The sequence below is a fragment of the Sorghum bicolor genome, chromosome 10, assembly GCF_000003195.3.
Source record: "Sorghum bicolor cultivar BTx623 chromosome 10, Sorghum_bicolor_NCBIv3, whole genome shotgun sequence".
Taxonomy (NCBI): Eukaryota; Viridiplantae; Streptophyta; class Magnoliopsida; order Poales; family Poaceae; genus Sorghum; species Sorghum bicolor.
In genome coordinates this window covers 34,320,086-34,392,174 of record NC_012879.2, presented here as the reverse complement: position 1 = coordinate 34,392,174, position 72,089 = coordinate 34,320,086, and the positions used below count along the sequence as shown (strand labels likewise).

General features: G+C 40.3%; 1 protein-coding gene and 3 long non-coding RNA genes across 12 annotated transcripts; all 4 read left to right on the top strand.

Annotated features, from left to right (window-relative positions):
- Positions 31,280-36,630, top strand: LOC110430772. Of its 8 annotated transcripts, XR_002448133.1 has the most exons (6): positions 31,280-31,808; positions 33,287-33,337; positions 33,592-34,207; positions 35,312-35,753; positions 35,848-36,065; positions 36,471-36,630. It is a non-coding gene; the product is annotated as an uncharacterized LOC110430772 (long non-coding RNA). The 8 variants fall into 8 exon arrangements; XR_002448130.1 differs by having other exon boundaries at positions 31,280-31,583; positions 31,671-34,207; XR_002448128.1 differs by having other exon boundaries at positions 33,287-34,207.
- LOC110431374 lies at positions 45,033-48,751 on the top strand. The gene is made up of 3 exons (XR_002448872.1): positions 45,033-45,873; positions 47,679-47,931; positions 48,071-48,751. It is a non-coding gene; the product is annotated as an uncharacterized LOC110431374 (long non-coding RNA).
- On the top strand, positions 48,888-49,690 carry LOC110430778. Its single transcript, XR_002448137.1, has 3 exons — positions 48,888-49,391; positions 49,484-49,553; positions 49,641-49,690. It is a non-coding gene; the product is annotated as an uncharacterized LOC110430778 (long non-coding RNA).
- On the top strand, positions 49,876-60,117 carry LOC8085336 (DNA topoisomerase 2). Of its 2 annotated transcripts, XR_002448826.1 has the most exons (9): positions 49,876-49,999; positions 50,085-50,278; positions 57,338-57,655; positions 57,751-57,870; positions 57,956-58,125; positions 58,211-58,375; positions 58,786-59,144; positions 59,231-59,401; positions 59,496-59,632. XR_002448826.1 is itself a non-coding variant. In XM_021450363.1 (4 exons), exons 1-4 carry the CDS (start codon positions 59,142-59,144, stop codon positions 60,009-60,011), a joined length of 615 nt encoding a protein of 204 aa, XP_021306038.1. In that variant the 5' UTR covers positions 58,697-59,141; the 3' UTR covers positions 60,012-60,117. The 2 variants fall into 2 exon arrangements, 1 of the variants encoding a protein (XP_021306038.1); XM_021450363.1 differs by lacking the exons at positions 49,876-49,999; positions 50,085-50,278; positions 57,338-57,655; ... (1 more) ...; positions 57,956-58,125; positions 58,211-58,375 and adding an exon at positions 59,760-60,117 and having other exon boundaries at positions 58,697-59,144; positions 59,496-59,684.

The window sequence follows — 72,089 nt, the reverse complement described above, 5'->3', positions numbered from 1 at the left end:
TTATTTATTATTTAATGCTTTACATTATTTATGTCACTTTGATCGTGAGATTGTGGGATATATACAATCTAGTTGCTATACCTGTGGAGTTCGACATGGACTCACTCTTGCTATTTCCCCCAAACCTTAGGAGAAGTTAGGCTTGTGATGAACCAGTTAGTTGGATCCTGTAGAGTGGATTTAGTACCCGAAGTTTGGAGTTACTTCCGCTATAAGCTGCTTAAGGTTATCTCTAATTTATTATGTACGTTATATAATTTATGCATTGTCTTTTGATATTACCCCTTATTTGTAGCTATATGTGAGATTTGACTTTTAAGACTCACAGATGGTGCATATCTGGTTTTGTTCTTAAAATCGGGTATTACAAAGTGGTATCAAAGCAATGCTGGCTATAGGACGCAAGCCTAGTTAGAAATTGGTCGTCTTAAGATTTTGCAACTGTCATAGAATCCTTGCTCTATAAACCTTGGTATTTTCATCCATACTATATCCCTATCCTTGCTATTTGTCTCTACCTTGTTGCTTATTTTAAAAGTACTTGTTCTCATCTTGACTCCTTGATTTTTTGGTATGCTATTAGAACCTTTTCTTACCACCTTCTTGCGTCTTTGAAATATAAGTTTTAGGATCTTTACCCTTACTATGAAGAGAACGTATCGCAAGTTGAGTGAAGTGTGAACCTTTAATGCTGTTGATATTTGGGAACGCAATAAGGAATTGATCCGCAAGCGCATGGATATCGGTGAGCACTTCACCCGGGAAATTATCCAGAGTATCGTATTTATTTTTTTACCACTAGGAGAAAGAGTGCATCTGACTAACCGGTCTATTACTACTAACCTTTAGGCACAAAGAATGTCTTTCGATGTGAGTGATAAATAGAGAAGACTGCAACCGTAGTCTCCTTCTAACCTTGGTAAGGATGATCTACTGTTCTAATGGGGAGGGTAACGGAATCTAGACACCACAGAGGATGTTCAACCCGCACCTATAAACCCTATCCTTCCTCCTAACGAGATGTGATCTACAAAGGTAGCTCGGAATTGTCACGTTCCTCACTACTACCACGGTCCAGCTAGTCAGGGAATATCTATGAGTACCCCAGCCTAAACACCACGTTTACGCCAGCAATGATTACTCTAAACTCTACGCGAAGAGATTAAAGTAAACTCATAAACCATAAGAACAATAAAACAAGAACTTACTAGAATTTAGAAGTCGAATTACTGAAGAATCCTAGGAGCAAGCTACGGGTTAGGAGAACTTGATCCCGCAGGTACAAGCTTGGAGTAGACACCGACAGGCTGGGCTTCCTCCAATCTACACCTCCACTCTATCTCTCTCAATCTAGTAGAAACTAGAAGATCTATTTCTACCTTACATTGGTTGCTAAGCCTAAAAAGAAATATTAATTAGAGAAGAGGTTTTCCTTCGAGGGCACCCCTCAGTCTCTATGATAATTTCTTCATGTCTTCTCCAGGGGCCAGGGGGCCTTGCTTATATAGTCCTCCCCTTCTATGCGTTTTTGGGTCGATAGGCGAGGTGGTACTATGTTTTTCTTGATCCAATAGGTCGGTGGAATAACCCGAGCGAAAGAGTCCTGATTTGGCTCCAGCAGGGGGGCGGGCGCCCTGGGCCTGGCCCAGTTTTGCCTCCGCTTCGGTCTCGTGGCTTCTGGAGTCTTCTAGATGAAGTAAAATTGCGCGGTGCGTTGATATCTCTATGTAATCCCGACATGTGGGCCTTTCTTCCTTATTTCCTGATAAATAGATAAACAACAAAACTCGTGGAATTCTGTCAGATCAAACCCTAATTCTAGGTGATGGTTGCATATTGGTCCATTCTCTTGTTTGTTTGATAATTAAAATTGATACTTAAGAACCGTCAACAAATACCCCCATACTTAGGCTTTTACTCGTCCTCGAGAAAAGGATGGTTAAGAACAATATCTGGGGTAAACATTTTAAAGCATTCTCTTTATATAATTGCAGGGTGTTAAAATTCCACAGGGAAGTTTATGATTAAGAGTAAAGATCCTTTCTTCTCGATCCTGTCACTTGGAGTTTTTGTATATTTTTGAAAGAAAGTTAGCATACCTTTTTATCCTCATAGGTTCTCTCAGATCACTCATTATCTTTTATATATATCTCACTGAGGCTGTTTTATTTTGCAAAAATTCTCAAGCATACTTACTTTGCATTTATTGCCTGATCAAAACGGGATCCGAGGAGGGGAATGTCATACTCTTAGATCAAAGACTTTGAAAATTAAAAACTTTGTCAACTCTTGCTGGCATATTGCTTATTAGAGGGACCATGGGCTATCATTTTTTTTAAGTGGATACCGAGGTACCCCTAATTCTACTGCCGGACACTTGTCCATTTTTTTCTGCGAGGTTGTCGAGCACTTGCTCCTTTTTATTTCCTCGAAATATTTTTATTTTTGCATAGCCCATGCCTCTAATGCAATAATACTTCGGAAGAGTGAATCTTACTGAAATAGTGTCTTGATCTTGGGAGCATGATAAATCTCTCAACAAGGGTCTAACTCATTTTGAACAAACTCAATACAGAGTAGATAGCTTTTATAATCATAATTAATATTTTTATTTTTATCAGGCATATAAAACACTGAGGATGGTAGCTAGAATTTTGAATATTTTGAAATAAATTCTCCAAGCAACAATGATATCAAGAATAAGAAACTCATACTCTACCATCACATATTCCATATTGACTTAAGTAACACAGGGTTTTAAAATGATTTTATAATAATTGTAAGTTTTCAGGAAATATCACAGATTGAGATTAATCATGATTAGAAATATTTTAATCTTTTTATTTTATCATGTCGGAAACAGTAATCTGCATAATTCAAAATAAATGTATGTATGAAGTAAAGTGTGCAGAGTGTGTACCTGAATCGTGGAGTGGTGTAGTCGGAGTGTGTTTGGCATGTTGAGGGATCTCCCCCATACTTGTTTTCTGCTTTCTTGCACAAAAATAAAGTAGAGACACACAAGACATAATAATAATAATAGTAGTACTCTTTATTGATCTTGAGGCATTTAGTACAAAAGACTGATAACAAACTGATAGCAAACTGATAATAATAGTAAACTGATGATAATTGCAAACCTAAACCGAATTTAAAGATAGATGACTAAGATGCATTGCCTCTAATCTAGATAACTTAACGGCGCTCTAATTCCTTGATCTTCTTGTTGGCACTGGCAAGATCCTGCCTAAAGCCTAGTATAATGGTGTTGTGGTTAGAGAGCTGCCTAGTGAGGGAATTAATTGAGGACTGGAGGTCTAGAACTTCCTCATCAATATCCATTATAGTCTTGCGACGCTTGGGAGGTGTCTCCAAAGCATTGAGAGAATGCTTCGGGGCTGCCTTTGGAGGGATGAAACGGACTTTGGCTGCTCTAATCCCTTCAAAGTAAGGCCTTTCCTCCTCTGAAGTGTAGCGTACGCTGCTAATCTCGCCGCTTCGGTTGGTCTTGACTCCAACGACCCTCTCATTGGGTCTAGGTGGAAGGATCCTTGTGTCGATTGGCACCTTGATAGTGGTCTTCGTCTTGGATGATGGTCCTTTGAGGAGTAGGGGTTGTGGTGGTGCGGTGAGAACTGGTTGAGCATGGTAAGATTGGGCGGAGCTGCGTTGACGTAATGGCATGGCTTCTAGCTGACGCTCTGTGTTGGCCGGGACGAGAGCACGGGCATCGGGGTCTTCCACTGGCTCCATGTTGAGGTTGAAGGGGACGACTTCCCAATCGTCGTGGTACTTGTCGGCCATTGGAGTAGCAAGGAACTAATAAAAATTTAATTGAAGTAGAGCTAATTAAGCTCTAATTAAAGGAGAGTTAATCAAGCTCTAGTTGAAGGAGAGAAAGCTTGGTGGCTTGGTGTTTGAAAACTAAGGTCAGGGGTCTTTTTATATAGGGGTCAAAAGGATGCCTCTATGGGTTGTTCGGGTTGCTCCCGTCGATGTGCGTGCGAAACTTTCCATCCGAGGGATTATTCGGATCACCCTAAGTGCATTTTCCATAACAGAGAAAGTCGGGACCGAGGGGGAACAGGGGCTGGGCGCCCGCCCACTTGACCTGGGCGCCCGCCCTCTCTCTGGCTCCTCTGTGGGCCCACTTCTCCAACCGCGTTTCTAGATGCGAAATTATTTAGAAAAATATATATATGACCCAAAACCATCAGACCAAAAGTGTCGGGCTCTAATTCTCCATGGGAAGGTAAAAATGGACTACGTCTATTTCTTCAAATTCCTCATTGGGCTCTAAAAATAATTTAAGACGTTGACCATTTACCTTGAATAACGTACCTTCACTGTTTTGAAGTGTGATAGCTCCGTGGGATGATGAATTGATTACCTTGAATGGTCCTTCCCATTTGCTCCGGAGTTTTCCATGCCCGAAAAGCTTCACCCTGGAATTAAAAAGTAATACCTTATCTCCGGGTGTGAACTCCTTCTTCTTGATTCTCTTGTCATGCCACCTCTTGACTCTTTCTTTGTAGATCTTTGAATTGTGATATGCCTTCTCTCGCCATTCTTCCAATTCTGATAATTGCATTCTTCTATAATCTCCAGCAACATCTAGGTCCATATTCCATCTCTTTATGGCCCAGTGTGCTTTGAATTCTAGTTCAACAGGTAGATGGCAAGTCTTCCCGTACACCAATTGGTATGGAGACATTCCAATTGGGGTCTTGTATGCTGTCCGGTATGCCTAGAGTGCATCGGGTAACTTGTCTTTCCACGCCGTTCCCATTTCATTTACTGTCTTCTGAAGAATATTCTTGATTTGTTTGTTGGAAGTCTCTGCTTGGCCACTTGTTTGAGGATGATAAGGGGTAGCGATGTTGTGACGGATTCCATGTCTTGATAGATATTGCTTGAAGCGTTTGTCGATGAAGTGTGCTCCTCCATCACTTATCACTACTCTGGGGACTCCAAATCTTGGAAATATAATTTCTTCAAACATCCTCTTTGAACTGACGTTGTCGGCATGCTTGCAAGGTAATGCTTCTACCCACTTGGAGACATAGTCAACCGCCACCAAGATGTACTCACACTTCTTTGATGGAGGAAATGGACCCATGTAGTCTATTCCCCAGACATCAAAGAGCTCAATCTGAAGGTTGTTGGTGAGTGGCATTGCATCCCTTGTATTTATGTTTCCGTGCCTTTGACATGGCCCACATCTTCTGATATATTGCTTCATGTCTTCATACATTGTAGGCCAGTAGAATCCACACTGCCAGATCTTTGAATGTGTACGGAATGCTCCATAGTGACCTCCATATGGTGATGAATGACATCTGTCGATGATCTTCCATCCTTCCTCAGTGGTCACACATCTCCTGAGTAAGCCGTCAGAGCATACTCGGAAGAGATATGGCTCATCCCATATATGTGAACGACTTTCTTGAATAAGCTTCTTCTTGTTTGCTCCTGGTGGTACATACCCTGAAACCATAAAATTAACAATATCTGCATACCAGGGGTCAGACCTGTTAATCCCGTAGAGCATGTCGTCCCGGAGTGAATCATTGATTGGGGTTTCCTGTGGACTCTTAAAATACATTCTAGACAGGTGATCAGCAACAGAATTTTCTACTCCCTTTTTATCTTTTATTTCTAAGTCAAATTCTTGGAGTAATAAAATCCATCTAATCAGGCGAGGTTTAGCATCTTTTTTAGTGAGCAAATATTTTAGTGCAGCATGATCAGTGTAAACAATTATTTTAGCTCCAACTAAATAAGATCTAAATTTATCTATGGCAAAGACAACAGCCAGAAGCTCTTTTTCAGTGGTTGCATAATTAAGTTGAGCTCCTGTCAAAGTTTTACTGGCATAAGCAATTGCATGATGCTTCTTATCTTTAGTTTGCCCCAATACTGCCCCCACAGCATAATCACTAGCATCACACATAATTTCAAAAGGCAACGGCCAATCAGGGGGTTGAATGATTGGTGCAGAGATGAGTGCTTTCTTTAATAAATTGAAAGATGTTAGACATGCATCATCAAATTCGAAAGGAGCATCCTTGGCTAGCAAAAGAGTAAGTGGTCTAGCAATAAATGAAAAATCTTTTATGAATCTACGATAAAAAACAGCATGGCCAAGAAAGCTTCGAATTCCTTTTATGTTCACAGGTGGAGGTAGTTGTTCAATTACTTCAATTTTAGCTTTGTCTACCTCAATACCTCTTTCAGAAACTAAGTGTCCTAGCACTATTCCTTCCCTAACCATAAAATGACATTTTTCCCAATTAAGGATTAAGTGCTTTTCTTCACATCTTTGCAAAACCTTGTCTAAGTTTTCAAGACAACTATCAAAAGTTTTTCCATAAACAGAGAAATCATCCATGAAAACTTCCATAATCTCTTCAATCATATCAGAAAATATAGACATCATGCATCTTTGAAAAGAAGCTGGTGCATTACATAACCCGAAAGACATTCTACGGTAAGCATAAGTTCCATAAGGGCATGTAAAAGTGGTTTTGCTTTGATCATCGGGATGGATCGGGATTTGATGATACCCTGAATATCCATCTAAGAAACAGAAGAATGAATGGTTTGCTAACCGCTCTAGCATCTCATCTATAAAAGGTAAAAGAAAGTGATCTTTTCTCGTGGCTTTGTTTAATTTTCTATAGTCTATGCACATCCGCCATCCTGTGACGGTGCGTTGCGGAATTAGCTCATTCTTTTCATTCATAATAACTGTCATGCCTCCCTTTTTGGGCACAACTTGTACTGGGCTTACCCACTCACTGTGCGGCACAGGATATATAATCCCTGCATGCAGCAACTTTATAACTTCCTTTTTAACTACCTCTCTCATAGTGTTGTTAAGTCTACGTTGGGGTTCTCGAGAGGGTGTAACAGAAGGATCTGTTGGAATACGATGGGTACAAATCATAGGACTGATTCCTGTAAGATCTTGAAGTGAGTAGCCGAATACTGAGTAATGTTTCTCAAGAATGGTCATTAATCGCAAAGTTTGATCCTGAGTGAGTTTATCGCTAATGATCACAGGGAACTCTGGATTATTGTTTAGGAAAGCATAGGTAAGACCGAGTGGTAAAGTTTTAAGTTCTATGGGGGGTCTAGGTGTTTCTGCAAACTCGTCTAAGGGTTCAGGCTCAGAAGGTTCGTCTTCTTCTTCTGTGAAGAAAGGAGTTTCGTCTTCTAAGTCTGATTCATCTAAAAGCTCTAGAGATGCAGCCTTTACTTCCTCCATAGGATCAGGCAAAAGATATGACTCGGCCTTATTATTTAAGGAGTGTGAAATTATCATTGGGAATTGAAAAGTTTTTCCAAAAGAAATGTGTAGCTTTCCAGCATGACCTTCATAAAGGAGTCTTCTAAAAGGTTGTCCTATTAACAGGTCGAAGTCCCATGTATCAAAGATATAGAAGTTCAAATGAACCATGGAGCCTTCTACCGTAAGAGGTAGGACATTAATAATTCCAAGACTGGGGACTAATCATCCCGAAGATTCCTTTATGGTCTTTGTTGTGGGGGTTAAGACAATATTTTTAAATAGTTTAAGTGCAGAAGATTCAGACATAATGTTGATCCCCACAACAGGATTATAAAGAGCATTAAACCGATCAGAATTATAAGCACAACGTATAGTTATAGAGGGTGTGTCCAAACGGATCACATCAGAGGAAAGCTCTGATTCCTCCAACCATTCGCTACTCATTACTGAGATAAGCTCTCTCAATTGATATTCACTTGGTAAATAAATGCTAAACTGGCCGTTTTGGGGTTTGTCAATAGAATGGTAGTTTGAAATATTTCCAAAATCGGCAAAAAGATCGGATTCTATATCCAGCATGAAGTCCGGTGGTGGAATTTCTTCCTCTTGTGGCTCAGAACTTGGGATAGCTAAAGTAGATGAAGAATTTGGCAGAGTGTCTACTTCGGCTTCGTAGGTTTCATCATGAAGGGTATTATCCATCTCAGCTTCTAGGATTCTATCTAGGATCACTCTTGCTTTATCAGCAGGGATGCGAAAGAAAGAACCTCCAGACATTGTGTGCAGCATTTGTTTGTGATTTTTCTGAAGACCTCGAAAAAAGTGAAATAAAAGAATAGGGTCTTCAAGATTAAGGTTTGGACCAGATTCTAAAAGATCAGAAAAACGTTTCCAGGATTTTCCCAAAGTTTCATTATCTTTTTGTTTAAAAGATAGGACTTCGAGTCTAAGGTCGGCTATACGGTCAAGGGAATAGAAATCTAGACAAAAGTTGGCTCGTAAGACTCCCCATTCACCTTGTTGTTGACTTACCTTCTGACTATACCATTGTCTAGCTTCTCCCCTTAGAGAAAAAGGAAAAAGCTTCCAACGTAAAGTCTTATCAGAAATGCCTTCAATGCGAAGACAATCACATGTTTGCTCAAAATCTCTAATATGAAGGTAAGGGTTTTTGTCTTCCTTTCCCGAAAAAGATAGGTTTTGAATCATGGCAATCAACCTAGAACTTAACTTATACTGGGATGTTTGGATAGGTTGTGATGATTCCCATGGTAAAAGGTCAGTTGCTAAAGGGATTGCAGACTCATGGATCGATTTAGAGTTTTGGTTTTCCATAGGGTAAGAGTAAAGAAAATAAATAAAGGATATAAAAGATAAGAAAAGATAAAAGTATAGATACAAGCTAATAGCAAGACACAGGTTATCTCAGCAACCGTCTTTCTCCCCGGCAACGGCGCCAGAAATGCTTGTTGATATTTGGGAACGCAATAAGGAATTGATCCGCAAGCGCACGGATATCGGTGAGCACTTCACCCGGGAAATTATCCAGAGTATCGTATTTATTTTTTTACCACTAGGAGAAAGAGTGCATCTGACTAACCGGTCTATTACTACTAACCTTTAGGCACAAAGAATGTCTTTCGACGTGAGTGATAAATAGAGAAGACTGTAACCGTAGTCTCCTTCTAACCTTGGTAAGGATGATCTACTGTTCTAATGGGGAGGCTAACGGAATCTAGACACCACAGAGGATGTTCAACCTGCACCTATAAACCCTATCCTTCCTGCTAACGAGATGTGATCTACAAAGGTAGCTCGGAATTGTCACGTTCCTCACTACTACCACGGTCCAGCTAGTCAGGGAATATCTATGAGTACCCCAGCCTAAACACCACGTTTACGCCAGCAATGATTACTCTAAACTCTACGCGAAGAGATTAAAGTAAACTCATAAACCATAAGAACAATAAAACAAGAACTTACTAGAATTTAGAAGTCGAATTACTGAAGAGCAAGCTTCGGGTTAGGAGAACTTGATCCCGCAGGTACAAGCTTGGAGTAGACACCGACAGGCCGGGCTTCCTCCAATCTACACCTCCACTCTATCTCTCTCAATCTAGTAGAAACTAGAAGATCTATTTCTACCTTACATTGGTTGCTAAGCCTAAAAAGAAATATTAATTAGAGAAGAGGTTTTCCTTCGAGGGCACCCCTCAGTCTCTATGATAATTTCTTCATGTCTTCTCCAGGGGCCAGGGGGCCTTGCTTATATAGTCCTCCCCTTCTATGCGTTTTTGGGTCGATAGGCGAGGTGGTACTATGTTTTTCTTGATCCAATAGGTCGGTGGAATATCCCGAGCGAAAGAGTCCTGATTTGGCTCCAGCAGGGGGCGGGCGCCCAGGCTTCCAGGGCGGGCGCCCTGGGCCTAGCCCAGTTTTGCCTCCGCTTCGGTCTCGTGGCTTCTGGAGTCTTCTAGATGAAGTAAAATTGCGCGGTGCGTTGATATCTCTATGTAATCCCGACATGTGGGCCTTTCTTCCTTATTTCCTGATAACCCCCTGCAGAAATAGATAAACAACAAAACTTGTGGAATTCTGTCAGATCAAACCCTAATTCTAGGTGATGGTTGCATATTGGTCCATTCTCTTGTTTATTTGATAATTAAAATTGATACTTAAGAACCGTCAACAAATGCTTAGTTGGTTTGTTATTATGTGTATGCTTGATTTAGATCTTTGTAATGAGTGCAATAATCTTGTGGGATTACCTCACAATTTCATTAGTTTATAGGTCTAAGGCATAAGGATTAATGAAATAAGTAGTTGGGTTTGGCTATCTCTTGTTTCTATCCCTTGTTGTTTTCTGGAGCAGTCTGCAATAATTCTGGTGTGTCTCAAGTTCGGTTTGTACAAAGTTTATCAAATTTTTCTTGGAATAACTAGGCTTTAAGATATTTCTCTGACCGCAAGAATCACCCTCATAGCTATTTTGGTTTAGAGGTTACAAAAATCACGAGATGATACAGTTGTGCTGTCAGAAATCTGGACCAGTTTCGGTTGACTACTGTTTGAGACAAATATAGCTATAGAATTTGGAAAAGTGTTCTATAGAAACGTTGTAGAAAATTTTCTAAGATTTCCAACAGTATAAGCTGGAACTCATTTGGATAAGTACAACCTGAGATATGACATTTACAATTGGATGTTTCTGTTCTATTTCAAAATCCGGACAGATCTGGCATTTCCTATTTTCAGCCAAGTTAAAGTCAGAATCTGGGAAAATGTTGTATACAAAAGTTGAAAAGGATTTGCTAAGCTTTTCAAAAATGTAAGGATCACCTCCAGATGAGTTAAGTAGCTCGAGATATAACTTCTGGAAAATTACTGCACCTTTGCTGAGACATTGTCAGGATGGATTTTAAGTTTGGCTATTTTACCTAAGCTTAAATACAAAACCTAAGGAGGTATTCTAAATGAAAGTTGTAGGAAATTTCATAAATTTTCTAACTGTATAAGCTACAACTCTATTGGATTAACAGAATAAGAGTTATACCTGTTTTACTACGATGGTGTTTTCATATTATGAGAAAAATTCAGGAATCCTATTTGTTCTCTTGCACAAAAGTTCTTTGGGATGTCAAATGTTCTCAATGTTAGTTAACTTAACTCAAAAACATGCAACCTACCTTTCTTGGTCCACTAGTTGACTTTTCTTAAGGGGGTAGCCCAATTAAAGAACTACAGGGAGAATAAGTGGTTAATGACTGGAACATCAATAAGGACATCAAGTGTTTGGTTTGTTCAAGATAATCATCCCATTTAGAGAATATTAATAGAGATATATGTCATTGCTGATACTCATGGATTAAGAGTTGTGTACGAGGATCAGATGACACCAAAGGCTACAAAGTTACATATACAATATGAGAGTGAAACAACTTAATTGTGATAAAGGTACCAATAGATGGAACTTAGTGTTCAAACCAACCTTGGATTAAGAGACTTGGTACAAGGAATTTAAAAGACTATGATGTGTAGCGTCGAAAAAGGATAGGAGAATTAGTCCCTAATGTCCCCCAACCAACCTTGTCTTAAGGGGGGTAGTACCTTGATATCACTGGAAGATGCATTTTAAACTATTATGAAGTGATAACTATCTTCTGATATATCTTATGGTTATGTGCACACAAAGGAGTGATCTATGCTACCCAGTGGAAAATTTTCTTAACCGCACCATGAGGGAAAAGAATTGGGTATTACATATACGGCATGGGAGAAAAGTAAACATGGGACAAAATTAAGTAAATGGTCTATAAAGTACTATAGGTGTGTTTTTTTGCTCAAATTTTAATCATTTCAATTTTTCTATGTGGTCTTCAACTTGGACATTTTTCATATATGCAGGGGTTAGGTACGAGCACACTTAAGGAAGGGATGCAATATTTCAAAGATGTTGACATCCATTAGAAATATTTTGTGTGGGTGAATGAAGAAGATGATAAGGCTATCAAGACAGCATTCAATAAACATAAAGTGGAGGAACAAAAGAAATGGATTTATAACTTTCTTCATAACTGCATGGTCGGTTTTGATATTATTTTTAGAGATTCATTCAGGTTAATTTAAGGACCAACATTAATGTGATAACAAAAATTTCATCCTGAAGAAAGTGTACTTCTTCAAACTGGGAAAACGATAAGAACCCTTGACTCCATTAAGAAAGGGCTCACATTATACATGGTACTAGACATGCATCGGTCTATACCATCAATGGCAGATGGATTTAAAAAAAAGGCAGAGAAAGATAATGTTCAGCGCATTTAAGAAAAATTTGAACATGGAAACAAAGGTATGGCATCCCAAGTATCATTTGTTTTTTCTAATATGAATCTTTTCCACATATTTTGATATCAGTCGGCGCTATGGCTGAGAATGTGGTAGGCTTCGATCTTTTGTATTCCATAGTTTCATTAGATTGGATTGCCATTTTATATTTAGTTTTAGTTTCCTTATGTATACTGGCACCTGAATATATAAAGGTAGACTAGCTTGCTTGAAACTTTTGTCTTGTGGGTTGTCAATCTCAAGCTTGATCCATATAGTCTATGATGATGAGAATCATATGCACTCCAAAGCTTCAGTCCTAGCTTATAAGTAGAAAAGGGTTGAGCCTCTGGTTGGGCTGTCATATTATGATTTATGTGTCATGTTCTCTCTAAATTAGCCTTATAATATTGCTAATTTACTACTTGATCACAGGTGGCACAGTTCATCGCGTCTGTGGCAAAATGTTCTGCTTATCATCATGGTGAACAAAATCTATCAAACACAATAGTAAGAATGGCTCAAGATTTTTTTGGAAGCAAAAATATCAATCTTTTGCGTACCAATGGGCAATTTGGTACAAGATTAGAGGTGAGTTAACAACCCACTATGAGAAAACTAGTTGTTAACCATTTTATTCATGCTTGTTTTTCATTTTAGGGAGGCAAAGATGCTGCTAGTGCTAGATATATCTTCACAGAGTTATCAAGTATCACTCGCAGGATATTTAATGAAAATGATCATATTCTGCTCGATTATTTGCGTGAAGATGGGCAATCAATTGAACCTTCATGGTAATAACTAGGCACCAATTGCTCCATCCACCCTCAGCAATTTGACCTTGATAATAAGTAGCTAAGGCCTGGTTGTCACTTTTTAGGTATTTGCTAATCCTTCCAATGATTTAATCAATGGAGTTCAAGGAATTGGTACCGGATGGAGCACAAAGATTCCTTGTTACAATCCCAAAGATATTGTACACAATTTGAAACTAATGATACAGGGATCAGAGACGTTGGAAGAAATGAAACCGTGGTTCAGACATTTCCACGTTAGTAATACATGCTTTTTTTTACAATTCTGTTTTTATTTTTGTCCTAAAAAAATCTAATGTTTGTGTTTTATTTTCTGTACATGAACCAACAGGGAGAAGTGAGTGTCAAAAACGAAACTACCAAGACCAAGAAATCAGGTGTTACCTATACCGCTAGTGGTATCATAAAGGTTGTTGACAAAACTACACTAAAAATAAGTGAGCTCCCAGTGAACATCTCGATGGAGAATTATGAAAAGAAGCTTAAAACTTTTATGGACTGAGAAGACAAATTCATGAAGGTAATTGATTACATAGTATGGTTTAATCATGAAATGATTGTTGTCCACTAGTTTTTAATCATAATAATTTTACAGAGTTATGAAAAAAAGAGAGGCAGCAATGATGTTGAAATTATGATACACATGCATGAGAATTCTGAGAATTTGGCGAAAGCCAATGAAGTAGATCTTCAGAGAAAGTTTGAACTGAGAACATCAATAGGAACATCAAATATGCATTTGTTGGATTCAAATGTCATAATTAAAAAGTATGACAGTCCAGAGCAAAGTATGTACTACCTTTATGCTACAAGACCTCCATTTTTTATTTCTTTTGTCGTATTGTAACTAAATTGTGTCATTTATTTCAGTACTTAAGGAATCCTATGACTTCAGGCTTGCTTTTTTTGAGAAAAGAAAGGTACGTTTCCATTTAATAATTGAATGGCACATATTCTTTGGACTATTTGATATCACATTTAGTAATTGTCAGTATGCAGCAAAAGCTAGTGGAAATGGCTGGCCGCGACTTGAAAATGGCATAGAACAAAGTTAGATTTATTAAAGCTGTTCGAACTGGAGAAATCAAATTATTTGACATGGATAAAGAAGGCCTACATACGAAGCTCAGAGAAATGCAGTTTGAGGAATTTGAACAAGCCAAGCCCTCTTGGGAGAATCAGGATGGTGCCAAAGCACAAGGAATCATAAGGGGATATGACTACCTCTTGTGTCTGATATATGTATTCTTATTGACTAAAAATATTTACTTTCATCTAAAATATTCTTGGCTGAGTTGCTATGGTTTCAGCTTGTTCGGCTGGTGGATTGTTCTCAGGTGTGTAACTACTGAGCAGGACCCTGAATTGTCGACTAAGTCTGAAATGAATAGTGCAAATTTACTTCATTTAATTAAAATATAAAGTCTTCATGCATGAGAATGACTTGTTCTGAATTTCTTTTGTAGATGGTTCCTTCCTATTGTAGAATATATTATAAAATTCAAAGAGCTCTCCTTCACATTTGCTTCTGTATTTATATTCTTGTGTTTCTTTTTGTTTCATTACCTTGTTTACCCTGTAGGTTGGTTCGTTCGAATTCATTCGTGCGTCCATACTCATCAGGTAAGGGATGTGAATGCAGTGGACAAGCAGCACGAGCTATGACACTGGAAGTGCAGTTCTTTTCTCCTCAGCTTACAGTTCTTTTAATTGATTTTTACGGAATGATACTCTAATTTACTGTGATATATCAGTAAGTTATTCAAAAGAAAAGATGTTTCAAAATACAAAATAAAATGGAGAACTGGTCAACAATCCAGCAACTTGGTACTACTTGCATTCATGTCAAAAATATGATTTTTCTTTCTTATTTTACTATGCAGGCTGCACACTTGGAAAGTCATCTATGTTTTGGCTTAGCATCACAACTTATTCTTCGTATCCACGATCACTGGGGAAATTGGATGGACTCATGCACTTCAATTATGAGATGGGATAGGCTTCATGCCTCCCTTGCAGGTGATAATATTCGTGCAGGCCACATTTTTGTTTGACAACTTTCCCTTAAATATAGGACTTGATGCTTTGAAAAATAGAACTTGATGGTCCGGATGCTCAGTAGTTGCCACATAAATATTACCTTTTCGTGTCGTGTTTAGTTCAGCTTCCTTTGTTAGTTTTCAGCCTTGCATACCTTCCTTTGGATTTCAGAGTCCTGCTCACGCAGTAGATCCATTTGTCGATACCAAGATGTCTGGTGCATAGAGCATGAGCAAAATTGAATATATTTTAGATATATCTAGTTAGTCTTTCCAATACAGACTATGTTATATATCTAAGTTCAATCTTGTATGCAGGTGTGAAAAAAAAGAATTTACAGAGATATTCCTGATATGTATGTCCATTCATTGTTAAATTATAATTTTTTTTGCATCAAGATGTTCTTGTCTCTACATTCATTGGCTGGCAAGTTAGGCCGGTGATTACCGAGTCTACCAACTACATCTTTCTCATTGATACTTGGATGTTTCACGTAGTGACAGCCATTTCATAGAAGCCAAGGATGGCCGTTGTATAAATGAAAAAAAGGTCGTCTATAAAGAAGTATTTGCTTCTATTTTGTCTGGTGATGCATCTCTGTTGTGTGTATTGTGTATACATAGTAGACCAAAAAAATATACTCCCCTACTTACAGGTATTCCAGACAATAACTGTTTCTTTATGAGACTAAACAGTGTATTTGTTCCCTATGCAGGTACTCAGGATGTAGATGCAGCAATTTCTTGTCACAATTGGCAGCGCAGCCAACAAGAAAGCCAACTATATATGTCCATGCCATTAGAAAGTGGACCTTCAATGCCCCTAAACTTTTGTAAATTGCCACTGACGAAACAATGTATAAAATACCGATAAGCTTGTGTAATGGCTCTGTATGGTACATATAAGACCATAGGCAATATGACCGTGTTCGTTTCCGTTATCTGATCCTATATTCGTATTACCGTGCTAAAACTAAGCATGCATCTTTTGCCCCAAAATTTGTCTATTATTTCTACCCTCGATGGCCACTGTATTCATCCTCTAATAACTTTGTGTGCATCAATAGACCTCAATCATATACATGGCCATTGTATGCAACATGTGTAGCTTACCTGTATAATCTTAGAAATACATGACAACTCGCGCCCAGGGGGCGCGCTTCCTACTAGTCATTCTACAATTGCGTCACTACAAGTAGGCATTTCGCCCCACTGACCAAGGCCTTGTTTAGTTCATTCTAAAAACCAATAACTTTTTAAGATTTCCTGTCACACCAAATCTTGCAGCATGTGTATGAAGCACTAAATATAAATGAAAACAAAAATTAATTGCCAGTTTATTTGTAAATCGTGAGATGAATCTTTTGAATCTAGTTAGTCCATAATTGAACAATATTTGTCAAATAAAAACGTAAGTGTTAAAGTTTTCAGAACTAAACAAGGCCCAAAGTGACATGTATGTATTTATGATTGGAGAGGGGTTTTTTACTATTAAATATCACCATTTCCGCCCAATTCCAATCCATTGTCCAAGTTCAGTTCTTCTCTTCCTAGAAAACTAAGAACTTGATTTTTCGTTTTCGAACATCCTGACCACATGGGATCGTTGTTGTCAACAACATATACCAAATTGGATGAGAGGTATTCAAGTTGGATTGCCATCATATATGTATACAAAAAATCATAAAAACATAATTTAGCACGAAATCATATGGATCAAGCCTCAGTTATAATTTGTATAAGGTAAAAAAGCACAGGTGTAGTTACTGAGATTTACCACAAATCTCCACTACTATATAATCTATCAGTTATGAACTTAACTAAATGCACCCTATAAACTACTACTACAGTTATAAGCTACACTAAGTACATACGAAAAATTCCACCAAGGAAGATCTATCTCCCAAAATTAAGGGACAATATTAACTCTAATCTCTCATTCCCCTAACTTGATTAAGGTAATAATGGAGCAATATCTTCTTTGTTTGTGCATTGGAATGGGTTAAATTAGACACCATGATACAAATGTTTTACTTGGCCAAATAATATGTAGTAGTAATATCTTCTTAATTTATGTTCTCAATTATTAGTTAAATTATATAGTAATATTATTCTATGTCATTTAGCTAACACAAATAAACACTTGCTCTTCTCCAGGGAAATGCCACGCTTCTTTGTATGTAGTTAATTAAAATAGTAGGATGGAAAAAGATTGTCTATCCACCCTGTAAGCATATAAACTATGTATCCTCTATGTAAATTTTGTATAGTGTATAGCAAATTAATAAGTTAACTTACTATCTGGCATTCACAGAGTGGACGTTTGCTGAGGACGGAATGCTTGGTGGACATTCTACAAAGTAATCAAAATGAAAGTGCAAACATTATCCCTGAAGAGCTTTGAGATCTACTAAGCAATTAAGAACTTATTTATAGTATAAATATATGAGACATGTCTTTATTGTTCTTTTTCTTAGTCATGATTATATTAATTATCATATGTAATTATCTGAGACTATAAACTAAGAAAAATATATTGTTATTTTGTTTAAAATAGTTGTTTCTATTAAGGCGTTGTTTAGTTCCCAAAAATATTTTGCAAAATTTTTCACATTCTCCATCACATCGAATTTTACGGCACATGCATGGAGCACTAAATATAGATAAAAGAAATAACTCATTACACAGTTTATCTATAATTTGCGAGATAAATCTTTTGAGTCTAGTTAGTCCATAATTGGATAATATTTATCAAATACAAACAAAAACGCTACTATTCATATTTTGCAAACAAGGCTTAAGTATGGCCTTTGGTTTCTCTTGCAAAATTATAGCTAGCTAAACTTTAGTCATTTTAGTAGCTAAAGTTCCAAACACATTGACTATAAAGAGTTAACATAATTTAGTTTCATTAGTCACCCAAAAATAGCTAAAATAATTTTAGTTAGCTAAACTTTAGCATGGGGAACCAAAAACAGGCCCTGTATCTAAATAAAACTATAACAACGTACGTACACTATGCTATAAAAAATATGTATCCCACCGCTGATGATCACGGTACTGTACCAAAAAGCAACTAACAAAGGGTAAAAATGACATTTACTGTACACCCATTAGCCCACTGATTACGCGACACGCGTGCCTACTGCCTACCTCACTACTCACTGCCTCCTGTCGTCACTGCGGCAAAACCCCGATTACCCCAATCGATCGATCGGCCGTGCGCTGCCTCGCCGCAGCTGCTGCCCGCCTTCCCCCGTTGCGGGTGCGGTACCGTACCAAAGAGCAACCAACACAAAGGGCAAAAATGACATTTACTGTACACCCATTAGCCTACTTCTTATGCACCCATTAGCCCACTGCTTACGCGACACGCGTGCCTACTGCCTACCTCGCTGCTCACTGCCTCCTGTCGTCACTGCGGCAAAACCCCGATTACCCCAATCGATCGATCGGCCGCGCACTACCTCGCGCGCAGCTGCTGCGGGTGCCTCCGTCGTCTCGCCGGCGGCCGGCCTCAACCCTCCGCCAGCTCCATCTCCGCGCCACATCGAGCTTAGGTACCCCTTCCAGCTTCCATGCCCCGGCCCAGCCCGGCAGCTTTTTCATTCCGCGTCGCGTACGTACCGGGTGCAAGGGCTCTATGTTCTTCTCCCCTGCGCTTGTTTGGGTGGGCACGGTCTGTCTTCTTCTCCCTGCGCTTTATTGGGTGGGCACGCGGGCTTTGTGGCTGGGCCAGCAAGCGGACGCGGCGCTAGGGCACCGTGTATGGCCGACTGCCTCGGCCACAGGGTGCATTGGGATTTGGTTGCCACATTGGGGATTTTCTCGGGTGTTCATCTATCGCAACAGTGGGTGACGCCGGAGCGGCTAGGGTTTGCTAACTATGTTGGAGAATTTATTTTTACTTACTAATTTTTGTAGCACCCGGTTTTAGGAACAAAACCAGATACACACCATATGTGAGCCCAGGAAGTCAAATCTCACAAATAGCCACAAATAGGGTAGTCAATGCTTATTATATAACGAACTTAATATAAAAGATATAACCTTGGATAACAAACAGCAGAAAGACACTCCGTTCTTCAGGTGAACGCTCCAAATCCACAGGGACAACTGACTGGTTGAGCACAAGCCTAAACTCTTCTCCAAACTTGCAATCTGGTACCCATCCGAGATTTTTATGCAAATAAAATGTAAAGGCAAGCGTAAGTACATCTCATACTCAGCAAGAATAACATAGGTTCATGAGGCTCAAAGGCTAAACACTGGTTTAATTGCATGTAGCTTTTAGTTGTCACAATTTTAGCACATGAGTAGCATCAAGTGGTGGAGTCCCGAAGTAAACTCATGATCAAGTAGAGTGAATAAAGAATAGCATAAGCAACATATTAACAATAATAACTTTAATAATTTGCCATTAGTGATCATTTATTCTGTATTGGTCCAAGGCCGCTCGTGACCGTGAGCACGGCTGATATATCAGGTTTACACTCTACAGAGGTTGTACACTTTCACTGTAAGTCATGATTTACCCTTTCGCCCGAGGTAGCTAATCTCTTAACCCCCTTCCTAGCGAGGACGGTAGGGTTCACTATGAAACCTTTCAAAGGTTCGACTAACAAGTTAGGGCCGCTTGGTTTCATTAGTCAGTCCATGTGATTCACCCGCAGGAATCCACGGTCTACTATTCCCCATTTGCTCCACACGGGTAACCACTAAAAAGTTAGAAAAGGTTATCATACTGAGCTAAAGCAGGATCCATGTAGCCCTCACGGTTGTACTGTATGTCCCGATGGTCATATACAGATAAGTCCTTAAGGAGAGAAACTAGAGCGCCATAGGATAGCCCAATGCTCCAGCTCTCTTTACCAAAGTTGCTAAAAAGTCATCTTTTAATGTTTATTGCATATTCCATTAATCAAATTACAAGATCATGGTTTATTGGAGCACTAGCATAAGCTACCCAATGCAAAACTATAGGTGACAAGGTTTAAGATCAATACTAGGAAATCCTTAGCAAAGAGACACATGCAATATGAATTGTGTGATTTAAGTTGTTAGGAGACAAGGATGATCCTATGCTATACTTGCCTTCAAAATCAGATCCTTCTTTTAGTTCCAAACCTTCCATAAACTGCTTCTTGATCACCACGTAAAAGCTCACCGTCTAAACTCAGTCATCACATCAACAACAATCATCTAGAGGCAATCATACAAAGCAAACAAACCTATAATTAGAACAATACACCAACAGTAGTAAATAAAGATGAAAAATTTATAAAATGAATCTACGTTGCACTACGATCACATAGACATAAAGATCACGAAAATCGGAGATTTAACAAAAAAGATATGAATTTTCTAAGATTTCTTTAATAAAATAATTAATTAAATAGGATCACGAAAATAAAAAGTTGTAAACTTGTAAAAAAGTGAGACTAACATGTAGATCTTGTGATTACGAATCTAACACAATTTGAATGGATCAAATTGGTGTTAAAATGAAGATTTTATGAGCTAAACAAATCTGGTGGCAATTTTGTAATTACTGAAAACGTATTTTGATTTAGAAAGCAAGGTAAACTAATTGGAGCAGAGCACACGCCTAGCGGCCAGCCATTGGCAGCAGCGAGCTCCTAGCCGGCGAGCATGAAACTTATGCCTACAGCCACGATTTGATGCGGGAAAAACAAACTCACCAATAGAGATTTCGTAGATAGGTACGAAGCGGAGATGGAAAGCAGGGCGACGGGCGGATCGACACCGGACGGAGGGCGATCACGTTGTAGAGTAGAAAATATAATTTTATTTTACTACTTTAGGAATTCTCAAATTAGAGGCTTCCCATATGATAGTCTTTGGTGTGCTTTGACTAAGGAGTTGGTACATATATATAGGAAGAAAAATTCCCCACCTCCACGTCAACTAGCGATATGGTACTAATTGATTTGCACCCTTTATCTTTACTAATAGGCCTAATTAATTATTAAAGCCCATTAATAAATAAAGACATGGGCCTTGAGCGTTGAGAAAAATGAGAGATTTATTATTTTTGAAATTAATTAGTTTCATGGATAAAATAATTCAAGAAAAATCTAGAATTATTATTTAAGCCACGAAAAATACTCCGAAAGCACAAAAAATCGAGGAAAATTCTCAGAGACATTATGGAATATAAGGAACCCAAATAAAGTATTTGGAGCTCATGATGAGATAAATTGGAGCATCTAAAAATTAGATTATGCTCACAGATAAGTGGAAACAAATTTCAGAAAAAAGCTAGAAAAATTCCCAATAAGATTGTAGATATTGTTTGATGAACGGGGAACTGAAATGAGTGAGTTGGATGACAAAGAAAAGATTTTAGGAAGCTTCTAATAAAAACTTGAGCTGAGGAATAAGGAATTTGGTTGTAGATAAAGATAAAGATGTACCGACCATGGAAGATCGTTCTACTTAACGCAATTTTAAAAACTTTGCTTACTCTCAACACACAAAGGAGCAACAATTACATCAAATCTTATGCAACAACATGTATGCACAACAATGTTGCTAAGCCTTATGATAAATTTTAATTTAATGAAAAATATTATTTTCCCTATGTTTCATGAGCACAAAGAAATGTATAATTACTTATTTCTCCTCTATTTCCTAAAAAGCAAAATTTAGAGTGTTACAATTCTACACCCCTTAAGATGAATCTCATGCTCGAGATTCAGAAGATGGTTACCAAAAAGATGTGGATACTCTTAACATTGAATATTCTTCTCTTTTCCAAATAGTCTCCACTACGGTGTACCGGTTCCACTGAACTTTGCACATCCTGATAATGCAACTCCTGGTAACCCTTTCTGTTGTTTCCAAAATTCTTACTAGGTACTCTTTGTAAGTGGGATCCAATTTAACAGTCAATTCTTCTAATGACATCTGCTCTTATGGCACATGCAAGTACTTTTTATGTTGAGACACATGGAAGACATCATACTCTCCTCCTAAACTTTCACGTAGCTCTATTTGGTAAGCCACTTCATTCCATATTTCTTACATCTTGAAAGGCCCGACATACCTTGGTGCTAACTTTCCTTTCATATTAAACCTCCACTCACTTCTCATATGTTTCACTTCCAAAAACACATAGTTTCCCACTTCAAAACTATTCCTCTTCTCAGGTGTCAGCATAACTCTTCTATCGAGACTGTGCCACCCTCAGATTATCTTTGATCACTCTCAATTGTTGTTCTGCATCACTTAGAACTTCTAGCCCAAACACTTGTGTTCTCCCGTTTGATTTCAAATCAACAGGGTTCTACACTTACATCCATACAAGCTTTCAAAAGGCCCCCACTGAAGGCTCTTCTACTAACTATTGTTCTAAGAAAACTTCGCATACAGGAACCTCTTTGTACCATACTGCAATACACAAGCTCACCACCTATCTTCTAAGTAATCTTTTTAGTTCCTGTGGTTCCCAAACGAGTAATTAGTAGAGCTCATTTGGCAGTACTAGTGACATCGCCCAATTCAGCACTCAACCCTTCAAATTTCAGTGTCATTTGAACTCCTCTAGCACACTCTTTATGCTCTGAGCATTCGCAAAGGCTTTTTCTCCTTCAAGTGACAGCATTTTTTTCCAGCCATAACTCTTGATTCACTCAAATCCATCGACAATGTGACTAGCTCAAAACCAACTTCCTAAAGATGCCCTTTAGATTCTTACGTTCTACACAGATATCACTCCTTAGACCCAAGAAGGCAGTGTCTCCATGCTCCACTATGGATACCTCCACATCACACGGCAGTTAATCCAACCCACTTAGTTGACTTATGCACAAGCCACTACTTTTCTTGTATGGAGCACATCTAAGGTCTTGATGGAATAGAAGAACCCTATATGTGGATCTTTATAACACCTTCAGTGAACCACTGATAGAATCTTATCATTCCAAGTCAATCTCTTATTCACTCATATGTCAAGATCACATTGGCCCCAGCAAACCTATGATAGCCTCTTGACATATCTATAAAACTCTAAGTCTCATTCACTTTCCTTTGGTGGTTTCCAACTCTTGCATCTTTAACTTTCTTAAGTCCATAATTAAAGATGACATCTCCTAGATGAGAACTTCCATCAACTAGAACATACTGGTCATGCTCCATTTAGTAATGAAGTCTTTGAGTCTATGTAGAATCAACAGTAGATGTAGCTTATCCACTTCCTAAGTTGTGAAGTGACCAATTTCACTAACTTGAGCCAGGATAGATGATTATAATCATGGGATATCTCCAGATACACTTCTTACTTCATGGTGACTTGAAAGGGCATTAACCTATCATATCAAGGTACTACCCCCCTTAAAATGAGATAGGTCGGGGGACAGTATGGACTAGCTCTCATATTCACATCATATAGTCTTTTAAATTCACTGTGCCAAGTCTCATGATCCGGAGTTGGTTTCATCACTAAGTTCCAACTATTGTTACCTCTATCTTAGTTGAAGTGCTTCGCTCTCACATCCCATGTATAACTCTGTAGACTTTGGTGTCACCTAATTCTCACAAGCACCATTTGTAAGCTTTGAGTACCAGTAATGACCTATGTCTCCATCCATATTAGCACACTTCAATGGAACAATTTCTTGTATCAAAAACCAAATTTACCAACCACTTGAGGTCCTTATCGATCCAAAATTAACCAATACCTCTCCCTATAACTCCTTTGATAAGACTACCCCCTTAGAAAAGGTAAACTAGGGGCTTAAATGGGTAGTTTAGTCCATCCTTCAAGTTGGTTTCTTATCATCAGATCTCCTAATACCGAAGAGAAACTCATGTGCACTGAGATGCACAAAAAATCTGAAATTCCTCACAACACGGGAACACCAGCGCGGCAAAATAGTCATAACTCCTTTTCTATTAATCCAATAGGGTCTTAGCTTATACCACTAGAAACGTTATCAAATTCCCTACAACTTTCATATAGAAGGCTTCCTTAGTTTCTGCATTTAAACCTAGGTAAAACAGCCCAACATGATATCCATCCCGACAATGTCTCAGCATCGATAGAACAATTTACAGAAGCCATATCTCGAGCTACTTAGATCATATGGGGATGAGTCTTACATGGTTGAAAATCTTATGAAGTCCTCCACAACTTCTGTATATTCCACTTTTCCAGATTCTGACGTTAAATTGGCTGAAAAGTAGGAATTAACTAGAACTATCCAGATTTTGAACTGTGCAGCAACAGCAACTTGTAGATGTCATAACTCAATTTCTGTTAATCCGATAAAGTTGCAGTTTGCATCGTTGGAAAGCTTATCAAATTATTTATAACTTTATTATAGAACCCTTTTCCAAATGCCGGAGTTATATTTGTCTAAATCGGTAGGCAACTAAAACTAGTCCTGATTCCTGACAGCTCAAATGTACCATCTTGTGATTTTCGTAATTCCCGAACCACAAAAGCTATGGGGTTGATTCTTGCGGTCAGAGAAGGATCTTGAAGTCTACTATCACCCAGAATTTTCACATGATTTTATGGTCCTCTGAGAATAGGGATTTGAACTGAAGAAGATAAGTTGCTCCCAAAAGACAAGGACAGAGAGACAAGAGTATCTAAAACCCAACTATTTATTTCATTAATCCTTATACCTTAAGCCTGTAAACTAAATGAAATTGTGGAGAAACCCACAAGATCATTGCACTCATTACAAAAATCCAACTCAAACATAAGCACTAAGACAAACCAACCAAACATTAAAGGTTCAAAAGCACACATATTGACTAGACTCAACTTTTACTACTACCGTTTATTACAAAGGGGGACTTCCTACTTCTTAAACACGGTGTGACTGCAGCGGCATCCAGGGTAGCATCTCTTGCGTGGAGTTGAGCGAGGTATGTCCTCCACCTCATTGATCTTAGGTAATCCACCACGGCTTCTCCACTCATCAATCTCATCAAGGGCTTCCTCATAGTGTTGCCTTACTTCTGCCAGTTGACTGTCTTCTAGCTTTTGATGCGTGACTTGGATAGTCAAAGCCGTCTCCTTTAGTTGTTCATTCTGCTCCATGTAGGGGTCAGCCATCACACATTACAAAGTACCTGGTGGACGACGAGGAAGATACTTTTGTTTGTCATTCTTCCTCTCTTCGTAGAGCTTTCCATGATATGCTAGAAGAGCTTGATGGGCAGCATTAGATATGCTAGCATGCTTACTGAAACGGTCACTGAGAGACGAATGAATGGATTCCACCACGCGTGAACCAGTAAACTCATTCCACCTTGTGATGTGTGCTTTTGTGCTCCAGTGGCTCTCATACTTAGGATGAGTCCACTTAGTGCACTTATATTCCACCTTGGCTTGTTGTTCAGGATAGTGGTCTTGTAGTATACGCACAAGCCGAGGGTGAAAGAAATCTTTGCCACTAAAGGATGTGGTAAAGTACTCGCCAACAAGTATGTCTTGATGCGACAGGGTGAGCTTCTTCATACTCTGGTTCCGTTAAGCCATAGATACCCCGAGTTAAGCATGGTCTTCCAGAGTTGTTGCGAGCAATCTTTTCGTTACGAACCGTCTATGGAATTAGACCAAGAGGGAGTTAGAATAGAAGCAATACTTTTAGAATAGAATTAGATGATAGAAGCATAAGAATTTTAGCAAATAGCAAGGGTGAGATAGTAAGCATGAATGTAATGAAGCAGACATGACTAACACGACCATTACTATCTAGGCTTGCGTCCTACAGTCAGCATTGCTTTGATACCACTTTGTAGCACCCAGTTTTAAGAACAAAACCAGATACACACCATATGTGAGCCTAGGAAGTCAAATCTCACATAAAGCCACAAATAGGGGTAATATCAATAGTCAATGGTTATTATATAACGAACTTAATATATATAACCTTGGATAGCAAACAGCAGAAAGACACTCCGTTCTTCAGGCGAAAGCTCCAAATCCATAGGGACAACTGACTAGTTGAGCACAAGCCTAAACTCTTCTCCAAACTTGCAATCTGGTACCCATCCAGGATTTTTATCCAAATAAAATGTAAAGGCAAGCGTAAGTACATGTCGTACTCAGCAATAATAACATAGGGTTCATGAGGCTCAAAGGCTAGACATTGGTTTAACTGCATATAGCTTTTAGTTGTCACAATTTTAGCACATGAGTAGCATCAAGTTGTCAAGTCCCAAAGTAAACTCATGATCAAGTAAAGTTAATAAAGAATAGCATAAGCAACATATTAACAACAATAAATTTAATAATTTGCCATTAGTGATCATTTATTCTGTATTGGTCCAAGGCCGCTCGTGACCGTGAGCACGACTGATATATCAGTTTTACACTCTACAGAGGTTGTACACTTTCACTGTGAGTCATGATTTACCCTTTCGCCCGAGATAGCTAATCTCTTAACCCCCTTCCTAGGGAGGCCGACAAGGTTCACTATGAAACCTTTCAAAGGTTCGTCTAACAAGGTAGGGCCGCTTGGTTTTATTAGTCAGTCCATGTGATTCACCCGCAGGAATCCACGGTCTGCTATTCCCTATTTGCACCACACGGGTAACCACTAACAAGTTAGAAAAGGTTCTCATAGTGAGCTAAAGCCAGAGCCATGTAGCCCTCATAGTTGTACTGTATGTCCCAGATGGTCATATACAGATAAGTCCTTATGGATAGAAACTAGAGCACCATAGGATAGCCCAATGCTCCAGCCCTCTTTACCAAAGTTGCTAAAAAGTCCTCTTTTAATGTTTATTGCATATTCCATTAATCAAATTACAAGATCATGGTTTATTGAAGCACTAGCATAAGCTACCCAATGCAAAACCATAGGTGACAAGGTTTAAGATCAATACTAGGAAATCCTTAGCAAAGAGACACATGCCATATGAATTGTGTGATTGAAGTTGTTAGGAAATAAGGATGATCCCATGCTATACTTGCCTTAAAACTCAGATCCCTCTTTTAGTTCCAAACCTTCCATAAACTGCTTCTTGATCACCACGTAAAAGCTCACCGTCTAAACTTAAGTCATCACATCAACAACAATCATCCAGAGGCAACCATACAAAGCAAATAAAACTATAATTAGAACAATACACCAACAGTAGAAAATAAAGATGAAAAGTTTATAAAATGAATCTACGTTGCACTACGATCACACAGACATAAAGATCACGAAAATCGGAGATATAACGAAAAAGATATGAATTTTCTAAGATTTCCTTTAATAAAATAATTAATTAAATAGTATCACGAAAATAAAATGTTGTAAACTTGTAAAACAGTGAGACTAACATGTAGATCTTGTGATTACGAATATAACGCAATTTGAATGGATCAAATCAGAGTTAAAATGAAGATTTTATGAGCTAAACAAATCTGGTGGCAATTTTGTAATTACTGAAAACATATTTTGATTTAGAAACCAAGGTAAACTAATTGGAGCAGAGCACACGCCTGGCGGCCAGCCATTGGCAGCAGCGAGCTCCTAGCCGGCGAGCATGAAACTTATGCCTACGGCAACGATTTGATGCAGGGAAAACAAACTCACCAATAGAGATTTCGCAGATAGGTACGAAGCGGAGATGGAAAGCAGGGCGACGGGCGGATCGACACCGGACTGAGGGCGATCACGTTGTAGAGAAGAAATATAATTTTATTTTACTACTTTAGGAATTCTCAAATTAGAGGCTTCCCATATGGTAGTCTTTGGTGTGCTTTGTCTAAGGGGTTGGTACATATATATAGGAAGAAAAACTCCCCACCTCCACGTCAACTAGCGATATGGTACTAACTGATTTGCACCCTTTATCTTTACTAATAGGGAACGGATCTAGTGCAAACTCATCTCCTGTGTAAACTGTGCAAACTCTAATCTGGACCACAGGATGTTGATCCAAGGGGCGCGGAAAGATTGGGTAATTTTGCACTTAACCGCCCGCTCTTAATCACACTTTTACAAATCCCTCCATCCACCTCTCTCATGCGCCCCCTTGGATCAACATCCTACGGTCCAGATTAGAGTTTGCACAGTTTGCACGGGAGATGAGTTTGCACTAGATACATTGCCTTACTAATAGGCCCAATTAATTATTAAAGCCCATTAATAAATAAAGACATGGGCCTTGAGAAAAATGAGAGATTTATTATTTTCGGAATTAATTAATTTCATGGACAAAATAATTCAAGAAAAATCTAGAATTATTATTTAAGTCACGAAAAATACTCCGAAAGCTCCAAAAATTCGACGAAAATTCTCAGAGACATTATGGAATATGAGGAACCCAAATAAAGTATTTGGAGCTCATGATGAGGTAAATTGGAGCATCTAAAAATTAGATTATGCTCACAGACAAGTGGAAACAAATTTTAGAAAAAGCTAGAAAAATTCCCAATAAGATTGTAGATATTGTTTGATGAACGAGGAACTGAAATGAGTGAGTTGGATGACAAAGAAAAGATTTTAGGAAGCTCATAATAAAAACTTGAGCTGAGGAATAAGGAATTTGGTTGTAGATAAAGATGTACCGATCAAGGAAGATCGCTCTACTTAACACAATTTTAAAAACTTTGCTTACTCTCAACACACAAAGGAGCAACAATTACATCAAATCTTATGCAACAGCATGTATGCACAACAATGTTGCTAAGCCTTATGATAAATTTTAATTTAATGAAAAATATTATTTTCCCTATGTTTCATGACCACAAAGAAATGTATAATTACTTATTTCTCCTCTATTTCCAAAAAAGCAAAATTTAGAGTGTTACAATTTTGTTCTGCTTGCTCCTTTTTTGTTCTTCGTACTCACATTTGCCTTATGGTTTTGCTTAGTGGAGGGGTTTGCTGGAGTGCGCTTGGGAGAGGGACACCGGTTCTGCAGGAGAAGCGCTGTCGGCATGGCGTGGTACATTTCACTCTGATGCTTATCCTTCATATTTACTCTTATTAAGCCGGCTAAGCTAGGCAGGAAATCGGACTAGCCACGTGTCCGGTATGGCTTCTCACGAGGAAAAAAACGGTTCACTATAGCAGTCAACGCCGCATCCCTGATTCAATAGAGAAATATCTCCTTCCCTGCCCTCCCATCTTATCCTCTTTCTCCTTCTCCTCTCTCTATCCCTCTCCATCTCGCATTCCCTCCCGAGGAGGTGATGTGCGCGAGGCGGCGACGTAGGCAGAGCTCGGCGGCCTCCCTCCCCTGCCTCCACTCCCGCACGGGTGGGCCCCGCGGTATGGCGTCGTGTGGCCGAAGCATGTGGCCCTGCGCGGTGCTGTGGCGCGGGCGGCCGTCGCCGGCGGCCGCGGCCGCCCTCCCTCTCCGTGCGAGCTCCTTACAGGCTGCCGCTGCGACGTGTGCGACGTGACGGCGTAGGAGGAGGCCGGCGGTGTCCCTCCCTTCCCCTACTCCCGCACGGGTGGGCCCCGTGGCACGGCTTGTCGTGGCCAACGCAGGTGGCCCTATGCGGCGGCGTGGCGCGGGCGGCCATTGCTGGCGGGCGCGGCTGCCCTCCCCCTCTGTGCGAGCTCCTTGCAGGTAGTCGCGGCGACGTGCACGAGGCGACAGCATCCCTCCCTTCCCCCACCCCTGCGTGGGCGAGGCCCGCGGCACGGTGTGGCACGACCGACACGCACGGCCCTGCGCGGCGGCGTGGCACGGGCGGCCATGGCCGGCGCCACGGCCGCCTACCCCCTCCGTGCGAGCTCTTTGCAGACAGTCGGCACAGCTCTCCTCTCCCTCATTCTGTCCGCTCACTGGTTTACTCCTCTCCCTTCTCTTTCCCTACCCTCTCTCCTGATGTGCCATATGCATGAACGAGGGCTCCATTTTGTCGTAGATATGGTGTTCTCCTTTTCTCTTGTGGATCTACATGGTTACTGTAGATTCTTGTTCTATAGGTCGTGAGCTGCACAATTTCGCTGGATATGAGAGCAGAGAGGTATTATGACCGAGATGTGAGCACATGAGCGTATCAGTGACATTTGTGTGACACCACTATAGCGCTGGTGTTCTTATGTTTATTGTTTGCATTCCAGTCATGTGCAGTGACGAGTACAGTTTTGTATTGTTGTTTTGTTCAAAATTAAGGGAATGGGCTACTGCTATGATGATTGGACCTGAAATTATGTTTTTGTTTCATGTGCTTGTCCCATAATACATGAGGCAATGGTCAATTGGATGATTCTGTTTCCTTGTATTTATTCCTGGCTGTTCTATTTTGTGCAGTTTTAATGCACCAATGAGAGCTACTGCTTATTGTGTATTTAGTCACATACTATGCTGCTGGATTCACTCTTATGAGATCCGTGGTTTTCATGCAATTACCTATAATGATTTGCCCTTTGCGTGTTCATTATCTATGATCATTGCATGTGACGCCAAATTATATACTATCATTTCTGAGCACATGCCCTATTTCCAAGGATTACATTGCCATACACTTTGGTTGTGTACGGTCACTTTTGCCTCTCCTATTTCTTTGAGTTTTTGGGCATCAATTTTGTGCTTTCTTGTGCTGTACTTGCTTTCATTTTGGCACAATTAATGTTTCCGTTCACATTTTTAGCACCATCGATGATGCTTGCCTGTTGCTTCATAAGAAGAAACATTGTTCATCCTTTTCTATCCAGTCTTGTGGTTGCATCAATAATCACAGTGTTCTCTTCAGACCTGTAGGCTGTATATTTATTTGGTATGTAATTTGGACCAGCCTATTGCCATATTTTCCTTCGGTATGCATGAGATTAATTTTGGGTGTTATGGAGACAGCTGAAAGTCGCTGGTCTGTGGTACATTGGTTTGTGCAGCAATCACAATAAAATGGATATGTTCATAATTTCAGTACCATGCAAAACCTTCAGTTTCTATCTTCATCCAAGAGATGCCAACAATTTCTTTTGTGCATACTATACGTTCTCCCTATGTATGGTAAATAGAGGCACAAAGCAATTTATACTTATACCTAATTGTTGTAGCTTCAACCATTCAACTTGCTCTGAATATCAATTTGCCTTGCTAATGTTTTGGGGTCTTGAGGGTTAACTTTTCCATGCTACCGGCTTGCCAATAGTTTTAATTGGAGATTATATTTATTTTTCATTTACTGTAGGTTTACAGTCTAACTTTGCCAGCTATTATGCTTCTATTGTCTACAAAAGATCTTAATTTTATTTGTTAGATCTTTTCAATGATCTATGCTTCAAATTGAACTATGTCAGTGTATCCTTATCTTTTTCTAGATGTGGTTTGTTGACTTGCAGATTCCTCTTGTGTAACCACTACTGGACCAAGGTAATCTGGGTTTTCTTTAATTCTTTATTCCCTTTCAATACCTATGTATGCAAACTTTAGTGCTCTTGAGGTACATGAACAACTTTCTTTTTCCTATAAAACAAAATTTAAGGCAACACACAATACAATATATTCTTGAAGATCTGTCAAACTTGATTGCATCATCTTCAATTTATGTTCCGAATTTTCTGATTGGAAACAAACTAATGCTATTGGACCTTGCCTTAAATTATGTTGCAGACACTTTAAACTCAAAAGAATAAACCCTAGGACGAGATAAGCACCGCTATGAGTTCCTCTGAGGTTTGTTTTTGCTTCCCCTTTGTCCCCTCTTTCTTGTCACTGCAAGGAGATAAGCAACATCGTCAATGTTTGTTCAATTTGATTTAGCCAAGTAGCAGACAACTCAGATGTTGCAAATTCTAAGGACGGTGTTCATTTGGCCCTAAATCTTGTTCTGCAACTTTGACCATCCAACATGATTTGGATACAATTTTGCCTTGCTAATATTGTGGACTTCATGAAAGGGTTAGTTTTTCCATGCTACTAGCTTGCAAATAATTCCAGATAGTTTTCAATTACTGCAGATTGTATAGTATAAATTTCGAAACTACTACACTTCTACTATCTTGCGAATTTCTTATTTTTATTTCTAAAATCTTTGGACTAATTTACCCTAACAATTCTAAGTTGCTCCCCGTGTCGCCACCCCAGCCACGTCTCCTCAAATCTGCCATTGGTGCACCTCAATGCCACCTCACCTCCTCCCCCTCCCATTGGTCCATCTTAGCCTGATTGGCTGATTCCCTTTGTGTGGCCAGGAGCAGCCCACGTCGGCCTCCACAAAAACATCTAGCGCTCTCCCCACTCCTCATAAAAAAATAGCATGACCTCCCCATCCTCACTCTCGAGCCCGAGGTGGAGGCGACAAGACGACAGTGCCCCACGGGCGGTGCGGCCGAGGCAGGGGCGACGGCATGACGACGCCCCAAGCCAGCGCAGCGCTAGCCCCCTCCTTCTCCGTCCACTGTGCGTATAAGTCTCGGCAGTCTCTTCCCTTCCATTCTCTCTCTCTCTCCCCATCCCTTCCGATGCGGACAGGGCAGTGGCACAAGTGGACCTCCACAATGGCTGCCACTCGGCACGATGACCGCGGCCCTTGTTCTCATCCACACCCCCCACGCGTGACGTACGGAGCGACAGCGGGCCCCCAACGTGGCGGCGGTGGCGGTGGCGATGGGGTGACCTAGGGTTTTGCCCCGCCGTAGGTGGCAGCGACCCTAGTGTGGGTAACATACCGGCATAGTTCCGACCTCGGCTCCGAATCGGCCGACACGCCAGCACGGGTGGTTGCACATAGTCCAGCCCGATGTAACACAGTGCACTGTGGTTTGCTTGCCTTCTATGCCCCTCTGCTAGGTCCGTGCTCTATAGGTGATGCTGCCCTGTATCATTTTTGGCTTCATTTGTACCTTCATGATGTTTTGGATATTCCTTTCACTGATACACGACGCTTGTGCTTGAGGATGTAGGGTTCTTTAGAGGTTCTGCTCAAATAGTCTAAACATGACTCCTGCAGAATTTCTCACCTGGGTAATATTTGCAGTCTAATGCAGATTAAACAGTTGCAAATCTAAAAGCATTATCGTATTTTATTTCTTAGATTAATTCTATTTGTCAGTGTCAGCCAACCAACACATGTATGTACACATGCAAATCTAAACAGCCAACCAACACATGTATCTAGACATGCTTACACATCTTCGGTCACGTAATAAACTTCAGGTTTTCCTTACTCTTAAATTTACATACTTCACAGTACAATAATTAAACATCAAAATACTATGTACACTATTTCTACCTGATGGAAACAACAGGGTTACATGATCTTACCCACACACTTCTTTCTGTCTATTCTTCAATATTGTGTTCTTGGGAATTTGGAGCACATCTTCCTTCTGCTTCATGCTTGCTGATGCTCCTTTCCTCTATGCTATGTGATGTAGGACCTCAACCAAGAGGATCTGCGTAGACTAATAAGATTGGAAGGTGTGTTGGTGAGTTTCTTTCATTTTGGCTGTTGTGTCTTTCCTTCATATCTTTTCTAGATGCACAGAATGGTGTGGATCAGGATAACATTATCCTCTTGTGCAAAATAAATTTCAATTGATTAGAAATCTGTTTGGTCCCATCAATGATAAGTAATCAATACATATTATCCATAGGCATCCACATGACCCTTTTTGTATCTTTCCTTTTTTCACATGTGAAGTGCTTTCTGATTCTGATTACGTATTATGTCTGCTGCTAGGCTCACTCATGTTTTTCCCCTTTGTTGCCTTCAAGCATGGTATGCACAACAGAGGACCTACAAATATGTCAGCAGCTCCTACTTATCCCAGTAGGATCTAATCTGACCTACTAACCATATACTCTGTATAGGAATTTGATAAAAATGGATCTTCCCTTTCGGAGTAACGGTTTCGATTTTTAGATAACAGGGACAGACCTAGGTGCCGCAATAGATACTATATATATGGTTATGGCAATGAGAGCCAGGATGGAACACTCGAATTAAAAACAGGTCTATCTAGCCATTCAACAACCAGAGATTGTCCCATTTTATTGTTTTTCTGAATTCTGAGTAAGGATCCTTTCCTCGTTTGGTATTCTGTTATGAATGTTAGGTTAGTTTTCTTTGCCTCGTATGCAATTCATAATAAATTTTTAGGTGAATATAGCTGGCCTGTTGGTTGGCGTTGTTCAGTATGACTGGTGCTCTTGATTTGAGAAGACTCTACAACATTGGCAACATGACAATTGGAATGGTTCCTCCACTACTAAGTTCCACATCTCATGGACATTCATAGCAATATACTCGAGCACATCATCCTAGAGAACAATGAAAACAAGCCTTCCCTGCATAGGTGAGTAAAAAATCTTTTTGTGCCCAAGGTTCTAGCAACTTATAGTGCTAAGAAAATAATCCATCTGGATGTGGTGACAACAGTGAAATGGATATAGGCTTCTAAGTCAAATATTCTTTGCTTGGTTTACGACCACTTGACTATTACATTCAACCCATATTTTGGTATAAGCATTCAGGTTTATAAAAACCAAAGGTCCATTCTTAGTTCTTAATGTAACACCCTAAAATTTGCATCCTTTGAAATAGGTCTAAAATGATTTAATTAGGTATTTTTGTGTTCATGAAAATATAGTAAAATAAAAATTTTTCTTAAATTAAAATTCATCATAGGGTTTAGCAACATTGTAGTGTATGCATGCAGATGCATAAGATTTGTTGTGATATTTGCTTGTTGCTCTTTGTATGTTGATAGTAAGAAATATATTTAAAATTCGTTTAGTAGATCGATCTTCCTTATTAGGCACATATTTATCTTTTTCTACAATCAAATTTCTTGTCTCTCGAGTCAAGATTTTGTTCAGAGTCTGTCAGAATCTTTTCTTTCAAACCTAAGTCACTCCTTTCAGTTTCTTGTCGATCAAGCAATCTCTACAAACTTCTCCGAAAATTTTCCGGTCTTTTCCGTGAGCATAATCTAATTTTTAGATGCTCCATATTATATTATCATGTGCTCCAAATACTTTATTTGGATTCCTCATGCTCCATATTGTCTCCGTGAATTTTCACCGAATTTTTGGAGCTTTCGGAATATTTTTCATGGCTTAAATAATAATTCTACACTTTTCTAGAATTATTTTATCTATGAAATTAAATGATTTCGAAAATAGAAGAAAAAGAATCTAAGCATAATTTTCCAACGACTCCCTCAAGCCCATGCCTTTATTTACTAATGGGCTTTAATATTTATTTAGGTCTATTAGTAAAGATGGAGGATGCAACATCAATTAGTATCATATTGCTAATTGAGGTTGATGTGGGGAGTTTTTCTTCCTATATATATATATATACGAATCTCTTAGGGCGCCATCATCACGAAATACCCTAAGAGAAATCTTTAGTTTTGAAATTATCCTAAGATAATATGAATTATATTTTTTCCTAGGGCGCCATCATGATGAGCTTTCTGTGTGGCAGACCGTCGTCGACACGATTTTTTTGGCTAAACACCGCACGTAGCACAGCCCTAGCCCAGCTTCATCCTCCAAGCTGCACTGGCCGCACCTCCTCTAGGTCTAACCCCGCCCTGCATCTATGCAAGCCAGCCATGAAGGATCGATCAAGTATGACAGCAATTGGCTATCGCCATGGGCCTACAAATCAAGTTCACTTGGTCAACTTCCCTGATCCCGCACCGACGGCGCTGGCTTCGTCTTCAGTCTTCACCACCGAAACAGAAGGCACCATCCGCATTGTTCCATCGAGATGAGCGGCGGCCTCGATCACAGCTCATCTACATAGGGACGAGGGGCTAGGATCAAGGACGACCTGGACTAGGAGCAAGGAATCAAGAATGGCTGATGGCTTCACGTCACTCTCTATGATTGGTGAGAAAACTAATCTGATCATTATCTCCTTCGGTCTTGCACGATAGTATGCACGTTGGCCGGTGTCATAATTCTGAAGTGTTGGGAACAACAGCTAGATAATGGAGATGTTGTCAGCTCCTGAGAAGCATCACGACATGAATGAGTCACGCGCGTACGTCTAAGCGCGATCAATGAGGGCACTCACGCATCCGTACTCCCCAACAGCGTGCATGATTGGTGGCCATACGAGAGGAATAGATGCAAACACACAGGGCGCAGGTGCCATGACGTCCGGTGTCCACAGAAGCTGTAGGCACCTGCGGACTAAAGGTGTGGCAATCTTGCTAGATCCCATATTTACAATTTAATTTAACTCCTAGGATGTACTAAACATGATTAAATTATATGATAATGTTTATAAACTAAACATGAGTAGCTTCAGCCCAGCTTTTGAATTAAATTATGTTTTAATTAATATGGTCTTAATAATTTATTTATATGGTTTCACCAAAATAAAACAACAAGCATAGTCTTTTATACAATATAAAAGTCTCAGTAGTCATTTCTTTTTCATCGCGCTCTAATTAGCATGCTTTTTTCACCTGTGTGTTCGTAGTAATACGTAGATTAGTTTTCAAACCTTTTTATTGTTGGTGTACTGTTCTAATTAATTTTTATTGTTTGCTCATGTATGATTGCTTGGATGTTTGTGTGGTGCTCTATGATCTTGTCCAGTCAATGAGAAAGTACGTTGGTGATCAGAAGGAGTTGGCAATCAAGAAGAAGTAATCCGTTGAAGGTTTGGACTAGAAGAAGGATCTAAGTTTAAGGCAAGTATAGCATTTGGATTTTATTTCTGTGACCATGATCCTGTGACTAGATTAATGTTAAGTAATAAATGATAAAAATGACTTTTTAGCAGCTTGATGATTTATCTGTACGTGATCACCCGGGACAACAGTGCAACCATGAGGGCTATAATGACTCTGGCTTTAGCTTAGTATGAAGACCTTTTCTAGCTTGTCAGTGGTTACCTAAAAGGGCGCTAGAGGGGCCTAACCATTTTGGGTATAGTGCGAGCCTCTGTCCTTATGTGTATAGGTTGTGCGTCGTTGTGCCATTTGAAAGGGGGGCATCTATATCTGCGCGCCCGGGAAACCTTGCGGCCCTAACATGTTAGACGAACTTTTGAAAGGCTTCATAGTGATCCCTGCCGACCTTCCTTGGTAGTGAGTTAAGAGGCTGATCACCTCGGGCGAAAGGGTAAATCATTACTCATGGGTAAAGATGTACAACCTCTGCAGAGTGTTAAAAACTAGTATACTAGCCGAGCTCACGGTCAGGAGTGGCCTTGGGGACATCTACATTAAGGGTTTTGATTCTTGTGTGTTAATGTGTTCATTATTTATTGTTTAATGCTTTACATTATTTATGTCACATTGATCATGAGATTGTGGGAGCTAAACAATCTAGTTGCTATACTTGTGGAATTCGACATGGACTCACTCTTGCTATTTCCCCCATACATCAGGAGGAGTGTTAGGCTTGTAATCAACCAGTCAGTTGGATCCTGTAGAGAGAAGTTAATACCCGAAGTCTGGAGTTGTCTATCCGCTGTTTGTTATCAAATGTTATCTCTTTTATACTAAGTACGTGTTGACGGTCCGTAAGTACTAAATTTAACCATCAATTAAACATGGAAAAGGATCAATATGCACCAAACTTCTAGAATTAGGGTTTTATCTGACAGAATTCCACGAGCTTTGGTGTTTATCTATTTCTGCAGGGTATTAGAAAATATGGAGAGAAGGCCCACATGTCATGTTTACAACGAGATAATTACGTGCCGCGTAATTTTCCTCCATCTAGAAGAGTCCAGAAGCCATGGGAACGAACGGGAGACCGGACGGGTGTTGACGGTCCTTAAGTATCAAATTTAATTATCAAATAAATAAAGAAAAGGATCCAAATGAAATCAAGATCTAGACTTAGGGTTTTATCTGACAGAATTCCACGAGTTTTGGTGTTTGTCTATTTCTGCAGGGGGTTATCAGGAAATATGGAAGAAAGGCCCACATGTCAGGATTACGTAAAGATATTAACGTGCTGCGCAATTATCTTACATCTAGAAGACTCCAGAAGCCACGAGACCGAAGCGGAGGCGAAACAGGGCCTGACCCTGGGCGGCCGCCCAGTTGGTCAGGGCGCCCGCCCTGCCCCTGAGTCCAATGAGGACTCTGCTTTGCGGGAGATCTCCACCGACATAAAGTATGAATCTAAACCATACAATCTATGTCGGTTTGATCTAAGGGCCCATATTCACTTGAAGGGACTATAAAACCAGACCCCCTGGCCCCTGGAGGAGAGAGCCTCTCAACCCTAATTCATTGTTCTTCAAGGGAGAAGAAGCCTCTGATCAAGATTAGAGCCACCGCATCAATTAGACATCTAGATTAGCATAGCTACATAGGATTAGAACTAGAAGGAGTCAATCTTCGATTGGTTTCCGGATCTGTCAGGAGGATTCTTGGTAATTCTCTAATTGTGCTTCTAATTACTTTCTAATTATCTTTGTTCTTCAATATTATGAATATGACTTTGTTCTACTTCAATATATTGCTTATGACTTTGCTCTACTTGCTTATATTCAAGATTATATTGTTCTTAGTTTATCATAGTTATGTACTTGGTGTTCGATTCTTGCAATTAGAACAATTCGTCCAAAGACAAAAGCTAGTCGGCAGTCTACCTTGGGGTATACCCACGGTAGTAGTTTATCGGTAGACGGTGCGCAAACTACGAACTCGATGGTGACGCAAGACACGGACAAGCTTTTTATCCAGGTTCGGCCGCCGAGTTGGCGTAATACCTACGTCCTGCGTCTGGTTGTATTGATTTGTGTTGAGAGAATATGATGTCCTAGGGGGGTCCCTTGCCTCTCCTTATATAGTCTGGAGGGCAGGGTTACAGATCCGGAAACTAATCCTAGTCGGTTACAATTGTCATGAATAATTCGATATCAATTTCTATTCTAACCGACTAGAATCCTGCTTGATCTCCACATCTTGTTTCCTTGCGCGAAACTCCAGGTTGTCGGATCAAGCCTTGGACTCGTCTCGTAATGGGCCAAGCCTCCTGGCCGAAGTCTAGCCGTAAGGGTATAGGGGTTTATACCCCCACAGCTAGTCCCCGAGCACCATGTATTGTGATGTAACACGCCGTCTTGAGCTTCTTCGATCAGTGAGACTTGACGTCTTCAATAAGCAGGAAAGTCGCCCAAACAGTTGCAACGGTATTTTGACAAACTCAAAAGACAGTTGATCAACATTGACATCGAAGAAGCAGGTTGTTCGAAGAATGCATGGTGCTCTTAATTAAAAAAGATTTCTTTCCTGGTGAAGTGTGCCCACTTTACTTTTCTGAAAAGTATAGACCTCAAAATAGCAAGCATATTCACCGCAAGGTGAAGTGTGCCCACTTAGTCCCCGAGCCTGGTAGTAGGTGACGTAGACACGTGGTGCCAGGGTCAAAAGAAAAGTTCTTAAAGAAATTCTGAAACTGAGATGCATCGCCAGATGCATCGTACCGATGTAGTCCCCGAGCTTGCTGGAAGGCGAAGTATGAGCCTTGTAGCAAGGTCTAAAAAATTGAATTTACCAGTCCCCGAGCATATCATGCTCGTCTGCAATTGAATAGACTAATCGACCAGTCTCCGAGCATATAACGCTCGGTGGTCAGTACAGTCCCCGAATTCTCATGGTGGGCTGGTCGACCAGTCCCTGAGCGTATAGTGCTCGGTGGTCGGTGCAGTCCCCGAATTCTCAAATTGGTGGGCTGGTCGACCAGTCCCCGAGCGTATAGTGCTCGGTGGTCGGTGCAGTCCCCAAGTTCTTAAATTGGTGAGCTGGTCGAACAGTCCCCGAGCGTATAGTGCTCGGTGGTCGGCACAGTCCCCGAGCACGGCGTAGAGACCGGTGGACAAGTCCCTGAGCGTGGTTGGGAACGTAAACGTGCTCGGTGGTCGGCACAATCTTCGAGCACAGCATAGAGAGTAGTCGACAAGTCCCCGAGCGTGGTTGGAAACGTAAACGTGCTCGGTGGTCGGAGCAGTCCCCGGGCACAGCGTAGGGAATAGTCGACGAGTCTCCAAGCGTAGCTTGTCGACTGGGCCAAACTCCTAAAAAGTAAATATAAAGAATTGGTAGTACATGATGTATAAATAACCTTTAGATAAAAAATCAGTACTAAGATAAGTTTTAGATTTTTTGTTATAAAATTAGCACGAGTAGTTAATTCATCCTAGAGCTTGTACCAGCTCTGGTCTAGCCAACAATCAGCATGAGGTGCGGAACCTAGGCACGCGTAGGATTGTCAGCCACGTCAGAGAGCTACTGCCGACCACCCGGAACGCAGAGGGCGGATCTCGTGCACGTGTAGGGAGGAGTCGGAGACAGTACCGGCTCTAGAAAGCTCGTGTAGGAGAAAAAACTAGTCGGCTAAAAAAGTTGTTTTGAAGAATAATAATCTTAAAAATATTATGCCAAAAATAAATAAAATATTAGAATTGTACTTATCTTTGGACGAAAGTCTGGTCGGGAGAGTTGCTTGACTTGTTGTCGTGATGGTGGTCGCGGCTGTCGTAGCGCCGTTCTTCGCGGCGATTATTATTGCGACTCGTGGTCAGAGCAAGTAGGCCACACAACTTGGTCGATAGCCTGAGCAGGTCGGTGTCGTCGATCTGCCTCCCTTTGTAGCAGAGAAGCGGGTGACGCGTTGTCGGCGTGGTCGGAGACGTTGCTGGAGTAGTTGGAGTCGTAGCCAGCGTGGTTGAAGCCGCCGCCGACGTCGATGAAGAAGTGATTGGCGCAGATCGGATCTACGCCTCCTCCGTGGTCGTGGCGGTGAAGCTGTTGAAGCTGACGGTGAACGTGAAGTCGCCCGCCATGGCCACAAAGTCGGGGATAATGACCATCTCGTTCGTCGGGAAAGTTGCACGCACACCCCCTACCTGGCGCGCCACTGTCGACGAAAGCTGGTCGGCAGTCTACCTTGGGGTATACCCACGGTAGTAGTTTATCGGTAGACGGTGCGCAAACTACGAACTCGATGGTGACGCAAGACACGGACAAGCTTTTTATCCAGGTTCGGCCGCCGAGTTGGCGTAATACCTACGTCCTGCGTCTGGTTGTATTGATTTGTGTTGAGAGAATATGATGTATGATCTGTCCTCTAGGGGACCCCTGCCCCTCCTTATATATCCTGAAGGGACAGAGTTACAAGCAAAGTATCCTATTTGGTACAAAATCTTGTAGCCTTGCGGTGCACGCCGACCAGTCGTGCGCCGCACGTCTTCATCTTGTGGGCCGAGCCACCTCTGATGGTGCGGCCCATATAGGCCCATGAGGGTATAGGGGTTTATACCCCCACAGCTTAGTTAGATTCGATCTATATACATGCTTAGGATCGTATAGCGTTTATCCATCGGATCCATGGGTAAATGATAGATATTGTGTAGGCGTGGTGCTTATACCGTATTTATCTGCGATTGTACCCAATATGCCAGATCGTGGGGTGGTTCGTGATAGTGACAGCTTCATTGATTCTTATATAGTCCCCCTCTCGTGTATTGGGCTGGCAGAGCAACATTATTACAGGGGAGTGATTGCTATGTTTCTCATATTCCTTGCTAATATCACTATGCATGGGCGTAGTCTTGTCTCGCAATGATTGCTAAGTATGCTTGCACTAACTATGATAATGCTAGACTATATAATTGAGAATAACTTAGGGAATATTCTTGTAGTTCGTTCTAATACCATGCTAATGACTTTCTAGAGTATCTAATTGAGGTGCTTATCATATTTATTATGTGGCTAGATCAGATTAGTTATCCTTGTCACTATTATTATTTCATATATCTTTTATGTGACACTTATCCCTGTATGAAGAGTTAGATATAATGTTCTCAATTATACATGCAATGATAGATGCTCAATCTCATATTCTATTCTGTAATCATTAGTGATGATTTCTAATCCCTTCCCAGTGGTAAAAATATAAATAACGATACCTGGAATACTTCCCGGTTAAAATGCTGCATCGGTATTAATCTGTGCGCTTGCAGATCCCATTCATTATTTATTTAGAAGAGCAATTGCATATTTCAATACCGTGTCTCTCATGTCATGCTGGGGATGACAACTTGGCTTAAGTGGTGTGAGGGATAGGTTTGGCATTTTTGGCACCGTTACTGGATTTAGAGAACTTAGTCTACTTTTGGTAATGATGTTAAGAATACCCAACAACGGGCTCGGGGGCAGGGCGCCCGCCCTCCCCGCTTGGGCGCCCGCCCAGGTCTCGGAGCCAATCCGAACCAAACTCTTGGATCGTGCACCACCGACCTAAAAGATCAAGGAAAACCGTGTGATCAATGTCTATTGATATTACCCCTTATTTTATGTGAGAATTGACTTCTAAGACTCACATATGGTGCATATCTGGTTTTGTCCTTAAAATCGGGTACTACACTTAATTTTTTTCCATACTTAATTACTTCATATCAGTACTACAGAATTATCTTAGTGAATACCCCTGCCCCTCAAATACTTATGTCATATAGTCAGATGTATTCTAGCCTTCATGGATAACTGATGATTAGTGATAGCTACACATCTATACGCTGCCTTGCAATGTTTCCATGAAACATATATTTAGAGCATTTAGTCCTTTGGTGCATGGAAAAAGAAAGAGCTGCAGTGAAACAAACATGGAGCTGGCTGGTCAACTTACTAAAGTTTTTGCCTTTTTTCTACTCAAAGCACTTTTGCTGCTTGGTGCAGGTCAAGCACAACTTAAAATGACACTGACAAGATTACCTGAGAAGCTCAACTGAACCCCCAAAGTTTCAATAGGTCAGGTACCCTTGTCCACTGAATTATAGGTGGTAATTTCTAATAAGTTTCACTTTAGTTTTCTGCTACAGGTGTTAGTACTTGCATCTCAAGTTGCAAATACAATTACTGTACTGCCACTTTAAAGTAATAGTAGTTGGTATTTTAAAACTCCTTGCAACAGTATTTGTATTCTGGCCTTCCGGGATTAGGTGCATGGTTAAGTGTAGAATGTTCTCTTATAACACCGAGTTGTTGAGTTCTTGTTTGGTGCTCCATATGAGTGCTGCATAATGCTTCTTTAATTTTAAAAAGCGTAGTTTTGATCACACTATCACATCACACTATATCAAAAAATGCAGTTTTCCATCTATTCTGAACAAAGTTGCTTGTTGTTGTCTCAGTGAGCTCACCTGATGTGTCCCAGTATTGGTTCTGATTGCTGCAGTTTGCTACATGTGATGCTCATAAAGTACCATTTGCATAAACAAATCTGAGGATTAATTACTTCTTACCTATTCATTTTGCTGACAAAAATAACACCGACTTCTCCATTTATGTTCTTTTCTCCTAAAAAATGAAATTATTTTCCACCTTGACCATATATATTGACCTTCCAATGCTTTTGAGGTTGCTCTCATGCCTCATCTGTTGCATTCATGTAGGCAAAATCATAGAATTAAAGACACTTAAAATAAACAGGACACTATTTTTGTGCTTTGGCCCTTTACACTTCTCTTATATGTATTTCAAATTTACTCCTACAAACCAAAGGTTCACCCCATCCAACCAACCGGGCCACATCGTCCCCAAAATCCCCCATTGGTCCACCTCAACCTGGTTCCCTTTGCTCCCTTCATGTGTGCTCTTTTCAGGATGGTGAAGTTGGATATCACAACCTCAGTATATTGGTATGCCTTATGTCCTGAGTATTGTTACTTGTGTTGGGTATTCTTAACATCATTACCAAAAGTAGACTAAGTTCTCTAAAGCTAGTAACGGTGCCAAAAATGCCAAACCTATCCCTCACACCACTTAAGCCAAGTTGTCATCCCCAGCATGATATAAGAGACGCGGTATTGAAATATGCAATTGCTCTTCTAAATAAATAATGAATGGGATCTGCAAGCGCACAGATTAATACCGATGCAGCATTTTAACCGGGAAGTATTCCAGGTATCGTTATTTATATTTTTACCACTGGGAAGGGATTAGCGATCATCACTATTGATTACAGAATAGAATATGAGATTGAGCATCTATCATTGCATGTATAATTGAGAACATTATATCTAACTCTTCATACAGGGATAAGTGTCACATAAAAGATATATGAAATAATAATAGTGACAAGGATAACTAATCTGATCTAGCCATATAATAAATATGATAAGCACCTCAATTAGATACTCTAGAAAGTCATTAGCATGGTATTAGAACGAACTACAAGAATATTCCCTAAGTTATTCTTAACTATATAGTCTAGCATATCATAGTTAGTGCAAGCATACTTAGCAATCATTGCGAGACAAGACTACGCCCATGCATAGTGATATTAGCAAGGAATATGAGAAACATAGCAATCACTCCCCTGTAATAATGTTGCTCTGCCAGCCCAATACACGAGAGGGGGACTATATAAGAATCAATGAAGCTGTCACTATCACGAACCATCCCACGATCTGGCATATTGGGTACAATCGCAGATATAATCTTGAATATAAGCAAGTAGAGCAAAGTCATAAGCAATATATTGAAGTAGAACAAAGTCATATCCATAATATTGAAGAACAAAGATAATTAGAAAGCAATTAGAAGCACAATTAGAGAATTACCAAGAATCCTCTTGACAGATCCGGAAACCAATCGAAGATTGACTCCTTCTAGTTCTAATCCTATGTAGCTATGCTAATCTAGATGTCTAATTGATGTGGTGGCTCTAATCTTGATCAGAGGCTTCTTCTCCCTTGATGGAACAATGAATTAGGGTTGAGAGGCTCTCTCCTCCAGGGGCCAGGGGGTCTGGTTTTATAGTCCCTCTAAGTGAATATGGGCCATCGGATCAAACCGACATAGATTGTATGGTTTAGATTCATCCTTTAGGTCGGTGGAGATCTCCCGCAAAGCAGAGTCCTGATTGGACTTGGGGGCAGGGCGGGCGCCCAGTAGGACAGGGCGGGCGCCCTGTCTCTGGCCCCGTTTCGCCTCCGCTTCGGTCTCGTGGCTTCTGGAGTCTTCTAGATGTAAGATAATTGCGCAGCACGTTAATATCTTTACGTAATCCTGACATGTGGGCCTTTCTTCCATATTTCCTGATAACCCCCTACAGAAATAGACAAACACCAAAACTCGTGGAATTCTGTCAGATAAAACCCTAAGTCTAGATGTTGATTTCATTTGGATCCTTTTCTTTATTTATTTGATAATTAAATTTGATACTTAAGGACCGTCAACAACTTGCCACTTTGCTTTGCTGTTTCCTTTCAGAAGAAGAAAATGTGTTGCATTACAACATAAGATAGGGTTGGTATATAAATTTTTAGAAATTTTCCTGATGTCCTTCATTTGTGCAACTTAAGACATGCCTTTATACATCCAATGAGAACCACTTTATTTGTTTCCACAAGCTTACATAGAAACTATAATCCTCTTCCATTTATTGGAGGTAAATGTACAAGGATTTGGTAGCCCAGGTCATTGCTGTGTCTTCAGGTTCAATAGAGCATAATATACAACTGTTGATTATAGGGCAGAAGCAACTTCTTTCCAATCCTTTGTTTTCCCATAATTGATGAATTTATCATAACTACTTGGTTGTTCATGGACACGTTGTTACTCCTGAAAATCGACGCTATGTTCCACCTGCCACCTTGTTGTGTGGTGATGTAGCCGTGAAGGTATGACTGCACACAAATTCATATCCTTGTGCCCCGCAAAATACACATGATGCTATTATTTATCTGCTTTATCTTATTCTTGCTATGGCTTACATTACCTCAGTCTAAATAGAACATGCGTGTACACATTGATAGTACCTGACTACGTTTGATTTTCTGTTACAAAGTAGCTCTCAAATTGTTCATGAATTAGCAATTCAGCTGTTTTGGATATTGTTCCATCTTTGTCATCCAAATTTGCTCATCTACAGTTACTGGCTGGAGTGTGTCATCAGATAGATTCAGGAGTACTGTTTCATCAAGAGGGCAAGGAGATTTATAGAATGTTCATCTGGGAACATGACACGGAATGTAAGATCCAGACCAATCTTAGAATGTTCAGCACCAGTTCTACTTAAGATTACTCTATCCAATATGTGAAATATACATCTCAAAATACTTATATATCTACCCTTTTATCAGCTGATGCATGCTAATATGTGTAATATGTATCACGAACTTACCATATGTAATATGTACATAGATACTTATATATCAATGTACTCTATGCAGCCATATGTAATATATACATCCCGCAAGTGTGTATTGATCAATGTACTCTAATTATTATACATCACTGGATGCTCACTTTTCCTCGTGCACAAGGGCGTGCGGTTTGTACTAGTTGCTTTTATGATTGCCCTAGAGAGAGAGGGTGGGGCGACAATTAGGTGTGGCTTGCCTTAGATGCTTGTTTGCTTGAGATTGTTGTGCCCTTTGCTGCGACTGTGCCTTCTAAGGGCACTGTTTTCTTCTGCTGGCCGTGATTTCTCTTTAGAAAATGTTTACATAATCACAAATTATCTAGAGTGGACTACTTTACCTCCTAAACTATAAAATCGAATATTCTACACTTTAAACTTTTTAAAACCGGTCAAATAACCCCCTCAAGTAGGGTGCTTTTGTCTTTTTCTTTTTTATTTATTTTTGTTGAATCTTTGAAAAATCATAATAAATTAAAGAAAAATCATAAAATATAAAATCTAATCTTGTTGGACTCCACATAAGTAGATCTACATAGTGAATATATAATATGGTATGCTTAGTATAAAGTTTTTGCTATAGCTTTGGATCTATGTTTTTCTATAATTAATTAGAATAATTTATATATGCAGTTTTTATCGTCCAATTATGGTGAATTTGTTTGATGAGCTAATTATTGTCTTGTTGAACTATAGTAATTATTTCGTACACATTACATTACGTATAACTTAGTTATAGATTTATTTAGCTTTATTTTTGTTAAATCTATGCTTTATCTATAACTAAGTTATACGTGATTCAACGAGTATAAATTTTTTATCATAGTTCAAGCATATAATAATGAGCCCACCATAAAAAGTTTACCATAACTAGACCATCGAAACTGCATGTATTCACTGTGTACTACAGCAAAAACTTTATACTAAAGTATACCATATTATATATGCACTGTGTAGATCTACTCATCAAAAGTTCAACAAAATTAGACTTTTCCTTTTATAATTTTTTTGTGATTTATTATGATTTTCAAAGATTCGGCGGAAATAAATTAAAAAGAAAAAGACAAAACCACCCTTCAAAACTGCTCAAGGGTGTTATTTGACCGGTTAGAATATCCGGTTTTATAGTTCGGGGGTGAAGTAGAGTACACTGGATAGTTGAGAGGGGTTTGTAGACTTTTTCCATTTCTCTTTGGATAGTGGAGCGTGACATACGAACCAGATGTGGACAGTTACAACACATTTCTTCTTTGTACCTGCATTCATAGCCCTTCAATATTTTAATAGAAGCATATATAGATAATGACCGTCACACACATGGGGCATGTTGTTCTGATTCCAAGGATTTGTCTAACACTTACAAATACAAAGCTGCCCTTTGTTCTAGAGAGGCACCAATTTAAAGTTAAGGTATGCTATGCAATGACTATCAATAGGAGCCAAGGGCAGGCATTGTCCAATGCTGGTAACTACCCAAAAAACCTGTATTTACCGATGCTTGTTTGTTGCTGTTTCACATGTCACCTCAAAGAGATCTAGAGATATTGATAGAGCATATGAATGGTGACTGGACACATGAAACGAACATTGTCTACCATGAGATATTTTCAAGTGGTTTTGTTGTTTTTTTTGCAGATTGCTTAACTTCTATTAGACCACACAATGCTCACTTACTGTTTTGGAAAATTTTCCCTCTCGGTGCATTTGTCCAAGCTGACAAGACGAAGCGTCCCATGGCGAGCGGCGACGCAGCCGCTAGTGGCTTGCACCCTCGCAAGCGTCCCCTAGCGAGCGGCGATGCAACCCAGAGCCAGCGGGAAGCCATCAACGAGCTGGCACCCCCTCTCCAAGCAATCAACGAGCCGGCAGCTCCCCCCTCCAGATAAATGTAGTAATATTTCTTATTGGCACATATCATTTTTTTTCTTTTCTGTAGCCTTCACAATTGTAGTAATATTTCTCATTGGCACATTTCGTTTTTTCTTTTCTGTAGCCCTCACAATTGTAGTAAAATTTCTCATTGGCAGGTGCTTGACAAGCACAATTTATTAAAGATGCAAACAAAAATGCAATGGGTTTACAACGGCCATGCCATGGTGCATCGAAATGTCAACTACATCCCAATTCTACAAACTATATTTGATGAGATATTAATGTCTTTTGAACTTGAACAAGAACTCCATACAGAGATCCTTACAAACGACAAGATTGACCTGGATGTTAACATTAAAGTGGACGAGCGCTATATCTCCATACGTTGCTTTGGAGTTTTCTTTCCGTTTGAAAATGATAACCTCGACCCCTGGTATACTCTCTTGCTCAGAAACTCCTCCATTAGAAAATATATGGATCCTCAAGGCTCATCCATCTTTTTATGATTTGTGATCACAACATTTAATGCAAGTGACCGGAAATGCAAGAAGGTATAGTGCTTCGTACTAAAGGCTTATTCAAATTATATTTTGCACTAAATGACCATGTAATTACTCCCAAAATACTAGGTTGTGTCCAATCCCCTCCTAAGTTGCTATATTTTGGGATGGATGGATTCAGTATGATTTTGTTGTCAGGGTCTATTCAAGAGTGTTTTTTTAGATAAAAGGTAGATAAATCTATACTATTTCCGTATCGAATTTAGCAGTCGTTTAGAATAGTGACATGGTTTCCAAAACACAACTTTGACCTCTTATTTTTATAAAATATTTAGGACAAAATGATATAGATATAGATATACTTTTATGAAAGTATTTTTCAAGACAAATCTATTCATATAATTTTTCACATTTGCAAACTCAACAATTTAAAAGTTATTGATGATTTATATTCCCAATATTTGACTCAAACCTTGTCCAAATCGACTTCTAAATCTGATACGGAGGGAGTACTTTAATACAAGTATAAATTTTTATTTGTGTCATAATGTGTGTTTACTACTTTTGTTGTCACCTAATGTGTATTGTTTATTTTAACCTCTACTTAGTTCAGAAATTAGTAGTAGCATAAAAGGTGTAAGTTTATTTTTTTTAAAATGACTTAACTAAACACTAATTTCATATCTTATTCAACACAAATTTAGTTTTTTTATGGCAAACCTGGGAAGAAAAGAAATGCTAAAATCACAGAATGCTCTAATGGGTGTCATTGGACCACATTGAGTTTTTACTGTAATGAGCTTCAAGATGATATGACAGCCCTTATGAGAAAAAGGGTGGTAGATCTGGCTGCACTTTACAAAAGAAGAAACAACCAGAAACTAAAGGTTCATCTAGATGGCCATTTGCTCACTAATAATTTTTCAAGTTATGTGGATTTGTACCTGCCATCTCCTTCCAAGAAGACATCAAAAAGGTTTCAAATATTCATAAAAACAAAAGTTTTATTTAGGATAAACAAAACCATATGTCTGTTTTTAAAATATTTACTCTTGTATTTTATTTCAGTGTATAACAAAAGTTAGCCTTTGCTTGGGAGGTGTGTATTACTTTAAGCAGAAATGGCCAATACCAACAGGTTTGTGTTCCCAGCCAAAGTTATGTAGGCTATATTCTCTATCGGCTGCGTTTGTTTTGCAACTCACTATCTTTGTATTTGTTTCAGTTCAACTTTGTTAATGGTGTTGTAATAGAGGGAGGATTTCAATTTGATACTATCACAAGACATGTTGAAGAACATCTGAAAAGTTCAATCAAAAGGAAAATGAAGAATGTTCAGAACATTGAGATACAGACAAGTGATGTGAAGAGCCACTTATGTGTCTTCATAAATGCGGACTATCCCTTTTTTTATGGTGAACCACAGTTTCAAGGTATGTGATTGTGTGTGTGTGTGTTTTTTTAAAATTTAAGTTGTGTTTCTTATAAGCCTCCATATTGCTAATACAAAGTAAACAGATAATGCAAAAGTTTACATTGATCCTGCTCTCAGAAATGCTAAGTTCGAGGAGTTTTTCACTGAAGGTATGTGGTTTTGTTTTCTTAATAATGTAGGTTGTATGTTGCTTTGATGCCTGTGTATTGCTAATATGAAGTAAAAAAATTTCAGTGGCACATTCTTTTATCTTTAAAGAAATATTTAGATGTGCTTTAAAGGAGACACTTGCATGGGCACTTAAAGAAGAGGATGAAAGCATTGAAGCAAATCCAACGAAGTTTGAGGATGCAACTCGTGTTGGTGGAGTGGACTCTCACAAATGCACTTTGATTATTACCGAAGGAGACTCAGCAAAAGCTCTAGCTGTGAGTATTACAATTATAAGTTTGTCACATATATTCCTTTTTTATTAACAAGAGTATTGTTGGTTGCACATTTGATTGCACATATGTTCTTTTTTTATTGACAACATGTGAGTAACATATGTTTAAAAACCAAATTTTATTAGTGCTCTAAGAAACTTAAAAAAAGTTAATCCTGGCCACTAGGCTAATCACTAAGGGATCACCAACCAGCAGAACTAGCAAAAACACCTGTCCAAGTGTGCCAAACTATCCAACGTCTGGTTGTCAAAACACATAAGACATGATCTGACTAGGAGGTCTAATCCTCTTGTTATCAAAACATGTGGCATTTGGAGTTAACCACAGTACCCAGCAAACAGTTCCCTAAGCCCAAAATGTAGACAGATTTACCCTTTGGTATAATCCAATGAATTCAAGTCCAGAATTGGTCAAAACTGCTAGGTCTACAATCAGCACCAAACTTAATCCAATGAAACTAATTCCAGAATTGCTCTAAACTGCTGGATCTACAATTAGCACCAAACTTACAGTTTCCTTCTCCGTGCCTGATTCATCACCTTTCCAATTTTGTTTAAAAGTTTATATTTCAGAGGTATCTTAGCCTTCTAAACTTGTTTGAAGTTAGGCCCACAGTCATGCCTACATAGCTTCTTATAAGTAGATTTGATAGAGAAGTTCCCAGATTTTTCCCACTCCCATCTTGCTCTATCACAACCATCATTAGTATTGTGGTATAAGATAACATGTAACCTTCTCAATTGAGCCATCTTCTAAAAGAGAGATGCTCACTTCTTTGTTTCATAAAAGAAATAGAACAGTTTTGTTCCACATTGATATCATATAATTGAGGGAACTTGCATCTTGCTCTATCACAATCATCATTAGTATTGTGGTACAAGATATCATGTAACTGTAGAAACACCGCACACCCTAACCAGGGGGGTGACCTTCATTATATAGCCTAGAAGGCTTGCAGTACATCTACAAGTTACAATGTGGTACTAATACAAGTCAGGCTAGGAGTACAAGGCCAATGGGCCGTAAGCCCAATATGGGCTGTTATAATTATATTCTAACACCCTCCCTCAGTCTAAGCGGGAGTGTCACGAATACAAAGACTAGACCTAAAATCAGTAAACAATTGTACAGGTAACCCTTTAGTCATGATGTCTGCAAACTGATGAGACGATGGGACATGGAGCACCCGAACCTGTCCCAAGGCCACTTTGTCACAAACAAAGTGGATGTCTATCTCAATGTGCTTCGTGCGACGATGATGTACTGGGTTGGCAGTCATATAGACGGTGCTGACGTTGTTACAGTAGACGATCGTTGCTGAAGCAATGGGCGCATGGAGCTCCTGAAGCAACTGTCGGAGCCAACAAGTCTCAGCCACATCGTGAGCAACGGCACGATACTCAACCTTCGCACTCGAATGAGAAACCATAGTTTGTCATTTAGAGGACCAAGAGACTAAGTTGTCACCGAGGAAGACACAGTAGCCTGAAGTGGAGCGCTGAGAGTCCGAACATCCAGCCCAATCAGCATCGGAGTAAGTGGTCAAACTGTCGATGCCGCCAACACCAAGGTGAAGCCCGGTGGACAGAGTGCCCTTCACATACCGGAGGACATGCTTGAGCAACGCTAGATGAGGCTCACGCGGGTCATGCATGAAGAGGCACACCTGCTGGATGGCATAGGCGAGGTTCGGACGAGTCAGCGTGAGGTACTGCAGAGCGCCAGCCACACTGCAGTACTGGTAGCATCCGCCACCGGAGCACCATCTGTAGCTAAGAGCTTGGCCTGACTATCCACAGGAGTCGCTGTAGAGTGACACTCGGCCATGTCGGCACGCTGGAGCAGCTCCGTAGCATACTGTCGCTGGGAGAGGAAGAGGCCGTCAAAGTGAAGAAGCCAGATGATGCGCCGAAGTAGAACAGGAAACGAAGCAGTCAAAATGATGTCGTCGACGTAGAGCAGCAGGTAGGCGACGTCGGGGCCCTCCTTGTAAACAAAGAGGGACATGTCGGAGACCGAAGCAGTGAAGCCGGAGCGCTGATCAAAGCCGGCAAACCGCTGGTACCAAACCCTGGGCGCCTGCTTAAGTCCATACAGGGACTTGTACAGGAGGCAGACGTGGTCGGGGGCGGCCGGGTCGGCGAAGCCAGGTGGCTGTTGGCAGTAGATAGTCTCATCCAGATGACCACGGAGAAACGTGTTCTTCACATCCAGCTGTTGAATCGGCCAGGATGAAGAAGCAGCGATGCCGAGGACGACACGGATGGTGGCCGGTTTGACAACTGGGCTGAACGTCTCGTCGTAATCGATGCCGTACTGCTGTGAAAAACCACGAACAACCCACCGTGCTTTGTGACGGGCGATAGAGCCATCAACATAATACTTGTGCTTGAAGACCCACTTGCCAGTGATCACATTAGCACGTGGTGGTCGAGGTACAAGATGTGAGGTGCCATTGTCGATGAGCGCCTTGTACTCGTCGGTCATGGCCGCCCGCCAATTAGGATCCGCCATAGCAGCACGTGAGTTGGCGGGCAGCGGGGAAGCCAGCGTCGTGGAACCTACAGTGAAACCGTACCGCTGGATGGGCGGTGGTAACGATCCCGTCTGGGATCGCGTCTCCCGGGAGGGAGGAGGGAGGACCGGCGGTACCGCCACCGGTGCTGCTGCTGCAGCTGTAGGAGCGGCGGCCGCTGGTGCAGTCGGACGAGGACACTGAGTGTAGATGTGGAGAGGAGGCGGTGCTGCTGTCTATGATGCAGCGGCTGCAGGAGCAGCCACGCTGCCTACGGAGGGGGCTAGCGGTGGGGGCAAGGCACCCAAGGGCACCCGGCGGGCAGCGCGATGCCACACAATGGCTAGGTCTAGTCCAACGGGGTCATCGGCATCACTGGCATCCTCCAGGGGCGTCATGACCTCAGTGTCCGAGGTGGACAGAGGAGGCGCGGGCAGTATGTCCTGTAACAAAAAGTCAACAGAGTCTGAGTGGGGCTTGGAAGCCGCAAACGGAAAGTGAGTCTCATAAAAAATGACGTGTCATGAGATTATGATCTTGCGAGTGGAAAGGTCAAGACACCGATAGACCTTCTAGGAAGGATAGTAACCGAGAAAGACACACGCCGTAGAGCGAGGAGATAATTTATGAGGAGTCGTGGCAATAAGGTTTGGATAGCACAAGCAACCAAAAACTCGAAGGATGGAGTAGTCGGGCATCTTGTGATGGAGAAGATGATAGGGTATACCGTTGTTGATGGACGAGGATGGCTGCCGGTTGAGCAGAAACACAGCAGCGGAGAGAGCCTCCACCCAATAAGATGGTGGCATGGCTGCATGAATCAGAAGTGTGCGAACGGTGTTGTTCAAGGTGCGCAGCATGCGCTGTGCTTTGCCGTTCTGAGCAGATGTGTAGGGGCACGAGTTATGGAGAAGAATGCCACGGCTGGCCAAGAAGGCAGCGGTGGCATTGTTGATGAATTCAGTCCCATTATCTGCCTGAAAACAGCGTACAGGAAGACTGAACTGTGTGTGAGCATAAGTGACAAATTGAACAATATGAGCATGAACTTCAGATTTATGACGAAGAGGAAATATCCAACAATAATGTGTAAAATCATCAACTATCACAAGATAAAATTTATAGCCGGAAATACTCAAAATTGGAGAGGTCCAAACATCACAATGAACGAGTTCAAAAGGTGCTGATGTACTAGAAAGTGAACTAGCAAAAGGCAGCCTAGCGTGTTTGCCGAGCTGGCAGGCATGGCAAAGGCGGTGGGCGGCTTTATTACATTTAATAGCTGAAAGTTTATGCAAAGTGTTGATGGCGGAAGGTACAGGATGACCAAGACGAGAATGGTACAGCTCCGGGGAGACAACAACAACATGGCAACGAGGAGGCATGTGTGGAATGGTGTAGAGATCCTCGTGGCTATTGCACCGAAGAAGGACCATCTTGTTCTGGAGATCCTTAACAAAAAAACCTGAGGCGTCAAACTCAATAGAAACATTATTGTCGCGAGTAAGTTGTTGAACAAATAACAGATTACAAGTGAGTTGTGGAGCGACAAGAACATTATCAAGACGAAAAGAACGATCAGCTAATTGTAAAAGAGATGTGCCATGACTATAAACTGGAATGGAATGTCCGTTACCGACCGTGATAGAAGACGGTGGTGATGGGAGAAGAGAGAGAAGTGTACCGTCGTTGGAGGACATGTCGGATGTCACTCCACTGTCTATCACCCAGGAATCAGACCCCTGAACTACCATCTGATTGAGGGCTATGATGAGGGCGGTTGGATCCCAGGTGCCGGGAGGCGCGTACGCCGGAGGCCTGGAGGAGTACTAGGGTGGCGCAAAGGCCGTGTGCGCCTGTGGAGGAGGTGCAGGCGGCACGCGCCACTGCTGGGCAGGGGGCGCAGCCCACTGCTACTGCGGGGTGGGGGGGGAGCCCAGGCACCGGCCCAAGGGTTGTAGCAAACCCAGGGACCGGCCGGCTGGACCTGCTGCTGCTGTTGGTGATGTCGGCCGCCTCCTCCCTACTGGTTGTGTCACCCGCCGCTGCTGTTACCGCTGCGCCCTCCTTTGCCTTTACTGCCCTTGCCCTTGCCACCGCTGCCACGATTGGAGGCAGAGGAGGTGGATAGGCAGGAGGGCGACGTGCAAGAGGAGATCATGCTGGCTGCAAAGGCTGAGGTGGAAGCCTCCTTGCCCTCGTTGCCAAGGCGTAGCTCCTTAACACAAAGCATGTTGGTGACGGACCGGAAGTCGGGGAGTGGCGACGTGTTGGTGACGATGTCGGCGGTGTTGGCGAGGCGGAGGTTGAAACCACGCAGGAGGTTGAGCACAAGCTGTGGGTTGGAGACAGGATGCCTGACCTCCCGTAGGCCATCCGCAGTGTGCTTCATCTTCTGGGCGTAGGCGTCGACAGAGAGGTCACCCTGGAACATGCTGTAGAATTCTTGGCCGAGGACAACGGTGCGTGGTTCCTTGTTAGCTTGGAACAAGGCCTCGATGGAGACGTAGAGGGCACGGGCGTCGTGGTCGGCGTCGTCTATGGCGAATTCAAGGACAGGATCATCGACAGAGCCATACATCTAGCCACGAATGCAGGCATCGGGCTGAGACCATGTAGGATCAGCCGGACGTGCGGGCAGCGTGCCGTCGATGTGGCCAAGGAGCCCGTACTTGGCGCAGAGGGCGGTGAAGAACGCCTTCCACTTGTTGAAGTTGGGGCGCTCGAGGCTGAGGACGATCGGCACGTGCTGCTTGACGTTGATGGCAGCGTAAGGGGCGAAGAACGGAGGAGCGAGGGCGTCCGCCATGACGTCACCAGAGGTCGCCGAGGAGGTCGAGCTGGACGTGCTAGAGTCGGTGGCCGGAGTCGTCATGACGACACAGCGTGAAGAAGATGATCGCGCGGCTGGATCGGCGGCGGCGCGATTAGGATCGGCGACGCGGCCTGAGAAGGTGGCGTGGCCTGGCAGCGGCGCAGTCTGAAGGAGGCGACGCGGCTGGGCAGCGCCCTGGCGGCGGCGCGACCTGAGCGTGGCCTGGGGGCGGCGCGGCCTAGTGCGGTGGCGCACGGCCTCAGAGAGGTCGCACGGGCAGGGGGTGGGGGGGGGCCGCGAGCGGAAGGAAAAAAATCGTAATTTGGATGATACCATGTAGAAACACCACACACCCTAACCATAAGGGCTGACCTTCATTATAAAGCCCGGAAGGATTGCAGTACATCTACATATTACAATGTGGTACTAATACAAGTCAGGCTAGGAGTACAAGGCCAATGAGCCGTAAACCCAATATGGGCTGTTATAATTATATTCTAACAGTAACCTTCTCAATTGAGCCATCTTCTAAAAGAGGGATGCTAACTTCTTTGTTTCATAAAAGAAACAGAACGTTTTGTTCAACATTGATATCATATAATTGAGGAACTTGTCTTTTAAGGAGACTTGATCACACCACTTATCATGTCACAAACTGGTATTCGTACTTCTTCCTAATATTATCTTTTCATATTCCACATACATTCTCAGCAACCACCATCCACCACCATTTACATAGGAGACTGATGTTCATTTTCCTTAGGTCTGTGACCCCCCAACCATCCTTTGTTTTTGGGTTTAGTGATCTCATTCCATTTGATCAAGTGGTATTTTCGCTTCAAATGACCTTGCCGAAAGAATCACTTTTTAGCCACATCAATCTTATTAGTGCCAGAAGTAGTCCGTTCACACTATCTCTTGTCAAACCTCTTGTGCCCAAGACATTCTAGCAGAAATTATAATATTAAGAAGCATCCTCCACGATGGCAGCATCCCCCTCAATAATGATCTCATTGTGGTTTAGGCAAAGAAATGGTGTTCTTTCTCTTTCTACCATGAGCTATTCTATGAAAGTACTCAGAGTTGTTATGATCTTTCAAGAACCACATAGAATTAGATCCCCTATGCCATATCCTTCTCTTTCATGAAACTTAGATTGAATGGAAGACTTTATATCCAGCTTGAGCACATCAAGCTCCTCCTGTTTTTCTAACACCTCCAACTTGTTTTTAGCAAATTCTTGTATTTTCTAGTATGATCTTTTAGACTTTGACCCCAACCCTTTATTAATTAAGTCCATTTTGATACACCAAGTATCAATGGCAGATTTAGTGATTTAGTGTGGTCTGTCCCAAATTTCCTTGATTTTTATGAAAAACTCAAATTTCAGCCAAGAGTTTAATCAAGGCAAAAAGTTTTTGATTCAGATTTTTTTTAGTTAGCTGAGTCTTTAGGATTAAAGGTTATGATTGGACTTGAGTCTTTAGGATAAAAGGTTATAATCGGACTTGTATTTGGGAATCCCAAGTTTCATATGTGCACACATGTGTTAATGATTAGATCAAGATGTTAGAAAAATTATTTTCCACGTAGTTCTTATTCTTATATTGAAGTTCCCCTGCAATTAGTAACTGTTGATTGCACATTTCATTGCACATATGTTCCTTTTATATTGACAAGAGTATTGAGTAAGTTTTGTTCTCCTCAGCAGCTAGGTTCTGTTCGTAGGGACTACTTTGGAGTTCTTGCATTGAAGGGTAAGCTACTGAATGTGAGAGATGCGTCATCTTGGACAATGAGGAAATTAACAATATGAGAAAGATTATTGGTTTAGACTACAAAAACACTATAATGATGAAAAAGATTTGAAGAATTTGAGATATGGTAAAGTTATGGTCATGACCGACCAGGATCCAGATGGATTTCATATTAAAGGATTGATCATTAACTTATTTCATGTTTTTTGGCCTTCCCTTCTGAAGATTAAATCTAAATCCTTTTGTGTGAATTAGTTACCCCAATTTTAAAGGTATGCCACTTGTTACTTGCTTTAACATTTTTTGTTAAGGTTTCAGTTATTAAGACTCATAAAACTTACCATGTCACGGATTAAAACTTGTTTAGGTTACGGATTATACAAGAGATTGTCCAAGTCAGGTTTTCTATACACTAAACGAGTATACGGCATGGGAGAAAAGTAAACATGGGACAGAATTAAGTAAATGGTCTATAAAGTACTATAAGGTGTGTTTTTTTGCTCAAATTTTAATCATTTCAATTTTTCTATGTGGTCTTCAACTTGGACATTTTTCATACATACTGGGGTTAGGCACGAGCACACTTAAGGAAGGGATGCAATATTTCATAGATATTGACATCCATCAGAAATATTTTGTGTGGGTGAATGAAGAAGATGATAAGGCTATCAAGACAGCATTCAGTAAACATAAAGTGGAGGAAAGGAAGAAATGGATTTATAACTTTCTTCATAACTGCAAGGTCGGTCTTGATATTATTTTTAAAGATTCATTCAGGTTAATTTAAGGACCAACATTAATGTGATAACAAAAATTTCATCCTGAAGAAAGTGTACTTCCTCAAACTGGGAAAACAAAAGAATCCTTGACTTCATTAAGAAAGGGCTCACATTATACATGGTATTAGAGATGCATCGGTAGATGGATTTAAAAAAGGGCAGAGAAAGATAATGTTCAGCGCATTTAAGAAAAAATTGAACAAGGAAACAAAGGTATGACATCCCAACTATCATTTGTTTTTTCTAATATGAATCTTTTCCACATATTTTCATATCAGTCGGCGCTATAGCCGAGAATATGGTAGGCTTCGATCTTTTGTATTCCATAGTTTCTTTAGATTGGATCGCCATTATATATTTAGTTTTAGTTTCCTTATGTATACTGGCACCTGAATATATAAAGGTAGACTAGCTTGCTTGAAACTCTTGTCTTGTGGGTTGTCAATCTCAAGCTTGTTCCATATAGTCTATGATGATGAGAATCATATCCACTCCAAAGCTTCAGTCCTAACTTATAAGTAGAAAAGGGTTGAGCCTCTGGTCGGGCTGCCATATTATGATTTATGTGTCATGTTCTCTCTAAATTAGCCTTATAATATTGCTAATTTAATACTTGATCACAGGTGGCAAAGTTCGCCGCGTCTGTGGCAGAATGTTCTGCTTATCATCACGGTGAAGGAAATCTATCAAACACAATAGTAAGAATGGCTCAAGATTTTGTTGGAAGCAACAATATCAACCTTTTGCGTCCCAATGGGCAATTTGGTACAAGATTAGAGGCGAGTTAACAAGCCACTATGAGAAAACTAGTTGTTAAACATTTTATTCATGCTTGTTTTTCATTTTTGGCAGGCAAAGATGCTGCTAGTGCTAGATATATCTTCATAGAGTTATCAAGTATCACTTGCAGGAAATTTAACGAAAATGATGATATTCTGCTCGATTATCTGTGTGAAGATGGGCAGTCAATTGAACCTTCATGGTAATAACTAGGCACCACTTGCTCCATCCATCCTCAGCAATTTGACCTTTATAATAAGTAGCTAAGGCCTGGTTGTCACTTTTTAGGTATTTGCCAACCTTCCAATGATTTTAGTCAATGGCGCTGAAGGAATTGGTACTGGATGGAGCACAAAGATTCCTTGTTACAATCCCAAAGACATTGTACACAATTTGAAACTAAAGATACAGGGATCAGAGACGTTGGAAGAAATGAAACCGTGGTTCAGACATTTCCACGTTAGTAATACATGTTTTTTTTACAATTCTGTTTTTATTTTTGTCTTAAAAAAATCTAATGTTGGTGTTTTATCTTGTGTACATGAACCAACAGGGAGAAGTGAGTGTCAAAAACAAAACTACCAAGACCAAGAAATCAGGTGTTACCTATACCGCTAGTGGTATCATAAAGGTTGTTGACAAAACTACACTAAAAATAAGTGAGCTCCCAGTGAAGATCTCGATGGAGAATTATGAAAGGAAGCTTAAAACTTTTATGGACGGAGAAGACAAATTCATCAAGGTAATTGATTACATAGTATGTTTTAATCATGAAATGATTGTTGTCCACTAGTTTTTAATCATAATAATTTTACAGAGTTATGAAAAAAAGAGAGGCGGCAATGATGTTGAAATAATGATACACTTGCATGAGAATTCTGAGAATTTGGTGCAAGCCAATGAAGTAGATCTTCAGAGGAAGTTTGAACTGAGAACATCAATGGGAACATCAAATATGCATTTGTTGGATTCAAATGGCATAATTAAAAAGAATGACAGTCCAGAGCAAAGTATGTACTACCTTTTTGCTACAAGACCTCCATTTTTTATTTCTTTTGTCGTATTGTAACTAAATTGTGTCATTTATACTCGCCTTGAGGCTTGCTTTTTATGAGAAAAGAAAGGTACTGTTGACGGTCCTTAAGTATCAAATTTAATTATCAAATAAATAAAGAAAAGGAACCAAATGAAATCAAGATCTAGACTTAGGGTTTTATCTGACAGAATTCCACGAGTTTTGGTGTTTGTCTATTTCTGCAGGGGGTTATCAGGAAATACGGAAGAAAGGCCCACACGTCGGGATTACATAGAGATATTAACGTGCCGTGCAATTATCTTACATCTAGAAGACTCCAGAAGCCACGAGACCGAAGCCGAGGCGAAACGGGGCCTGACCCTGGGCGCCCACCCAGTTGGTCAGGGCACCCGCCCACCTCCTGAGTCCAATTAGGACTCTGCTTTGCGGGAGATTTCCACCGACCTAAAGGATGAATCTAAACCATACAATCTATGTCGGTTTGATCCAACGGCCCATATTCACTTGAAGGGACTATAAAACCAGACCCCCTGGCCCCTGGAGGAGAGAGCTTCTCAACCCTAATTCATTGTTCCTCAAGGGAGAAGAAGCCTCTGATCAAGATTAGAGCCACCACATCAATTAGATATCTAGATTAGCATAGCTACATAGGATTAGAACTAGAAGGAGTCAATCTTCGATTGGTTTCCGGATCTGTCAGGAGGATTCTTGGTAATTCTCCAATTGTGCTTCTAATTGCTTTCTAATTATCTTTGTTCTTCAATATTATGAATATGACTTTGTTCTACTTCAATATATTGCTTATGACTTTGCTCTACTTGCTTATATTCAAGATTATATTGTTCTTAGTTTATCATAGTTATGTACTTGGCTTAGTTAGATTGGATCTATATACATGCTTAGGATCGTATAGCGTTTATCCATCGGATCCATGGGTAAATGATAGATATTGTGTTGGCGTGGTGCTTATACCGTATTTATCTGCGATTGTACCCAATATGCCAGATCGTGGGGTGGTTCGTGATAGTGACAGCTTCATTGATTCTTGTATAGTCCCCCTCTCGTGTATTGGGCTGGCAGAGCAACATTATTACATGGGAGTGATTGCTATGTTTCTCATATTCCTTGCTAATATCACTATGCATGGGCGTAGTCTTGTCTCACAATGATTGCTAAGTATGCTTGCACTAATTATGATAATGCTTCTCTATATAGTTAAGAATAATTTAGGGAATATTCTTGTAGTTCGTTCTAATACCATGCTAATGACTTTCTAGAGTATCTAATTGAGGTGCTTATCATATTTATTATGTGGCTAGATCAGATTAGTTATCCTTGTCACTATTATTATTTCATATATCTTTTATGTGACACTTATCCCTGTATGAAGAGTTAGATATAATGTTTTCAATTATACATGCAGTGATAGATACTCAATCTCATATTCTATTCTGTAATCAATATTGATGATTGCTAATCCCTTCCCAGTGGTAAAAATATAAATAACGATACCTGGAATACTTCCCGGTTAAAATGCTGCATCGGTATTAATCTGTGCGCTTGCAGATCCCATTCATTATTTATTTAGAAGAGCAATTGCATATTTCAATACCGCCTCTCTCATGTCATGCTAGGGATGACAACTTGGCTTAAGTGGTGTGAGGGATAGGTTTGGCATTTTTGGCACCGTTACTAGATTTAGAGAATTTAGTCTACTTTTGGTAATGTTGTTAAGAATACCCAACACGCATTTTTGGCGCCGTTGCCGGGGAAGGTTGATTACCAATCAGGAATAGAATAAAAGATTTTGAGTTATCATTCGCATCACTAATATGATTGAGCTTATCTATTCTCCCATACAGTTTTACCCCGATATTTTCCTATTTTATCTTATGCAGGGGAATGTATGAATAGAAGACATCTTCCAGGAAATTTTGTTGACAATCCCGAAGCATTATTCAAGGAGACGAGAGCCAAGCTTAAGAAGAGATCATCAACACTTCAGTAAGAAGCTTCATCCAATCAAGAAGATCACCGGAACTTGTGTTCAGAGTTCAAAGCCATGGCGAACAAATCAATCCGCGAGTTCTCAGCTCCCACTACGGACAACATCCGCACTGGACCTGCTGCAGAGATCGATGGCAACTTTGAGCTCAAGCCTGGACTTATCAACATGGTGCAATCCAACCAGTTCTGTGGGAAGGCACACGAAGATGCTAGTGCTCATTTACAACACTTTCTGGAGATTTGCAACACATTCACCATATCAGGAGTTTCCAAAGATGCTATACTACTTCGCCTCTTCCCATTCTCACTGTTCTCACTGTTAGGAAGAGCGAAGCAGTGGTTCTACGCTACAAAGCAGAAGAATACTACGTGGGCACTCTGTTCAACAAACTTCCTGGCAAAGTTCTTTCCCATGGGCAAGACCAATGCTCTCCGTGGGAAGATTACAAATTTTCAGCAACAAAATAATGAATCTATTCCAGAAGCATGGGAGCGCTTTCAAGACTACATCCTAGAATGTCCCCATCATGGAATGGAGAGTTGGCTATTGATGCAGACATTTTATCATGGACTCGGCAACAGTGCCCGAGAAACCATGGATGCTGCAGCTGGAGGAGCATTCTTATCACTTACCACAAGCCACAGCTCTTGTGGAAAAGATGGCGTCCAATCAAGGCTGGAATGAAGAGAGGACCCAGACACGCAAGAGAGGTGGAGGTATGCATCAGCTGAAGGAGGTAGATATGCTGTCTGCAAAGCTAGACCTGCTCATAAAGAAGCTCGACGATAGAGCTGGAGATAAGAAGGAAGTTATGCACATCTACGACTCTCACATGACTTGCGAGTAGTGTGTAGACACTGGACACTCAGGCAATCACTGCCCTGAGATACTTGAGGATGTGAACTAAATCAACAACAACTACTACTACTACAACCGTCCTCAACAAAATCAAGGTTGGAATCAACAGAGGCCTAACTACTCAGGTAATTATCAAGGTAACAATTCTTACAACAATAATAATAATTTTCCACCTTTGAGAGAGTTAGTGTCTAATCAAGGAAAACTAATGGATAACCTATCTAAGAAATTGGCATCTAATGATAAAATGCTAGAAAATATAAATAATAGAATGGATAATTTCTCTACTGCCATCAAGAATTAAATTAGCTTTAATAAAATGATTGAATCTCAGTTAAATCAAATAGCTGCTGCTGTTCCTACTACTAACCCCGGTATACCATCACAACCGGAAGGATTAGAATCTACAAATCTTGTAGACATCTTTGATGCAGGTAATTGGAGTAACCCCGTCACTGAATTCTCTACTGACCTTCTGCCGGTCAAGAGAGGTGATCCAGGACGCCCCGTCATCCCGATCTCCATCGGCATGGTGGACGTCCCAGAAGCACTCTGCGACTTTGGCTCCAGTGTCAACATTATACCCAGGGTACTCTATGAAAAATTCTTTACATATCCTTTATTAGAGACAACCATGTGTTTGCAGTTTGCAGATCAGACGATAACTTTTCCAAAAGGAATAGTGAAGAACCTTTGTGTCCGAGTTGGTACCTTATATGCCCCTGCAGACTTCGTAGTGGTAAAGACCGGAAATGATGAGAGAGCACCTATCATCCTAGGGAGGCCATTCTTGAACACCACGGGAGCAATCATCTACGCTAGTGCTGCCAAGATCAGTTTCTACGTCAAAGGGAAGAAGGAGACATTTTTCTTCAAAAACAAGACTACACAAATCCCAGATCAATCCAGACGTGAATCAAGGAAGAGGACCAACAGGAGGAATAGGTACAAGCAAGTGTGGACCGAGTCAGCTAAGATGGTCACTGCAGTTCATGGAGGCCAAGATCAACAACTTAAGTCACCGTTTTTGACCAAGAAGGACGACCTAGGAATGCCAAGCATCTACTGCTCCATACATGGATATAGCTTCTACAAGACGATTTGCGACACCGGATCGGGCGTCAACATAATGGCTGCAGTCACCTATCGGCTTGTTCGGAACCATGCCACTAAGACCAACATACATTCAGCTTCAGATGGCAGATCAGACATTTTGAGAAGTTAAATGAACAGTAACTGATGTCCCAGTCAAAATAGACGATCACTTTGTCTACACAGACTTTCTAGTTATTGACATGGGAGAAGACGAGTATGATCCACCCATCATTCTTGGAAGACCGTTCCTTAGCACCGTTAAAGCAATTATCTACATTGGAACCGGAGAAGTCCATATGCACTTCCCCTCAGAGAAGGTACGCCGTTATTTTACTGACCCTTACTATATCGTTGAAGAATCTAAGCAGGTCAAAAAGCGACGCAACCGCAACCAGAGGAGGCAGATCATCAAGGACGGATGGGCAGACTATGAAGGAGAAGTTGTAAGGTCAGAAGACGTTGAGTTTAAACAAAGTTATCCAGAGGAGATTGAAGCACCGAGTCAGGTATGGAAAATAAAGATAACTATACATGAAGAGGAGGCGCTGCCGGAAGTACCGACTACACCACCCAACAAACCTCAGGACGATTAAGAAATTGGAGAGTCCCGTTCGGAGGACTTAAAAACACCGAACGCCTTGCCATGAGGTAAACTTGGTAGTTATCCTTTTCCTTTCAATTATTTCAACTAGTTTACTTAGTTAATCATGTTCGTATTATCTTAAAAAGAAAATAAAAATGTGAAAAATAGTAAGCCCCATGTGAGTATGCGAGTGGCATAAAACCCATAAGTACATTCACTGTGGTGGTATAAAAATAAAATAAATATTTCTTTTCTGCTTTATAAAATAAAAATATAAAAACAAGGAGTAATAATTAATTAAGGAGTCTCAACATGATAAGGGCTAGATATTTATGCTAACACTTAATCAAGTTCCACAAGCTTTGTTGTCTATTTGAACTCCACTGAATTTAAGAATCAGGAAGACTAGCAGACGGAGGACATTCTAATCGCTGTTAGAATGCTGCTGACTTTCAAATACACCTCTGCCACCTGCTAGCTACATCAAGAAAAATTACGTCAAAATTCAGCTTGGGGGAGAGCACCCCCATTTATCTCGATAAGCATTTCTATCTATCTATCTTTATACTTATATTATTTTAGAATATAAATATACATATCTATGGAAAACCAAATAAAGATTTCATACTTATATTTTTTGCTTAGTGTGTTTAATAAATAAATAAAGTGGCTATGCTAATCTGTATCTAAATAAAACTTAAGCATGGATATGATGAATAGTTGCTCTGCCTAATTTGCACATTTTAAGTTCTCTCTCAAGTTTAGACATAACTGTTATAATTTAAAGCTTGCTCTAGATCTAAACTTGTGGGATGAAAACTTGATCTGAAGTCTAAGTTGTTAACGGATACGATATGGGAAGGTTGAGCTGCTGTTTATCTGTTCCTAGAGATGCTAGAATTCTGGAGAATTTTATCTTTGAAAATCTTTAAAATGTTGCATGATGAGTTCCTGTATGATGAGAGTTTAAATTCCTACCACAGCCATATATACATGCTTGCTAGACTTTGAGCCACACATTTACTATTTACTGCTTATGAGCATTGAGTGTGGTCAAGCTGTGTGGACCCTTAGGAGCTTGTCATGTGGTTAAATCAAGATTCACTTGCACATTCACTCATATATGCTACTTCTACTCCGGAAGTACCATCCACATATATCCATCCAATTCCATCTCCAGAACCACTCAAAAATATTCTACTCCTAATCCGAGAGAGAATAGCCAAAAATATTTATGTTTTCCCTTGTGAAATAAATGCTCAAGTTATCTTGTTACTACCACTGGCTATATTATCTCATGAGATGACTGCTCTAAAAAATATATATATATAAATACGAGGAAATAAAAAGGAGCAAGTGCTCGGAACCTCGAAAGAAAAGAAAAAGTGAGACGAGAGGTAAAAATGGACAAGTGTCCGACAGTAGAATTATGGGTACAAGATACCCACCCGAGAGAAAAGAAAAAGAAGAGCATCTCATTCTCCTCATAAAGTTTCAAAAGCAAGGAAGGTATGTATTCCCTAAAAGAGCAAAGTAGAATTAGACTTCCACCACCATTGTTATCACCATCATCACCATACACCATTCATTCGCCACACATGCACATCTTGATTTGACTTATTGATTTGTTTCTTTGGATCCATAGTTTGACTATACAATAAATGTCTTGTAAGTATGTATATTTTATCTCCCACCTATGAGCTCCAGATATTAAAAGCCTTATTAGAGTAAGGTGAGAGAGAAGGCAATGTCACTATGCCTCATACCACAAATACTACATATATTGAGAGAAGGCATATATCATAACTGCCTTGGTAAGGATCCAGAAATACCACAAAAGAGAGATCTGAGAAAGTCATACAAGGAATTTCTGAGTTTTATTTGAAAATCTGCAAAAACCCCAGAGTTATAGCTGATCAAGAATGAGAGACCTGGCACTTGGCTAGACTTTTCTATCTTTTAACTACTCAAGACAGAAGTGACGGTTACAAGTCCCAAGGTGAAGGTAAAGTAAGTAAGTTTTAAGTCTTGACAGTTTACTCTAACTCAGAGATAAGATCTTATTTAAAAAGCATGTGTACCGTCAATTTTTTTAAGATATTGCAACAACTTATGATCCATAGCTGAGTCTATCCTTGCTCAGGAACGAGCAAGAGGTAAGCTTGGGGGAGTTTGTTGACGGTCCTTAAGTATCAAATTTAATTATCAAATAAATAAAGAAAAAGATCCAAATGAAATCAAGATCTAGACTTAGGGTTTTATGTGACAGAATTCCACGAGTTTGGTGTTTGTCTATTTCTGCAGGGGGTTATCAGGAAATACGGAAGAAAGGCCCACACGTCAGGATTACATAGAGATTTTAACGTGCCGTGCAATTATCTTACATCTAGAAGACTCCAGAAGCCACGAGACCGAAGCGGTGGCGAAACGGGGCCAGACCCTGGGCGCCCGCCCAGTTGGTCAGGGCTCCCGCCCACCTCCTGAGTCCAATCAGGACTCTGCTTAGCGGGAGATTTCCACCGACCTAAAGGATGAATCTAAACCATACAATCTATGTCGGTTTGATCCAACGGCCCATATTCACTTGAAGGGACTATAAAACCAGACCCCCTGGCCCCTGGAGGAGAGAGCCTCTCAACCCTAATTCATTGTTCCTCAAGGGAGAAGAAGCCTCTGATCAAGATTAGAGCCACCACATGAATTAGATATCAAGATTAGCATAGCTACATAGGATTAGAACTAGAAGGAGTCAATCTTCGATTGGTTTCCGGATCTGTCAGGAGGATTCTTGGTAATTCTCTAATTGTGCTTCTAATTGCTTTCTAATTATCTTTGTTCTTCAATATTATGAATATGACTTTGTCCTACTTCAATATATTGCTTATGACTTTGCTCTACTTGCTTATATTCAAGATTATATTGTTTTTAGTTTATCATAGTTATGTACTTGGCTTAGTTAGATTGGATCTATATACATGCTTAGGATCGTATAGCGTTTATCCATCGGATCCATGGGTAAATGATAGATATTGTGTAGGCGTGGTGCTTATACCGTATTTATCTGCGATTGTACCCAATATGCCAGATCGTGGGGTGGTTCGTGATAGTGACAGCTTCATTGATTCTTATATAGTCCCCCTCTCGTGTATTGGGCTGGCAGAGCAACATTATTACAGGGGAGTGATTGCTATGTTTCTCATATTCCTTGCTAATATCACTATGCATGGGCGTAGTCTTGTCTCACAATGATTGCTAAGTATGCTTGCACTAATTATGATAATGCTAGACTATATAGTTAAGAATAATTTAGGGAATATTCTTGTAGTTCGTTCTAATACCATGCTAATGACTTTCTAGAGTATCTAATTGAGGTGCTTATCATATTTATTATGTGGCTAGATCAGATTAGTTATCCTTGTCACTATTATTATTTCATATATCTTTTATGTGACACTTATCCCTGTATGAAGAGTTAGATATAATGTTCTCAATTATACATGCAGTGATAGATACTCAATTTCATATTCTATTCTGTAATCAATATTGATGATTGCTAATCCCTTCCCAGTGGTAAAAATATAAATAACGATACCTGGAATACTTCCCGGTTAAAATGCTGCATCGGTATTAATCTGTGCGCTTGCAGATCCCATTCATTATTTATTTAGAAGAGCAATTGCATATTTCAATACCGCGTCTCTCATGTCATGCTGGGGATGACAACTTGGCTTAAGTGGTGTGAGGGATAGGTTTGGCATTTTTGGCACCGTTACTAGATTTAGAGAACTTAGTCTACTTTTGGTAATGATGTTAAGAATACCCAACAGGTACGTTTCCATTTAATAATTGAATGGCACATATTCTTTGGACTATTTGATATCACATTTAGTAATTGTCAATATGCAGCAAAAGCTAGTGGAAATGGCTGGCCGCGACTTGAAAATGGCACAGAACAAAGTTAGATTTATTAAAGCTGTTCGAACCGGAGAAATCAAATTATTTGACATGGATAAAGAAGGCCTACATACGAAGCTCAGAGAAATGCAGTTTGAGGAATTTGAACAAGCCAAGCCCTCTTGGGAGAATCAGGATGGTGCCAAAGCACAAGAAATCATAAGGGGATATGACTACCTCTTGTTCATGCCAATTGTTAACTTTACTCTGATGGTAGAGGAGTTGGAAGCTGAATGTGAACATCAAAAGAAGAATATCTCTGAACTAAAGAAGACTAAACCAAAAGAGCTTTGGTTGAAGGATCTGAATGCTTTTGAAGAAGAACTGGATGTAAGCAATGCCACTTGTGTTTTGCTTAAAGTAGAAATATTACTTAATCTCACTCCTCAGTTTTGGAATGTAGATTCGATCCAGAAGATTGCGCATAATGCTTTAAATGTGCTATGGTTTTCTTTTTCTTGCACGCAAATGTACCATCTGAGCATAAAGATGATGGACTGAGTGATGCTGTGCATGAAGCTGTCCGTGACCCAGCTTTCATGAATACCACTGAACTAGAGAATCCTTCAACAGAAAAGCTTTGTTTGAGGGATATTCAGGCTTCTGAAGAACTCAGTTTAAGCAATGCCACTTCTGAAGAACTCAGTGTAAGCAATGTCACTTCTGAAGAACTCAGTGCATGCAATACTACTTCTGTTTTGCTTCTTAAAGTTTTAGAAATATTACTTAATCTCACTCACTTTTGGAAAGTAGATTCTTGATCCATAAGATCAAGCTGCAGATTTAGTTTTGTTTCCCAGCAAGGCCATTTATTGCGCTTTATAGTTTTAAATGTGTTGTGGTTTTCTTTTTCTTGCAGGAAAATATACCATCTGAGCATAAAGATGATGGACTAAGTGATGCACAACATACAGCACTGCTTGCAGACCTAGAAAGTCTTAATGGTACAAAGCGGATAACTGATGGTGTAATTCAGAGAATATTTGCCATCTTCTCTACTACCACCTTCAGAAATGAGGAGATCCTATTGTTACGCGAGTCAGTGACGTCAATGTCCAATATGGATGCTATTGCAAGATTACCACTGCTTGATTTTTCATTAGTATTTATTCCTCTGAAAAGTGTAGAGATGCGTCCCTATTCTGATGCTAGGGTCCATTTAAGCTTGTTAGTTTTGCACAACAGAAAGAAAGGCACACACAGGTTCCTTCATTATGACATTATAGGGTCAGCTAACCGGGCAGTTGCAGAATCTCTTGCTGAAAGTATTAGAAAAGTGATCCCTGCTTTTGCCAAAGTGGTTATATATGAGCCCCCTATGCCACAGCGGCAGAACCCATATAATTGTGGTGTATATGTGCTGGCCATTACAGAAGTGATCTGTGAATGGTTTATGAAAAATGAGGAATTAACACATGAATTGAGAGACAGGGTAAAAGAGTTGGGTGAAGTTCACAATATGAGGACGAAATATCACCAGATGATACTAAACCATGAAGCTGTCCGTGACCCAGCTATCATGAATACCACTGAAGTAGAGAATACTTCTGCAGAAAAGCTTTGTTTGAGGGATATTTAGGCTAACTCAGTGTAAGCAATGTCACTTCTGAAGAACTCAGTGCATGCAGTACCACTTCTGTTTTGCTTCTTAGAGTTTTAGAAATATTACTTAATCTCACTCACTTTTGGAAAGTAGATTCTTGATCCATAAGATCCAGCTGCGGATTTAGTTTTGTTTCCCATCAAGGCCATGTAGTGCGCCTTATAGCTTTAAATGTGCTATGGTTTTCTTTTTCTTGCAGGAAAATGTACCATCTGAGCGTACGGATGGACTAAGTGAACGGCGTCAAGCACTGTTTACAAACCTAAAAAATCTTAATGTACCATCTGAGCGTACAGATGGACTAAGTGATGCACAGCTTAAAGCGATGCAAATAGACCTAGAAAGTCTTACTGGTACACGGTGGATAACTGATGGTGTAATTCAGAGAATATTTGCCTTCCTCTCTACCACCTACAGAAATGAGAAGATCCTACTGTTAAGTCAAGCTGAATCAACAATGTTAATGCACGATAAGAATGGTATCACAAGAATGCTTCAATATAAATTAGTATTTATTCCTCTGAATAGTCACTAGTTGAATGCCTATGATTCTGATACTGGGGTCCATTATAGCTTGTTAGCTTTGCACAACACAAGGCACATGCTCCATCATTATGACACTGCAAGGCCAGCTAACCAGGAAGTGGCGAAATTTATTTCTGGAAGAATAAAAGAATTGAACCCTGCTTTTGCCAAAGATGTCTGTGATGCCCCTGTGCCACAGCAGGAGGACTCATATAACTGTGGTGTATATGTGATGGCTATTACAGAAGCGATCTGCGAATGGTTTAAGAAGAATGAGGAATCTGCGTTTGATAAAATGGAATACAATGCCTTTGTGACGAATAGGGTAAAACAGAAGGGTAAAGATCTGAGGATGAAATATTACCAGATGATACTGAAGTATAAAGATGAACTAAAGAATTCCCAGGCCCAGGTTAGTGAATATTCTTTTTTTGAACGAAGGTTAAACTATCATAATATCGTGAGAATCTTATCCTATGCACACTATATGAACCCATTATTCTTATCTCAAGTTTTCATGGGAATGCATTTCCTTTTCTATAACTTTGCATTTCCAGTGTCCAACTGAATCTCCGAGCCAAGGGAATTTTTTCTTTTTTTTGTTACTTTGCAATGATGTTAATATATTTCTTTTTTCTATTTTTGGCTTAATTATATGAGCAAAGAAATTTCCATGCATCAGCTTTTTGGATAGGACGTGGGTAATCTCACATATTGCAGTTCTGTGAACAGAAATGTCCAGCATTTTTTCTCGATATGATGGTAATTTCATATGTGTTGTCCGAATGGTCCTAAATTTGTATGAGAATTTGTGTTTCTTTGTGCATTTTATTCTCAAGTGCTACATGTCCATTTGCATACGAAATTTGCATTTGCATACGAAATTTGTTTTCGCTGGAATACTAGTGTTGAACCTCTAATTTCATTCCATTTCCCAGGATTGTTGTGAACTGGCTGCAAAATGAACAACAACCTTTTGGCATGTGGGTTTCTCCAGCAAAGTTCTATTAACTTATATCCTGCTGTACCTACTCTGACATCTAAGTTCCAAAATTATCTGAGAAGTGATGCAGGGAGTACAAGAATGAGACTAGACGACCTTGCAACCTCAAGTTACCCTAGGCAATCTACATGCTCTTTTTGGTGGCTATCCTCTCCAGGTGTTGGGAGCTGTTATGCTCTCAATTGGTCGAATGCTCTTTTTTGCTTGCTATCCTCTCCAGGTGTTGGGAGCTGATATGCTGCCAATTGGTCCACCAATGCTCTTTTTGCTGGCTATACTCTCCAGATGTTTGGGAGCTGTTATGCTGCCATCCTCAGCTCAGTGACTACATGCTTCCAAATCCTGTTCCTGCTTATGAACACTGCCCTCGAATACCCTCAAATATGGGTTCAGGCTAGTGGATTAGGGTGCAACTTTTAATTCTCGAATACCTTTTTGTTTAGGGTGCAGGATGGTACTCGATGGAAATGGCTGGTATTGTA

Coding starts and splice junctions, on each gene's coding strand:
- LOC8085336 (XM_021450363.1), top strand. Junction 59,402..59,495: donor CGTGGTTCAGACATTTCCAC/GTTAGTAATACA, acceptor ATGAACCAACAG/GGAGAAGTGAGTGTCAAAAA. Junction 59,685..59,759: donor GAGAAGACAAATTCATCAAG/GTAATTGATTAC, acceptor ATAATTTTACAG/AGTTATGAAAAAAAGAGAGG.